General features: G+C 28.4%; 4 protein-coding genes and 1 pseudogene across 4 annotated transcripts in view; 4 read left to right on the forward strand and 1 right to left on the reverse strand.

Moving 5' to 3' along the window:
• The window catches only part of LOC126554234 (uncharacterized), a gene marked incomplete at both ends in the record, with an annotated part of 723 nt that extends 62 nt beyond the window's left edge, over positions 1 to 661 (forward strand). Inside the window, 3 exons of the mRNA XM_050209324.1 lie at positions 1 to 52; positions 108 to 448; positions 508 to 661. The exon at positions 1 to 52 is cut by the window's left edge and continues 62 nt beyond it. Of these exons, the coding sequence (XP_050065281.1) occupies positions 1 to 52; positions 108 to 448; positions 508 to 661 (547 nt within the window). The remainder of the gene's footprint in view (positions 53 to 107; positions 449 to 507) is intronic.
• Positions 662 to 28,742: 28,081 nt separating this feature from the next.
• Positions 28,743 to 30,143, reverse strand: LOC126554236 (E3 SUMO-protein ligase KIAA1586-like). The gene is made up of 4 exons (XM_050209327.1): positions 30,098 to 30,143; positions 29,684 to 30,004; positions 29,199 to 29,489; positions 28,743 to 29,062 (listed from the first exon to the last, which is right to left on the reverse strand). The coding sequence occupies exons 1-4, from the start codon at positions 30,141 to 30,143 to the stop codon at positions 28,743 to 28,745; spliced, it is 978 nt and encodes a 325-aa protein (XP_050065284.1).
• A 2,163-nt stretch (positions 30,144 to 32,306) lies between these two features.
• Positions 32,307 to 34,557, forward strand: LOC126554237 (uncharacterized). Its single transcript, XM_050209328.1, has 4 exons — positions 32,307 to 32,481; positions 32,581 to 32,804; positions 33,094 to 33,589; positions 33,692 to 34,557. Exons 1-4 carry the CDS (start codon positions 32,307 to 32,309, stop codon positions 34,555 to 34,557), a joined length of 1,761 nt encoding a protein of 586 aa, XP_050065285.1.
• An 8,934-nt stretch (positions 34,558 to 43,491) lies between these two features.
• Positions 43,492 to 44,478, forward strand: LOC126554235 (uncharacterized). The gene has a single exon (XM_050209326.1). The coding sequence runs from the start codon at positions 43,713 to 43,715 to the stop codon at positions 44,445 to 44,447; it is 735 nt and encodes a 244-aa protein (XP_050065283.1). The 5' UTR covers positions 43,492 to 43,712; the 3' UTR covers positions 44,448 to 44,478.
• Positions 44,479 to 61,286: 16,808 nt separating this feature from the next.
• Positions 61,287 to 62,459, forward strand: LOC126554233 (uncharacterized; annotated as a pseudogene).
• The last annotated feature ends 9,630 nt before the right edge of the window (positions 62,460 to 72,089 follow it).

Consider the following 72,089-nt stretch of genomic DNA (forward strand, 5'->3'; position numbering starts at 1 on the left):
GCAAATGCCTCATTGTTTAGGAGCTCTTGATGGGAAACATGTTGTCCACCAAGTATGAAATTCATAAATATAAATACAAAAGTGTCTTCAATTTTATTATATTATAGGCTTCTCCGAAGAGTGGTTCAGTAAATTACAACTACAAAGGGAGTCACAGCACAATTCTTATGGCAATGTGTGATGCCAACTACAATTTTACTATTGTAAATATAGGAATGCCTGGCAGGTGTAGCGACGCAGGTGTTTTTAAAACCTCTGAAATGGGAAAAAAAATTCTTAATAATGATCTATTATTTCCAAAACCATCAGTAATAAGCCCCAACTCTGGAGAATTTCCTTTTTATATTGTAGCTAATGAAGCATTCCCACTACTTCCCTCGTTAATGAGACCTTATCCAGGGCGAGGAACATCCAAATTACTTCTGAAATTGGCAATTTTTAACTATAGGTAAAAGACCTAATTTACTTTTTTAACACCTATTTTTATTATAGATTTTCATATTTTAGGTTGAGCCGAGCAAGGCGTTGTATTGAAAACTGTTTTGGTATTCTTGTGGCAAGATGGAGAATTTTTAGTAGAGTAATCATTGCTAGTGAAGCAACTGTAAATGGTATAATTAAAGCTACTGTGGTTCTTCACAACTATATAAAAATGAAAGAAACTGCAATAGGTAATATAATATTTTGTATTAAATAATACAAGATTGTCCATAAGTTTTGCTCACAATAATTCTAAAAGAAACCAAGCATAAGACAATTAAAATGTCATTATATTTTGTAAAATTATGTAGGTATTACAATTTACAGGTTTACAAAATTATGTTACAACTGCAATTAATGGAGAGGGTGAATACCGAAATCAAAGAATGTTAAACATATATAGTGGTTTACATCCAGTCAGTCAAATGTCTTCCAATCATTATGATATCATTGCTAAAAACACACGCATTAAATTAACTGACTATTTTGCAGGAGAAGGTTCTGTGCCCTTTCAATATTTAAATATTTAATTTGCTAATATTAATAAATTGTTTATGTATTTATATTAATAAAACAACTTTGTGAATATAATAAATTATTTATTAGATAACAAGTCTTATAATAATCAAAAACAATAACAATAAAAAAAAAACATATCTTTATGTGTATCAATAGGAGAACTATTAGTTAATAATCATAGTTGTATAATATAAAACATAACAAAATTAAACTTAATAACATATAATTAACGTAACTCTCAATAGTATATTCGTATATTGCATAAAATGTGTTTAAAAAACCATATTAATCCTCAAACTCTTTTGCAACTAGAGCAATAATTTTAGCTTGCAAAATTATTTGGCGTTGTTTAGGAACATCTGATAGTATGCTAGCCAAGTAGACACTAAACTTTTCTTCTTCACTTATTGGTGATTGTAGATTTTCTTTGGAGGAATCGGTCTGCTTTGTTTTAGTTCCTCTATTAACGAGCCTATATGAGTTTCTACCAAAGATCCTGTTTAAATGCAATTTTGAATAATTAGTATAAGACAGAATACTAGTAAATTATAACAATTATTTTCTTACTTTTAGAGGGTTTTGGAGCACAATGTTCATCTAATTCAGGCCCAATGCTGTCTATGGTACTGTAATACAATTTTTTTTTAATATTATAAGTAATAAAATGTACGTGCTTTGTATTGAATTAACATTTACCGTTTTTGAACAGTTAAAACATCATCCAGAAATTTTAAATTTTTAAAATGAACCCATTCTTTTTTCTTCTCTCCTTCACAACCACTTACACCTTGTCTTTTTTCCCTTGTGTATTTTTCACGGATATATTTCCAACTTTTTTCAAATTAAGTATAGAAAACTTTCCTACACCAAAAATAGAAAAAAACTAATGAATAAACATACATTTAAAACTTGTTATATTTTAAAAATGAATCATTGTTTAAAATTATATTTTTAGTTAAGATTCTAATAACATAACTTTACCTTCAAACTGCACAAATATCTCATTCCATAAATTGTTCTTAACAACTTCAGATCTATCTCCTAATGATAATTTATGATTAAACAGTGGTTTGCTTATCTCTATTAATGAAATTAAAGTAGTTGTTTCATCTTGAGAAAGTCCATATTTGTTTTCAGAATTAGCATTTGAAGATTCTTTGTTTACTTCAAGTATATCAGCTATAATAAGAATACATTGTATTACGATTAGCATAAGTACTTATCGTAGGCAATATTATGGGGTGGCAGATTAAAATAGAATAAACATTCTTGTTATTAAGTCCTTTTTTACGACAATAGTCATGTAGTTTAATATTTTGCTTTCATACCTGTTTCGGTGTCAATGGTAGTCTCTTCTTCATCCACAAATAATGAATCAAACAAACTAGTTTTTCTACAATTTTTAATTATTGGTTCTTTATTGACAGAAGAAATGACCGGACACGAAAGATGTACTACTACTGACTGGTATTGTAAAACTTTTTTTTTTAACAACAGGGATATTACTAGCCACATTTTTAGGAGCAGGCTTTAAAGCATATAAATTTCCATCTAAAATAAAAATAATAGTATACCTCATACTTATGTCTGTATCTACATTTAAGTTCATAATCATTTTAACCACTTTGAACACAATTATGTTTTGTAGTACTATTCACAACAAACGTGTTGCACTTGAAACAGAATGTTCCCTAAAACATAAGTAAAATACATTAACATTGAAATACAGTAACGTAAAAATTATAAATTTACTTAAGTAATTTACTGTAACAAACGCCATTTCGTTATATTCTGTCAAGTAGCAACACGAACATGGAGCAACTAACAAAAAGTTCACTTTTTGTATTTTGAAAATAGAAATTAAAATTAAAATCTATTTTAGTTTTTGTTCAGCTATCAGATTTTATTATCATAAAATAATTAATAATAATAACCATAGCTAACCACACGATCAAAAGTTGAATATATTCAACTTCGCGGTATATGTGGGAACGTCATGGTATCACTAGTTGAATCTGTCAGAATACCATTAATTAACCAAGCTTAACCGCATGGTTAAGCCAATCACAGCACTGAAAATATACACGACACTACACGACACGACGAGGTGTGAACCCGGCTTTAAGTGCACAAAAAAAAATTTAAAATTGTCGGTAACCATGGTAACAATTTTAATAAAAAAAAACAAATTAAAAGTACTGATTATTATTATTATTTAATTTCTCCGTTCATTGTAACATTTTTCAAAGATGATTTGCTCCTATTGATCGCAGGAAAAGGTTCTTATGTAATCAGAGCCTGATTTACCAAATATATGGCCCAGGACAAAATAAAAAATTGGGCCTATAAGGCTATAAATTATGACATAAATAAAGAATAAATATACACAAATACCACAAATATCAAAATTATACTTAATTCTTTAAAGCACTTGTCAATAAATACAATTAAAAATTATAAAATACAATTATTTTAAATAAATTATTAAAAAAATTTTTTCTGGTCTTTTGTTTGAAAAATACATCTATAATTTCATCAAAATCAATACTTGCCGTGACATCGCTTTCTATTGAAAGTATTCCTAAGGCATCCAATTTTTCTTGACTCATTGATGACCTTAATCTATTTTTTATTCTTTTCAGAAATGAAAATGATCTTTCACTAGAACAATTAGTTATTGGCATTGTTAAAAATATATGCAAGCATGTTTCTACATTTGGAAACGTATGTGCTATTTGCATATTTCTTATAAACTTTAATTGATCGGTTGGCGTTATTGTTGTACTATTGTTGGTAGATGAAATAAGACTTTGAAATTGAATAAATTCATCTACGAAGCTTTCGGCGTCAATATCAAGTTCATTTTCATATAACAATATTAATGCTTTAATTTTAGTCATAATTTCATTTCTGGTTAAGTTTTCTTTAAATAAAAATCCAAATCTTTTTTCCACATTAACATAAACTTCTCTTCTTTTTTGTATTTCTGCCAATAATGTATCGCAAATTATATAATGTGTATCAGTAATTACATTTTGTCTTAAACTTTGTTGTCTTTCTTCAACATTTTTTTTTATTCTTTTGCATTTGTAATCAATTTGTTTTTCTACTATTAAATAAGATTCATTTTCGTATATTTCAAAATTTACTCGGACATTTTGTATAAAATCAAATAGAGAATTGTATAATGGTACTATTATTGATATATTTGTTGTTGAACTTTGTATAGTTTTTGAAGTTAAATTTATTCGCTGTAATATACAATTCCAAGTAACAATCATAATCGCCATTTCTCTTGTTCTTAGTTGATTTAAACTACTTTTTACTTCATTACGAGTATTTGTATTTTCATTCATATCATTAGACATTTCAAAAAGAATTTTGGTGATTTCAGAATAGCCAAGGGTCAAGGCCTTACTAAGCATTAGCATTCGCTGACCAACGTGTCTGTGATGATGGTTTTAAAGAAAGCATTCCCTTTGATTTTAAACTTTGATTTAATCTATCCCAACGATGAGTTGATATAGAAAAAAAATTATATAATGTTTGAATAATACTGAAGTATTTAACTGCATTATTACAACTTTCAACAGCACGAACACCTACTAAATTTAATGAATGTGCTGCGCACGTATATTAGAGCATCTTTTTTATTCGTGCTTGTAGTCCCGTATACTTTCCAGCCATACTGGCATTATCGTATGACTGGCCCACACAGTTCTCAATATTTAACCTAATTGTTTTATTGTTTCAATAACAGTTGATGTTAAGTATTCAGCATTATGACTATAAATATCTATACATTTTATAAAACGTTCAATGGCTTGGCCATCAGATTTTACATAACGTAAAACTATAGCTAGTTGGTCTATATTGTGTCACATCTGGCGTTGAGTCTACAATAAGGCCAAAATATTTAGCATTTTTTATCTTCTACAATTACATTTAAAACTTTATCTGCCATCAGTGATATAAGCTCACGAATTATATGAGATGAAATATAATTAGATTTTCCACTACCTTTGTTTCCATAATTATTTAAATGTTCCTTAAGGAATGGGTCAAATTTAGCTATTAATTCCATAATACCTAAAAAGTTACCATTATGGGAATTACCTAATATTTCATTATCCCCCAAAAAAAGCTAAACCTCTTTGGCTTATAAACTGAATTACAGCTATAGTACGTTTTAAAATATTTCTCCAATATTGAACTTCTATTTTATATTCTTTTACTAGTTGGCAATCAATTCGTTTTAATTCTACAGAACGATTGGAATAATCACATATTGCATTTCTATGAGTAGTTGAATTCTCATGTTCAATAAGCCGTTCATTAATATGATGCCATCACTATAACCTTCCTTGCAAAGTAAATGTTTTGAAGTTTTAGCATATAATTTACAAATATAACAGAATACGCTGACACTCGAAGGAGAATATATTAATCAAGTTCTTGGAACTGAGATACCATTCTTTTTTGTTACATAAAAATTATGTTTTTTAATTTACGAGAAACACCTCTTATCGATTTCTTGACTCGTCTATAGCTTGAATATTTTGATTTGGAGGATGAAGTGTGAAGTATTCCCGAAAATTGTCCGTTATGGATAAGGGACATAAAGCAATATCGTCAATGAAATTTTCAAAATTGATTTGTTCTATATCGTTATTAATTGTATTTAAATTATTATCGATTGGATTTTGATCATGTTTTTCAAGTTCATTTTCAAATAAACTTACCATAGATATGGTCGTAGATTCTTCATTAATCGTTAGTTCGTTTGATTTAACCTGGTTAATAATATTTTCTGAATTTAAATTTTGTGAATTGACTAAAAAATAAAATAAATATAAATATTACATATATATTATATATACTTGAGTAATGAGTTATTTTAAAACAAGAGGTTGCTATATTATTTCGTTTTTTTTTTTCTCGGACAATAATATATTATTATAAATTAGTTTGAACTACTTACTTTCTAAATTATCAGTAATAAGTGATGAGATGATTCTGTATTAATTTTAACAACATATTTATTAAATTTCCACGTAACTTTTAATTTCTTCTTTTTTTTCTTTTTATTTTCTTTTTTGGCGGAGCCACTTAGATATTTTTTGGTAACATTTTATATAAATAAAATAATATAATATGTCGCTCGTTGGAATCATAAATCGCAACTGTACGTCTGTAAATTTGTATTATTTGTCGACTGTAGATAAAAAGGTTAATTATTATGAATAATTAATTTCTTTGCCCTACTTTAACTACAATAAATTAGACTATATGGTGGACTGTATACTTAACCTTCTTTGGGAACCAGTTTGCAATAGTTTTACAATAAATATAAGAATATAAAAATAAATAAATAAATAACATTCAATAAATAACAATTTATAATAATTCTATAATAATATGTGCCCTAAATGCACAACCAACAATTTAATAACGACCAAATGGTATAATAAATACAAATAATAATTAGAATAGTTATATAACAATATTATGTTGCCCTAAACGGCACAATTAACAATTTAATAATAACAAATGGTATAATAAATACAAATAATAATTTAAAAATAGTTATATACAATATATTGGCCCTAAACGGCACAATTAACAATTTAATATAACCAAATGGTATAATAATACAAATAATAATTTAAAATAGTTATATAACAATAATTGGCCCTAAACGGCACAATTAACAATTTAATAATAACCAAATGGTATAATTAACACAAGCCCGTCGGCATATCATACTCACAACATGAAGATTGAAGACTGCAATAGGTAGCTGATTTTATCCACGCGACCACACCGGGGATTGTAATTACAAATATTAATACTTTACAATTAAAAGGTACAGCCCGCGTGTGTGCGACTACCTTGCAGCCGTCACCAATTACACATCTACCAACAAGCACTGACTAAAACACGGAAAAAAGTTTGCCAACCACGTGTGCGACGACTACTGTTTGTGTCGTTGCTGACAACTTGACTACTGCTGCTGAGGAAATATAATTAAAACAATAGACACTAAATTGCCTCCGAACGATAATTACCAACAAAGAACTGCAAGATATCGATCATAGATATGTTGGAAAATACGACACACAGCTGAAACTGGTCTCGGACACATAGTACACGCACACCAAAATACAGAAAAAGACCAGGATGTTCACCCGAAGACGGTCAAAAAGCTACAACCGAGGCGTCGACCGCCTTACCTTTCCGTAGGTGCCGGCTATCAAAAAAATTAACAAAAACACAGTGTTGCCCTCAACGACAACACATACAAACACACAAATTCTAATTGATAACACTGAAATCAAATTATACTTTACAATAATCACATAACATACAGTTCCACATTATGAAGCTGACGACACTAGCTGTCATCACTATAATTCACTACACAACATAATATACTACACAATATCTTATATAAATTTTTAGGTAACTTAGTATTTAACATCGACCAACACCAATTACGAGAAATGTACTTGTAATAAAGATATACATATTCAGTGCTCGAAATGGAAAATTTTTGAACCGGAACGCTTTTTTTTGGAATAGGTACATACCATAGAGTTGGGGGCTTCACCCAACCAAAATAATAATTTCTTCTTCCTGAAATACTAACCCTTTTTTAATAATATATAAGTTGTATCTACTATTTTATGAAACACTTTATATTTTCAGTCCTTTTAAAAATTTAAATACATTTTTACCTTCTTCTACTTACTTACGAATATATATATATAATATAAAATAAAAATAAAAATATAAAATGTTTAAATAACTACTTACAAACTTATATTTCGACTGCCGCGCAGCGAAGAAAGTCGTAACTCAATTTTACGAATTTTTTTTTTTGATTTTTCAATGTGGTTTTACTGTTTGATCTGGTTGTCCAACGTAGCTGATAGTGGCATAAATCAACAGAGGAAGTTATATACAATAAAATTGAGATACGACCTTTTCCATTGGAAATCCAGAAAAACGGTTATACCAAATCAAAAAAAAAAAAAAAAACGTAAAATTGAGTTACGACTTTCTTTGCTGCGGAAGTCGATTTATTTAAATTCTATATTTATAACTCAAAAAGTACAGCGTCAATACAATTTTATTTACAATAACTTCCAAGCGATTCATAGGTCTTATCACCACTTTTGTTTCTTTTAACGACTTGCATTATCATCAGCTGAATGTCGACCATTTCAATAACCAAGATCGAACGTATTTTTCTGGTTCGAATTTCGTTAGAGGTGGTCCAACGCAATAATAAATAAAAGAGCAGCAACGGTTTTTATATTTAATGAAGTCTTAGTGGTGACATGATTTCGTTCATAGAACTAAAATTTCTTTCACATTCGCTAGTCGATACTGGAATCGTTGCAATTGATTTATAAAGGGGTTTCAAATCTTCTGGAATTCCTTTTTGCCCAAGTCCATTTATAAATTCTAAAACTTGAATAGTGCTTTTTTAATCAATTTGAAATTGTTGACATAAATTTTACGAATATTGCAGTCACCAAAATGTATGTTTTCTATTTGGCCATCATTCGAAAGTGGCCAATTTTAGATTCTGAACAAAGTGATGAATGTATTGATTTTAATGATGTTGTTTTTTTTTTTTTTTTTTTTTTTGTGTCTGTGTACAGCATAACTAGTCGAAATAATGCTCCAATTTCAAACTATGGGGGTGGTTTCCGATGTAAAAGTGAATATCCTTGGTGCATTATAGAGGTAAAAAGTTAACATTTTCCAACAGTTTTCAAAAAAATCGAGAAAAACAAAAAAAAAATGACGGAAAAACGGCAATTTTTACGCAACACCAGTTTTCGACCAAATCGATTTTTTTTTATGGTTGTAATTCAAAAACTAATCACTGAAAATACTTGAAATTTTCACCAAATGTTATGTCAGTGGTATCCGTATATAGTTAAATTTTCAAAAAATTTTGACTTTTTTGAGTTATTTATAGACCACTGAAATTTTCGATTTTTTTGAAAATTTTTTTAAAGTGTCGATAAAAAAATTTTGGATGACCAAAAAGTTTTGAAAATTTAATACAAGGTTCCTTATGAGTTGTTTTTAATGTAGCTAAAAAAAATTAAAAATCGTTAGTCAATTTTTTTTTATAAGCGTTTTTAGTTCAAATTTTACGAAATCTGTCGAAAACGCGAAAATTTGCAAGTAATTTTGAAGTTGAAAAATCATAAAATTTTTTTTTTATAACTAAGTTTTGAAAATTTGGTACAAGGTTCTCCATACATTTTTCTTCAAATATCTGTAAAAAAAACTCTACCGGATTCAGGCAAAAAATTTTTATGAGTGTTTGAAATTTAAATTTTTACAAAAACCGTTAAATAACAGTTTAGCCTCAAACGATTTTGATATTTGTTATTATTCAAAAAGTATAAGTCGTAGATACTTGAAAATTTTACCAGTTATTAAGATTCGCGTTTTCTTTACGTGATTTAAATTTCAAAATATTTTGACTTTTTTGAGCTATTTATAGACAACTGAAATTTTCAATTTTTCTGAAAAAATATTTTTGAAGTGTCGATAAAATTTTTTGGCCCTATCAAAATACTTGAAAATTTAATACAAAGTTCCTCATAAGTTATTCTTATAGTGATTAAAAACTTATAAGAATACATAGGCACAATTTTTTTTTATTAGCATTTGAAGTTCAAATATTTACAAAAATTCGTCAAAAGCATGAATATTTGCAAATTATTTGAAGTTGAAAAATCATAAATTTTTTGTGTTTATAACTAAGGATTAAAAATACAACACTAAGTTTTCCATAAGTTTTCCTTCAAGTAGCTATAGAGAAAACTCGAAGCATCATTATAGGAAAAATTTTAAGTGCGTTTGAATTTAAATTTTAACGAAATCGCGTAACGATAACGATTTATCCTCAAACGATTTTAAAATTTTTTATTATTCAAAAACTATAAGTCGTAGATACTTGAAAATTTTACCAGTTATTAAGATTAGCGTTTTCTTTACGTGATTTAATTTTCAAAATATTTTGACTTTTTTTGAGCTATTTATAGACAACTGAAATTTTCAATTTTTCTGAAAATTGTTTTTTATGTGTCGATAAAATCTTTTTGGCCCTATCAAAATACTTGTAAATTTTATACAAAGTTCCTCATATGTTATTCTTATAGTGATTAAAAAATTATAATAATACATAGGCACAATTTTTTTTATTAGCATTTGAAGTTCAAATTTTGAATAATCTATAAACGTTGAGTTCATGGATAATATCAGCTTAGTCCGTGGTTTGAACCACGAATTAAAATATAGTGGATACCCAACGACCTATACAAACTACCATTTTTCTGGGACCCAAATTGACTCGCTAAAACAGCTGTTGCAAACTACACCTAGCACTTGTAATCATATTAGTGGCGACTTTTTTCAAGATAATTTACCGTCAACGTTTAAATTCCACGAATTAAATTAATTAATAAAACTTCTAGGAAATATATATATTATATAATTCAATTCCTGATTACAACGACATTAGTATATTTGAATTCCCTTGAAGCGCTAGTAGTCCTTTGTACATGAAAAGTCACTTTGGGAGCTCCTTATCACCTCTCGTTGGGTATCCAGTATATTATTTTAATTCGTGTGTTTGAACATTATAATCTATACAGTGGTACCAATATGTAATTTAAATTTTCGAAAATAATGTTATATTATTATACATTTATAGTAAGTTTATACATTATAGGTAGGTCATAGAGTACTATTATTATATAGTAGTAGTATTACTCTATGTTATAGGTACGTGATATTTGAATATTTCACTGACAGTCGCTATGCTCAAATTATTTTTATAGTGTACCTACATTGTGATTATCAAAAATCAAAATATTTAGTTAATTGTAATGGTATATTCCGGAGTATATTCATAGACTTATAATATTATATTATATTTAATATAATAACCTATAATACCTCTCATTTCGTCAAGGTATGTTTACTTTTTAAATTTTAATTTGTTTAATAGTGGTTTCTGGTAATCTGGTTGTGAATCGAATATTAATTGTAGCCTGCACGTGTGATTTTTTTATTTTATTATTATTATTTTTTTTTCATTGAAATTGTTTTGTCGAAATAAAATATTTTTGGCCAATAAATTATAAACTTCCTACTCCAACCGATGTGATTATGGGCAACTTTACTATGGACTAGACATTTCAATGCAATAATTGAAATAGCACAATGTATAGGTAAGTATTATTAACAATGTTATACTCTTTTCGACGAGAACTTTATTGGTATACCTACACTGAGAGTTACAATTTTTGACACATTTGTCTTTGACTTACTCATTAACATAATTCACCTACATTTTCAGGTCCTATAACCCTGAGGAAGCAGATTTAAAAAAGTGTATTTATTTATTAGTGCATGTCTGCATACGTTATGCTGGCTAGCATATCTGCCTGCTTCAACCAGCAACTCATTCACAACCAACTAGTCAACGTATAATAAGAACAGGTACTATAAATTTGTAATTTTTATAGGTAGAATTTTTTTTTTTTAATGATCCATGATGAATGTAGGTAGATAGGTAGGATGTAAAAAAAAAAAAAAAACTAAAACGATTTTTTTTTTTTTTTTTATTTTATTCAAAAGACATAAGTCGGACCTCCTGGTCCTCCTCCACCTCCATGTTACTTTCTTCTTTGTTCTACAACAGAATTAGATAATATTTTGTATTTACTATAGTTTTATGAATAGTGTATATGTGATAGGCATATAGTCAAATCAGACATTTTATTAAATTACTTTTTGTATAATTTCACTATCATCACTAATGTTTTTTTTTTTTATAATATATAAATTAATTAGTACCTAATAATTAATAGAAAATATCGTTTATTTTTTAATTTCTTAAAATCATTTAACTAAATGTCTAGACTGGTAGTGAAATTGAATAAAAAATGAACTTATTTGACTAATTGTCATTTAGTAAAATGCTTAGTTTGACTATGACATAATATTTTTAATAAACTTATTCTTCAGTGTATACACATATTCTTTAGTGGTACACTATTGTGGTGTTTGAAGTTGATAGTTATCCTATTTTTTTTTTTTTTTATGAACATCAGTGATATTCAGAATTTTTTTGGGAGAGAGGGTGGTTGTTTAGTTACATTACAAAAAAAATCCTTAATAAATACACATTTAATGTTTGGTTGCAAATATTTGAGAGTCTGAATGTGGAATGTATTTTGATATTGTGTGATTATGAAAACAAAAGTGAGCCATTTTAGTTATTTCAATCATGGGCGTCCATAGGTAACATTTTAGGGGGGGGGGTGTCAAAATAAAAAAAATTCTCAAATGTAAGTTAATAAAGATAATAATAATATTATGGTAATATTTATTGAGCTACAAGTCCATAATATTTTTTGTCCAGGGGGGAAAGTGCCCCCCCCCCCAATGGGCGCCCATGATTTCAATTGAATTGCAATATCAATAATTGCACTATCATATACTTATTATTTAATTAACTATAGAGTAATTTAATATTTCCTGAAGTTTGAACTTTTCTCTTGGATATTCCACTGATAAATAAATTAAATGAAGACATGGTTTGATTATAATTAACAGGAACTTAGTATAAATATTATTGTATTTAAATATTCGATATGTGCATAGTGATATTTAAGTATTAAAAAAAAAAAACTTACCAGTTCTTTTTTTTTGCATCAAGGACCGCTCGCAGGTCCTTGGTTTTTGTTTTCTAAAATTTAAAAAATGTATTATTAAAATAAATAATCATATTCAAATTGCACCTAGTCAGAAAACTGTTTTATTGAATTCAATAATTACCGGCTTTCATTCCGCCACCAGCATTGGCCTCTGTGGCCCACATTGCATATATCACATTCTGATTTAAACAACAAAATACATGTTAATTATTGCTTAATTAATTAAAATTTAATATCCAATATAGGTATACTAACTTTTATTTTTATTGGCCTGTTGTTTTCGGCATTTGCCGAAATGCTTTTTTTTGCATATCTTACATTCTAAAAAAAAAAAAAAATTAAATAAATTAGGTATGTGAAATTAATCACATAGCATACTCAATAGGTATACAATATACATACTTGGTTTTTTATATTTTTTTTTAACAACTTTTTGTTGATTGTCATCTAAAAAAAAAAAAAAAAATAGAAATTAATCAGTTTGAAGTTAAATAATTTACTTTTTCATGCTTACTATTTTTTTTTCTTCGGTTATGGGGGCAGCACCCCCATAATAATAGTTATGAACTATTGTAGACATCTATATAATACATAAATAACTATATTAAATATATAATTTCAAAGTTGATATTGTTAATAAATTATAAATCATTTAAGGTCCACAAATTTTGAATGATGGTATTTTGTTTAGCATATGAATAGAGTTAAGATCATAAAAATAAAATAATTAGGTATCTACATAAGATAATAAATATATTTTTAATCTAATCATCTTGATGAGATAATACATACATTTAAATAAAACTCCCTAAATAATGCTTATTTAATTTATTTTTATTATAAAATTAATTTAATTTCATGAAAATTACATCAATATTTTTAAATTATTCATAATAAAAATTAATAATAAATTAAATGTGCATTGGGGCATTGATATTTTATATTTTGTAGTTTCATATTTCATTACTGTACAATAGTATTTCAGTACATAAATAAATGGTTGTATAAAAAGAAACATTGATGTGTATTTATTAAAATAAACACATGATTGTATGATATGTGATTAATATTTATAATACCAAAAGAAGTATGTAGACAATACAGGAAAAAGTAATCTATATAATTTTAAAAGATGACCGTTGTTTTTTATTTACATATTATACAAAAAAAAGTATGTATAATGCTTAACAGTGTGTACTTATCGTGAGTTAATTTAATTGTTGGGCAAGGGATCCCGTACAGGTATTCATGACATCAGTGACAATGTCACACAAATATATCTTATTGGATAATATTTTGAGATTAAAATTAGTAAAATAAATGAACTGAGTATAAAATACAAATTACTATGTCTATACTATTTTGAAAGATATTTAAATCAGTGGTTTAATTTTTTTGACACTGTGAACTACTTTGAGAACTTTCGATACGTCACAGACCACTATACATTTTAGACTTTATTTATTCTCATAGCCAAGAATCAATTTTTTACACATTTTAGAATTTAGGTTATGAATAAATAAAATATAGTGAAATTCCTTATAGCTTACATATTATAATAATAAATAATAATAATTATAATATAAATATATAATAATAATATAATTTGTTATTGTTCAAGTTTAAGTAAAAGTTTTATTATACATTTAACAAATTATATTTAAACAAGTATATTTTATTTTTATCAAAAGTATTTATTATAAATATGTATTGTGATTATTATTTTTATCAAAAAATATTAAATAAATATATAATACGTTAATGTTTTTGGTTGTGGGCTTGATTTTTTATAAAGATAAAATAATAATAATAAGAATAAAATATGTTAGTGTATAGATGGATAGTTGGTGGAAATATTTAAGATTTAGTTAAACATGATGATTAACAGCATATTAGAATTTGATTTAATAATTGATTTATAAAATGATTTATAAATTTAATTTATTAATATTTATAAATAAATCCTATTCTATTATTTTTTTTTATACTTATATAATAAATAATTAAAAATAAAATATAATTTAATCCTGAACTGGTTCATAAAACTTACTCCGATGTAAATTTGTTCAAGAAACTTACGACTGCAAATCTTATGAAAAATTTTTTAAACATCGCAAATTATAGCATGCATTAAAAAAATTCTAATTGTTTGTGTACTAATATTACTTATCCAGTAAAAAAATAAAATATATATATAAAGTTACGTCAATATTGTACTTACGTTTGCTATTTGTATATGTATATATATTTGAGTAGGTAGGTGCTTGAACGACTGAAGTTGAGTTAGGTTGAGTCAAACTCGAATGGTCCAATTATTTTCGTAATTTAACGTGTGTGCCATAATCGGAAGTTTATCTCTACTGATATATGTCTCAGGTACCTATCCTTGACAATTTATTTTTTTTTTTAATTAGTTATCATTACCTATCGTAATTTATTGCCTGTACTCGCTGTATAATTTTACCAGTTTTCTACCGATGCTGTTCGGTGTGGGTCTAAGTCATAGATACTATTCATTGTTATATCTAATGTTTTGGCCTTTTGAAATTCCAGCCGTCGTATTACTAATTGGTGACACGCGCGACGAAATATCAAAATACATTTCTTTGGATTTTTGAAATTGTAATCGTTATCTTAGTAATTGCTGACACGCGCAACAAAATATCAAAATACTTTTTTTTCTATACCTTCCTTTCTACCTATAGTTATTGGCAACAACTATTCGATTATATATTTTATTTTAAATTCTGTAAATTCTGATTTAGTGTGTTTTTAGCAATCGATGTGGAAGGGACTTGTTTTCATACACATTTATATATCTAATAAATACATTGTTTTTCTGGTGAGTAACTACTAACTACTTAAGTTTATAATCTTAATATCTACCTAGTAGGTTGGTACATACTACATAGGTGCAGTGGTATGTTTACGGGAGGTGATCCGAAAGATATATCATGTTTTAGATCCATACTTTGATTTTGAATGAAATTTATTTAATATTATTATTTGTATATTGTTTGGGCCTCTTCTTCTGTTTTAATAATATTGTAGCCTATAGTAGTGGAGCTTGCTTAATTGTAAATATCAGTTTGCGTTGGTATTTAAAGCTTGATAATACTACACAAAAATCAAATTATAATTATAATTTGGTCTCCATATTATGTTTTTTTATAAATTATTTATAACTATAGATTTATACAAATTATTATAAGTTTATGCTTCAATAATTTTCAAATGCTAAACTGAATATTATGCTCAGTAAAAAATATTGTGAATCGATGTTTTTAGAAACGTCACGAGTCATATTTTTTTTTTTTTTTTTTTTTTGAAATTGAGATATTAGTAAAAACGTATATACCTACTATAATAGTCATATCATGTGTTTTTGAGTGAAAAAACCGACTTTATAGGTGTAGTATTATTAGTAGGTGTATGATATATTTTAATAAGTACTTTTTCTTAAATTAATTTATGTTTCAAAAATATTTATATTCTACAGTTTTTATCAATTATCCAAAAGCTTTAAATAATTGACTCATGACGTTTTTGCAATCATCGGATTCGTATATATATATTATATTAGTACCTATGTCAAGAATTTCCTCATGTATGAGAATAATTTTTTCGTTTATCAAGTTGTGTAGTGTGTATTTACATTGTACATTTTATGAATACAGCAATTAACTAAAATTAATCGCTGAAGAAAAGTCCGTTTTAAAAAAAGTTTGACAAAAAGTCCGGATTCAGTTTTTATAGTCGGACAAAAATCCTTAGCACATTATTTAGTTTCTAACAAAAACTCGGAAAATACAAAATATTCTTTATAACTAATATTTTTTTTTCTATTTTCTTATTCTTATTATTTCGTATAACTAAAAAAAAAAAACGGAAATCTACTATAGTTAATTACCTATATATATATTATATTAAATATCTCTTAGATCGTATATGATCTAAATTCTAAGATATCTATCGCTATGATAACCTTTTTACCACCATGGACCACTTAGATAATATTTTATATGTCGCGGACCACCTCAATTTTACGCAAACTAGGAAGACCTTTTTTTTTTTTTTGCTCATTAACAAGAATACACAAAATTTATCGAAAAATGTTAATTTTTATTATTTTACTGTACCCTTATTACCCTGATATCTACACACTTATAAAAGTGGAAAATACTTATCGGTCGTCGGCAGAAACAACGATAAGATAACCGTATGTTATGGTGAAATAAAATATTTTTCGCTGTTTAAAAAAAAAATAATAATTTTTTATAGAAAACGAAGAAAGGTACCGCGGACCACCTATGACTGGCCCACGGACCACCGGTTGGGAAACACTGGTCTACATGTTAGCTACCATAAAATTATATTATGTACCTACAAACAATAATCAATATTACCACGATTATTATATAAAAGAACAAACATTATATAGATCTAGATTCTAGATAAATACATGTATATTAAAATACCTATTAAAATTGATTAAAATGGATAATAAATTATACAATTATAAATGAAAATTTAATAGAATAATTTGTTTTTCGGACTTTTTGTTTGTCCGACACTAAACATGTGTTCGGACTTTTTTTCCATAGACTTTTTGACTGATTACCAATTAAAAAGTACTCGTATATTATGATTTTCGGTGTTAAACAATAATAAATACCTATAATAGTTAAATATAAATAAAGCTCTTTAATTTTAGATTCTGAACGTTTTTTTTTGATTCCAAAATATTTAGCATTTGATTATTGAATATTACTGTAATAATTATTTATATTAAACATTTAGATCAGTCAATTTTGCTGGTTAATTGAATGGATAATATTATTGTCATATGAATGTGGCTTAAATTTGTATATGAATAGGTTAGTGTAAACTTGGTTAAGTCACAAATCTGAAATAGAGGGATTGATAGTTGTCTAACAACTTATATTATATCATAATATGTAATTATATCCATGTGTTTTCTATAAAAATAATTAAATTAAAAATATTTTTATACCGTTTAATGAAGTGATAAAATATATTTGAGAGTAATGAACTTATATTAATTAAGTGAATTTATAAAAATTACTCATAATACTAAAGTATGATACTAGTTTATTAAAAACATTAGAACGTGTGTAGAACAAAAAACAGTTTATGTTTTTTGTCTTACTAAGTCATGTTTGAAAAAAATATTAACACATTTTTATCATAATCAAATAACAATAAATTACAAAATTATATTATTGAATTTATTATTCATTAACTAAATCAATATTCTAATTACTTATCTTGGTAGTAAAATAACATTAATTGTTTAAAGAACGAATTATTCATAAGAAATGTAAACAAAACATAATTAATTTTAAAGTTTATTTTTCTATGTTCCTTTTTACATATTTACTTATTAGATACTATGAGTAGATATTATTTAATATTTTAATTGTACCTAATTTTTAAAATATTAGATATATTTATTATTTATTAAGAGGACGCTACCCATGCATTTGTTATCTCCGTCTTACACACACCCGATATAGCAAAATTTCGTTCACTAGTTTCAATAGTGTGCTGTTAGTTTTGATATTAGATTAAATTGACCTATTATCAAACTTTTAGGTAAGAACATGATCTGTGCTTTTGGCGATTTTTCAATTTTTTCAAGCATACTATGAGCAAGTATGCAGTGAAATATCACAAATTAAAAATGCTCATATCCCGCTTGAAAATTAAACTATAGAATAGAAGCCAACGCTTAAACACAGATGATGTTATTATATAAAAATTGTATAATTGGTCAATTTACTCCAATATCAAAATTAACAGCCCACTATTGAAACTAGTGAACGAAATTTTGGTATGTCGGGTGTGTGTATGACGGAGACAACAAATGCACGGGTAGCATCCTCTTAAAAAAATAACTACTTTATTTAATAAAGGAAAATGAATAAATTAGGAATCTATTATGTATTTGTATATTAAATGTAAATGTCAAATATGTTAAGGTTGTGTCCTTACACTCTATCATATAATAATATTATAATATATTATAAAAATAATTATAATAATAATAATAATAATTATAATTATAATTATATTATATATATAATAGCGGTGCTAATAAAATTCAGGTGTTTTTATTATATATTTCTTTTTGGTAACATTCATAATTTTGTTTTAGATCATTTTCGTTTTTTCTCGATTCATTTATTGGATTTCTGTGATTGTGACTTGTGTTAAGGTAATTTTCAAGTTAATTATTTTATAATATTATATACTCTAATTATCAGCTAATTTTGTATTTTTTTTGTTTGACAGAGGTAGCAGTTGTTGTTGTTTTTTTTTTTTTTTTTTTAACTTTTAGTATTAAGGTTTTTTTTAGCTGTAAGTTTATTTTTATTTATTTATTTTGTCTTATATATATATATATATTTTTTTTCATAAAATGGGACGTCCGAGTAAACGTACACAAAATAAAAAAGAAGCAATAAAAATATCACGCGAAAACATTGTTCTTCATTTGCAAGAACTTGAAAAGGATAAATTGAGAAAACAATTAAGCCGTGCGTCTGATGATATTGTTGCTACAAATCAAAGAAAATTGTTAAATTTAAAAAGTACAATAAAACGATTGAAAGACCCAGTTTTAAAGAAAGCTAATCAGATCGCCAGCCGTAAGAGCATGTTGAAACGACTGCAAGATCCGGATGTTAAAAAAGCCAACCAGATCGCCAGTCGTAAGAGCATGTTGAAACGACTGCAAGATCCGGTTGTTAAAAAAGCCAACCAGATCGCCAGTCGTAAGAGCATGTTGAAACGACTGCAAGATCCGGATGTTAAAAAAGCCAACCAGATCGCCAGTCGTAAGAGCATGTTGAAACGACTGCAAGATCCGGATGTTAAAAAAGCCAACCAGATCGCCAGTCGTAAGAGCATGTTGAAACGACTGCAAGATCCGGATGTTAAAAAAGCCAACCAGATCGCCAGTCGTAAGAGCATGTTGTGAAACGACTGCAAGATCCGGATGTTAAAAAAGCAAACCAGATCGCCAGTCGTAAGAGCATGTGTTGAAACGACTGCAAGATCCGGTGTTAAAAAAGCAAACCAGATCGCCAGTCGTAAGAGCATGTTGAAACGACTGCAAGATCCGGTTGTTAAAAAAGCAAACCAGATCGCCAGTCGTAAGAGCATGTTGAAACGATTGCAAGATCCAGTTATAAAAAATGCAAACAAGGTTGCCAGTGTGAAGAACAGATTGAAACGAATGGAAAATCCAGTTTTCAAAAAAACATATCAAATTCAAAATGTTCGAAACATGAGAAAGCGAAGATTACCATCAGATAGTAGCCTATGTCAAAATGTATCTACTAAAAAGAAAACACCAAATTCAATATCTTATAAAAAAAGAGAACGGCAAAAATTAAATGAAACTAGGCAGAAGGAAGATGTTTTGATATCTGAATATATTTTGAAAAGGTCTCAAGGTTTATCAGAAAAATGTTATTCGTGTCATAGATTACGTTTCCCATCCAGTGTCAATAAATGCAACTCTGATATCTTCAGTCGATTGGGGATGTCAATTCCAAGTGATGCCAAGAATACTGTGACGATATGTTCCAGTTGTCTTCCACATATAAAAAAATCCAAAGTTCCTCCGTTGTACATAGGAAATGGTTATGAGTTAAACAGTGTTCCGTCTTCAGTTACGCAATTAAATCAAATAGAAAAGCAAATGGTTTCCCTTAGATTACCCTTTATGAAAATATTCAAATGTCTTCGCAGTGATGGACAGCTGAAAATTAAAGGTAACGTTATCAATGTTCCAATAGATCTGACTAAGACTACATCTATTTTGCCAAGGCGTGCTGAAAATTTAGCTGCTGCAGTTAAGATGATGAAGGTAAAATTAAAAAGAAAATCGTGCTTTAAACAGCATTATCTTTATCAAAATGTCAGACCATCATTAGTAGTATTAGCATTGAATGATTTGATTAAAAAACCTCTATATAAAGATGCTGAAATAGACAAAAATTGGCTGGCGCATGTGTCAGAAACAACAAAAAGTTTAGAAAACAGCTCGGATCACGAAAGTGAAGAAACAGACGATGAAGACACAAATATTGAACCAATCAATCCGGGATCAATGGACACAATGATTGAAAACTGTGATTTTGTTTCTTTTGCACCAGGCGAAGGCATGAAACCGTTATCTATTCTTATTGATGACCATGCAGAGGAAAAAGCTTTTCCTGATTTATTTGGTGGGCATCCACGTACAAATAAATCACCTTTAAAAAATTACTCAAAAGTAGTAAGGTCTGAACTGCTGAATGTAGATCGAAGGTTTGCATCGGACTCATCTAACTTGTTTTTTAAATGCAAAGTATTAGTTCAAAAACTCATTGCAAGCAATGTGCAAATTGTTTTACGAAAAAACAAAAAAGGAAACACAACTGCGAATGACGTAGCAAATCCAGCTGTTCTAAACAAAATGATAGATAACGATCAAGGATACCGAATGTTACACAACGTACAAAATTCACCTTCATATCTTGCAGCGATGAGAAAAAATGTTTTTGCCATGGTGCGTCAAGAAGGTCAACCGACATTATTCTTAACATTTAGCCCTAGTGAATCAACTTGGACTGATCTGTTAAAGATTTTGTATAAACTGCGTTACTCCAAAACGTTGTCTGATGATACTGTCCTAACTTATGCACAAAAATCAGATTTAATTCGACAAGACCCAGTTGTTTGTGCTACTTATTTTGATCATAGGTTTAGAGCACTTTTTAAATTGATCAAGTCCAAAAATGTTATTTTCAAAGAACACAGTGTGAAACATTTCTTTTATCGTGTCGAATATCAACATAGGGGCAGTCCACATGTACACATGCTATTGTGGTTAGACAATGCACCTGTTTTCGATCCAGCCAAACCAGAAACTTTTGGTGCATGTGTAACACTTATCAACAAATACATTACGTGTATGGTAGACGATGGCAGTCCGGCCCATGAGTATTTGCATAAAAATACTCATAGCCATACACACACTTGTTACAGAACTGACAAAGACAAACAAATGAAAAAGTGTCGCTTCAACATACCATATCCGCCAATGAATGAAACCTGTATATTGACTCCGCTAACAGAAGACATAAGTAATCCGATCACAAGAAAAATTCGTATACTACAATATGAAAAACTTCTGCAATACCTCAGGGACTTCAAGGACAGTGATTCATCTTCAGATCCAACATTAGAAGACATTTTACAAAATTGTCAATTAAAGATGTTAATGAATATAAATCCATTATTCGAACTGTTATCAGACGGCCAACAGTTTTTCTAAAACGTACAATAAAACAACGAATGGTTTCTGGATTCAATGAAAAATTATTTCCGTTATGGCAATCTAACATGGATATACAGTTCATATTGGACGTTTATTCTTGTGTTAGATATGTAATCGAGTATATTGGAAAAAGCCAACGTGGAATATCAAAACTAATGAGAGACATTGTCGAAAATCTTAAGTCTTCTACTGATTTATCGGTTAAAGAACAACTGAAAAAAATAGCGTCAACTTTTTCAGGGAGTCAAGAAATCTCTGCACAGGAAGCAGTGTACACTTGCTTAGGTATGAAGCAATGCAATACTTCAACTGGGTATATATTTATAAACACTAGCCATCCTGATAAAAGAACTCGAATGTTGAAACCAATGGCAGTTAGAGGAGAAATGGATCCAAAATCTGATGACATTTTTTTTATGGTCTCAATGAATACTATTCATGTAGACCACACAGTCTTGAAGATGTAACTTTAGCAGAATTTGGCTCCAATTATGAAGTCCGCGGTAAAAAAAAAACCGGCTAACAACAGTTCTGATTCTAACACTGATAATGAACCTGATACCACTTATCCGATTGACTCCACTCTAATCGGAAAACCAAACAAGTATATACATAAACGTAAAATCAGAAAAATCATACGGTATGTTAGGTTTAATGTGGATAAAAGTGAACAAGACTTTTACAGAGAAAATATCATGTTATTTTTACCATGGCGCGATGAAAAAATTGATTTGTTAGATATTAACTGTAAACAAGTGTATGAAACAAACATTGATCAAATAAAAAAGTTGTACCAACAGTTTAATAAAGTAGAAGAAACCCAATTAGACGATAATGAAATCCAAATAGAAGGAGAACAAGGCCGAAACAATAATCAGCTTGTAGACGATGAAGATTGGGTACCAGACGATGTACTAATAAACGATGTTGGAGATTATGTTGAAAATACCAATACATCAGATGTAGATTCACCTAAAGATGATGGTAAGATAATAGTGCACTTGATAGACAATGAACAGTTTAAAGACTTAATCGGATGTCTAAACGACGGTCAACGCCAACTCTTATATCATACAACTAATGTCATAAGAAGTCAATTGTGGGGAAAAGATCATCCTGCGATGAAGGTATTTGTCACTGGACCAGCGGGAGCTGGAAAGTCAATGCTTATACGTGCATTAGCACAATCTGTAATTCGGATAGCAAATCTTAGACCAGATATAGATGATCTGTCACTTCCTCCCGTATTGCTGACAGCACCAACAGGTAAAGCTGCATATGGAATAAAAGGATTAACACTTCATTCCGCATTCAAATTACCATTGAATCAATTTGCCGGATTGTTACCAAAGTTAAGTTCAGATATTTCAAATACACTACGTTGTCAGTTTGCCAATGTAAAACTTTTGATAATTGATGAAATTTCTATGGTTGGCATAAAAACACTGGGATACATTGATCAACGATTGAGGTCTATATTAAGAATAAATAAACCATTTGGGGACATAAATGTAATAGTGTTTGGCGATTTCTTTCAATTAGCACCGGTATTAGCAACACCATTGTACGATAGTTTTGAAGAAATATTGTCTAAATTTCCAAGTGCTGTAGAAATGTATCGATTAAATCTATTTGGGAAACATTCAAGTTTTATGAATTGACTGAAATAATGCGCCAAAAAGATGACAAACAATTTGCAATGATGTTAACAAAGTTGGCCAGAGGACAGTTGGAGGAAGCTGATGTAAAATATTTTCAAAATCTTATAACCCACCTAGACATTACTTTTCAACCACAAGTAATGCATCTTTGGGCTACTAATAACGAAGTCGACGAAATGAACAGGAGAGTGCTTAACTCTATGAATCAAGTTAGTTTCATATCCGAAGCCATTGATACGTCTGCAAAACGATCAGATATTGAATCTGCCAAGAAACTGCCACGACAAAAGACTATGGGTTTAGCTTTAAGGTTAGTTTTAAAAGAAACAGCTAAATACATGGTGATAGCAAACATTTCAACCGAAGACGGCATAGTGAACGGTGCAATCGGAGAACTCATGCAAATAAACAAAGGACAGACTGCAGGAGGTAAAGAAGTTGCAAAAAGAGTTTGGATCAAGTTTGATGAGTCAGATGTGGGGTCACTAACCAGACAGAAGATAAAAAACAAACTAAAACCCGAAGGCGAACACACAGATGATATGTGCAAGTGGACACCAATTGAAATTATAAAATTAGAATTTCAACTCGGTAATGCAGAACACCATAAAGTAACTAGAATGCAATTGCCCTTAGTGGAAGCTTTGGCATTGACGGTACACAAAAGTCAAGGTGCCACATATCAATCTGTAGCATTTCATATACCCCAAAAATTCTTGAAGTGCAATATGTTATATGTAGGATGTAGTCGAGCAACTTCTGCTCAAGGTTTGCGTATAGATTACTTTCCTGCAAAGCCACCAAAACCTTCTGCAAAAGTTGAACATGAAATGTGCAGACTCAGGACACCAAGTTGTGCTCTTTTTCCGCGCTTTTCTAGAATTATGACACACAACATGCCACTCTCCTGCATGTCACACAATATAGGTCTTTAAAAAAATATGAAGCTCACATTAATGCGGATATCGTTCTTTTACAATCTAAAATAATGTTCTTCCAAGAAACTGGTTCAAAATCATCTGACACATATACCATTAAGAACCATACTGAATGCTGTAGAATAGACAGTATACATGCAAATGGTAAAAGTGGTTCAATTTGTTTTGTTGGAGAATCCATTAATCATAAAGAAATAATCTGCAGCACAACATTGCTTCAAGATCAAAAGAAAAAGACACACTTAGAAGCAATTGAAGTCATCATTGAAAATATTACCTATATTGGGATATATTCATCGCCAAATTTTCCTGTACAGAAGCTTTGTGATTTCATTGAAACGGTAGCTTCCACCAAAAACAATGTTATCTTTATTGGTGATTTCAATGTAAACTTCAACAAACCGCCAAAACAACTAGTTCAAATATTAAAACATTTCAATTACAAAATATTGGTTGACGGTATTACTACAGATCACGGAACAACCATTGACAATGTCATTACAAATGTTGACATTGCAGCTTTGGTGTACGAGTCCCTCATAAGTGATCACAGACCTATTCTGGTTATGGACATAGATACTTTCAAAGAAATAGAAAAATATTCTGAGACTGTTGATGACCAATTGTACAAGAAGAAGTCAAAAACATTTTATTAAACCAAACGTTCCTGTAATCGATGGATTTCCTGTAGAAAAATCCAAAAAATCGATTAAATCAACTAAGGTCCTGAATAATAATAATAAGTTGGACGATATTGAGTTTATACAGGTTGATAGTGACACTATTTTGGTTCCAGAAACTAAAACTAAATCAACCAAAATAGTTGATTATAATACCGTAATTAATGATATTCAATTTATTCAGGTCAATAGTAATACTCTCAAAGTTCCAGAAAATTGCAACATAAGGTCAGATTCATTATTAGAAACAATAAGTGATAATGCAACTATGTCAAAAAATCCAAAAACAATAAAAATATCAAGTATTAAGAATAAAGTTGACATAACATCAAGTAGTATATTTTGTGGCTTTACTAACATTGATGGTGTATCATGTTATGCTAATTCTGTCATACAGGTTCTTTTTAATTGCCAATCTCTTGTAAATGAAATTCGCAATAATCAACTCGGACCAACACTTCAACATAGCTTACACGAATATACAAGTAACAGTGGGTCATGTGATACTCGAACAATCAGAGAATATTTGGACAACGAGACAATATTATATACTCTGCAACAGCAACAAGATTGTATAGAATTTTTAGAAGCACTTATGGACCGTAGTAGACCTACATTTGAATCTTTATTTGGATTTCGAGAATTGTATACCATTCGTTGCAATACTTGTAATCATACAACGGCCAACCATGCACCTACAAGTTTGATTATACATTTTGAGATTCCACAGCACAGATCACAAACTTTGCAAACATTATTTTCAACAAATCAAAATGTTTGGAATACATTAAATGACTACAAATGCAATAATTGTAATAACATCGGAGGTTCTGAAGATAAACATCAGATAATAGAGGCAAATGAGTATATAGTAATTCAACTAAAACTATTTATTCCAACATTTGTAAATGGTCAATTTGTTCCCAAAAAGATAACAGATCTAAAACTTAGTGGCGTACCCACCTCTATTTTGGAAATTGCTGGAGCACAATACAAAACTCAAGCTGCAATATTACATATGGGAGAAAACACGAGCTCTGGCCATTACATTGCATACCTGAGACAAGGAACTTCCAATTGGATTTGCGCTAATGACACAACAGTTGCAGAAAAAAGATGGCCAAACAACAGCAAGGATGTATATGTTATCATTCTAAAAAGATTGTAAAAATATTCTCCAATTGGTAAAAAAACATAACACAGCTAAAAATAAATTATAAACTTAACCTGTATACAATCTGACTGTTATTGGATTAAAAAAGGAACGTGTAAACCGCCAACTATTCACTTAGGTACATAATAATATGTATAAGTTGCCAGTCCCAAGCCTGGATAAAAAGTGTGAGGGCACTAACCTTATAATAATTGTTATTTTTTAACATAAGCAGAAACCTAGATTTTATTTTTATTTAAAATATTGAACTATATTATTATCCTCACTTCTGACCTTAATACCTTATACTATGTATGTTTGTATTCAATCCTCCAAATACAAACTACAATTTTAAGTGTGCGGTCTTAAGATTATCAACATTTATTATGTATTCGCCTAGGATCATAACATATTTTAATAACTTATAGAATATCAGTTCTACAGCAAATCCTATCTTCCACTGTTAAGTATTTAGATGACTTAAGCCTGTATAATAAGATGTTATTTTCCATACATAATTTAAATTGTTTAGGACATGATATTTTGTAATTTTGTGCCAAGTAAATATTATAATATACAGTGACTAAAAATAAATAATCAGATTTTATTTAAATTTATTTATTCATAATACTTCATATTATTTTACATTGTACATTTCACTATGATACAACTCGAATACTAACAATTTATTGAATATATTATAATACATATAATACATTAAAGGTAAAAAGTAAATATTTAAAAAGCTACTTATTATATATGTTAATACTAATTCATTACATTAAATTTGTTATTTTTTACAGATTCAAAATATTTAATCAATTTAACGGTTAAAAGTACATGAATCTTTCAATGGCCTTCATTCGGTTTAACAGTTCAAACATTTTTATTAGTTGATATTGTTGATGTACTAAGAACTATGAATCTTATAAAGAATTTATCATTACACAATGTGCTGTGTGATACGAAACTTTTACACAATTCTGTATCTATTGAACTTAAAATTAAACAAATGTATTAATCCACTGTTAATTTTATGAAATATAATAAAATATAAAAAAAATTCTTTATTAAATGATTTAATTTGAATTATTAATATTGTGAATAGTCCATAGTAATCTAGTCAAATTTATTTGCAATACCTCTATACTAAAGTCTACCAGTTGAGAGGCAAATAACAATTTGTACTACAGTTCACTGAGTATAACATCAGCTGAGCTTGGTTACACTATAATAATATGCACATTTGATGATACAGATCAGCCATTAGTAATATCTAAACAATAAACAAAATACATGATTATAAGTAAATATGTAATTTAATGTGATAGGTACTTATTAAACTTACATTAATGAAATCTTTAGGAAATAGCTCGTCTTGATATTAATATGTAATTGTTACACAAGGAATCAACACGACGTAGAATCATATTAATTTAAAACGATTACAATTAATACAATATGGTTAATTCATAATAGAATTACAATTTTAAAAACCGTATTCAACCAACAATGTCAATATACGGAATATAAACAAAACATAAAATATCACAGATATAGATAAAGTTTATTATCTATACCAGCAGCTGCAAGGTTTATAGATTATAATCTATAAACCTTGGCTGTGTACAATATTATATGTGATTATATGGTATACCAGGTATATCTATGACACGGTCTTATAGGTATTATGAATTATCATAGATATTATCTATGTGAATTATGATAACTACCTACATGCAATGTTTTTGGAAAAATTGATTAACCATGCCAAATGCAAATGCGTCCTAATTGAAAAATAAAATATATGACAATATTTAAATATAATATATTCTAGACTGACAAATCATCTTCGTTCAGAATCGTTTTTCGTATACAATGATACCTATCATTGCATTCAAATTTAACCTACCCTAGTCCGAGGTCAACCCCACCCCCTAATGTACAGCAGAACGGTACCCACTTGCCGACTTTTTTGGATTCAATTTTTCAATATTATCAAGTAAGTTTTTAAACGTTTTTTTCATTGTCTTGGCGAGTTTTTTCATTACGACTGACATTTGATGAACTGGTAGTCATCATTCGAGATTTTAAATTATTAGCTAGGCTTGTAAAATTGTGCAGAATTTATTTTAGGACATTGCCACTGTGTAATGTACATTTTTATACGACATTTTGTTCTTTATTTCTTTTAATGCGTCAGTTAATTTTGGACCCGGATCGTTACCATAGAATCTAATACACGTATTGTTGTTCTTATAGATTTATCAGCGTCTACTAATGTAATACTACGTTTTTGTAAATATTCTGATAAATCTCCTAATTCGTCTAAAGCATCAGACATGGTATTTAAATTACTAACAAATTCTATACTTGTTATCATTTTAAACAATCCACAGTATTTACTTCTTTCTTTAGAGTCTCTGGTAGAGTCTGTTGAAGCCAAGTTGAAATGTTCACACAAAGCAGAAAAATTATTTATGACTGCATTAACTGTGCGTTTGCTTGATGCTACCCATCGAACTGACAAAATTCTACACCAATTTTCAAAATTTGTACTTCTAATGAACTAGCAGATTTTTTTAACTCGTTTTGTTTTTAGGTGACTGGTGGAATAAAGTATAAAGTTTATCCATAAATATTTTAAAATGGTTTATACCACAAACTTCGGCAACAACATCACCTACTGCCAGTTCCAAACGGTGATTTGAACAATGCCAAATAATTAATTTAGGAAATTGAATTTTAAGTCGCGTGGCTACTCCCGAATCTTTTCCGATCATAACAGAAGCTCCGTCACATGCAAACGCAATAAAACATTCATTTAAAAAAATTTGATCAAATCCGTATCCACCCAAACAATCAAGTAATGATTTAGTAATAGTTTCAGCAGAGGTATTAGGGAGTTCAATTAAGTCAAGATTAATAGTATAAGGTTCACCGGGAAAATCTTCAATAAATGCACGAACAACAACTACTAATGTTGTTAATTTACTAAGAGTAGTTGATTCGTCGATTAAAATAGATATTTTTGTTTAGTTAAAATTATATTTTGGCAAATAATTTTTTTCATCTCTGATGCAATGTGGAGTGCTATATCCGCACACGTTTTATCGGTATGTAAAATGTTTCCCATATTTATACCATTTAATACTTGTAAATCTATTTCATTTGGTAAATCAACAAAAGGCCTTTGAGTTTTTACAATTTTATAAACAGTTCTAAAAACTTTTTCAGTAGTAGAGAACTTTGATTTAAATGCATTTTCGAAACTTTTTTCTATTTGTTTTTCGTTTGATTGTTTATGTAATTCTACTGCTCTAAGATGGGCGTCAGATTTTTTGTGTTCAAAAATTTTTTTTCTCAAACTAGACATTTGAGTTTCTTTTGAATTTCCATTCGAAATTATAGAACAGTCTTGCCAAGGTTTGGAAAAGCGAAGAGTTTTATCAACAACAGATAATCCTAAATTTGTTATATTTTTACAAATTAAACAACCTAATGCTTTATTTTTAACTACTAGCCACTCATTTACAGTCTTGAAATTTTCGTACTGACCTTTATTCCAACATTCGGGCAAGTCACTAGTTTCTTGAAGTTCCATATTTTTATTTGATTCTTTATTAGATAATATATGTTCACTTTCAACGCACAGTTTTTTATTTGACGAATTATTACATTCATCATGGACTTAGAACGTTTATTTACCCAATTTAGTAAAGAAGAACTCATATTTTTCGCACGGAATAATACACGCTATAAACTAATGTAATTAATGATCGGCAAAATATAATACATGCATTACTGCAGTTTAAACGATACTAAGCGCTAATCAAAACATACGAGTAGGTATCAATATGAACACATAGTTTGCTGCCACTCAGAAAAATCAAAACTTTTATGATTGATAAAGAATTTCCGGCTAACTTGCGGGAACGTATGTACAAAACTGCAGGCACGTGGGGATGTCAAAACGTCTTATGCACCGTTCCATAGTATTTCTTATCGCACGTTAAAAATACACATAGGTACGTATCGTGTGAATATAGACAAACTAGTAACTACACTATCGGCAGACGACGATTATCTAAAGATAAGCAATAAATTTACTAATGCGTCGCAGTCGTTTGTCGCTTATTAAATATTTTACTATGCACAATTCTGCAAAATGTTTAAATTTTACAAAAATGTGGTAGGTACAGTAAAAATTGGTTTGAACAGGAACGATAAACGTATTTTTTTTACGAACTGGAACGCTAAAAATTTTTTTGTCGTGAACCGGAACTGCGTTCCGGTGCGTTCCGGTCCATTTCGAGCACTGTATATATTATGTACAATGTTATCGGCGTTATCGCGCATGGCTATAATGCGAGCTGTGTATTTATTATTATTTTTACACAAAACAATATAATATGTTGTGACTATAGTTATCATATTACGGGAAAAAGGTTGTATTATTATTCAGCTTATAAATAATACCATACGAATATTTCTAAGCTTATAGCCTATAGCTAAAAGTACAAACTACTGGTTTCTTAATTCTTGCACTATTGTATAAACTATCATTGTATTTTTGTTTTATGTATATATTTTATTATGTCATTTGCCTTGTTATTATGTCTTAGACAAAAACAATAAAAAAAAAAATTTCATTTCGACAAAATAATATATTACAAAGTTAGTCACCAGTGGGCGAGTGGGCCCCTTGGCCACGTGGGCCCAGGACAAATGTTTATTTTGTCCGTGTGTAAATATAGCCCTGTATGTAATAAAATTTTAGTAAAATCCACCAAAAAAAGGAGGTACAGAATCTAGATGTAATAAAACAACAACAATGACGTTTCAATGTCCAGCAAAAAAATAAACTATATTTTTGTTTATTGTAAGGTCGCTATTGGTTAAAATTGAATATAATAGTTGTAGACCTGTTGTTATATTTTGTCAAAACCATAACAACATAAAAATGAATTAGCGAAATAAGTCAATTTCCACCGTAAATCTCAAAATCAAATCAATAGACTAACATAAAAGTTATACCAAGTTTTATTGTTTTACCAACAGGTAACAATATAAAAACCACGAGATGGCACATTATTGTATTTTATCCACTGTATTTTTTTAAATTTTTTTTTTCAAACCGTACTTGACTAGCTCACTGACTGATAAACGTAAATCGTGAACAATGATAGATTAATGCTTGCAATTTACACGGTACATTCGTACAATCGTACCATAAATTTAGTGTGCAATAAGAAATCATTTTACAAAATTCGCATTATAAAGTGGTGCTTGCTCAAGTATTTTGAGAATCAAAATCTTATATATAAAAATGAATCGCAAAATGTGTTTGTATTCGCATAACTAAACAACCCCTGGACCGATTTGGCTGATTTTTTTCTTCAACTGTTCGGAATTGCCAGGAGAAGGTTCTTACGGACGAAAAATTTGAAAAAGTTATCAGGTTTGAGAAATATGACGAGATGGTGATGAAATTACAGAGGCGCCATCTGTCCAGCAAATAGTAAACTAAATTATTTTTGGTAGTCAATGGCAACCATTTAAATAAAATAAATAATTTATTTAAAATGTTATAGCAAGGTTTTGATTTGAACCCGATACCGTCAAAATATAAAAATAAATTAAAACTATAATATTTTTGTGTTGCCATAGAAATATTATAGACAATATTTATTCAATTTAATTGTTTGAATAAAATATAATAAACAATTCCTGGGAAGACCTTAAAACATAATAATTTATATTTGATATGCCTCCTATACGACGGAGCAATCTAGGTAGAATAACCCGAAATGCTACCAACCAAGCTAATTACCGATCTAACCAAAGTCCTCAAGAACGTGACGACCGAAATGAACGTGAAAGAATTCGGATATCACAAACGCGTGAAGCGCGAACGCGAAATTCAACTAATAATCGCGCAAGTTTGAATCGAGCTGCTTTCAGTTACGATGTGTCAATTGACTACAGTAACTACCAGTGTTGTTATTGGTTCTATGAACTCGGTTTGCTCACACTGTAAGGCATTAAAATACAAAACGAAGCCAATGGATTGTGTTGCGCAAATGGTAAAGTGAAATTGATACCATTGGATCCACCACCAGAACCATTGTACTCATTGGTTTCAGGAATAGGAACAGATTCTATACACTTTTTGACAAATATCCAACAATATAACAATTGCTTTCAAATGACTTCATTTGGGGCAACAAATGTAGTTCGGGAAAATTTTATGCCAACTTTCAAGGTATGTATTATAGCAGTTACTCATAATTATTAGCGAACAAAATTTTCTGTCACCAAAGTTAAGATGTGTCTAATAACTAATCTTCAATTTCTTAATCATTACGAAATATATCACTTAGTCATCATATTATATGGTGTTTCAGTTTCAGTGACACTTTTATTATATTTTATATTTGATAGATATTAGTTAAAACTAAATATATACTTTTTAAGATCAAATATTATTTAAGTTTGATCACCGACAATCCATTAATTTATACCACACCATAATATTTTTTTTTTATTTACAGATACAAGGGCAAATATATCACAGAGCAGGTTCACTGTTACCAGTGTCAGATAGCGACAACAAATTCCTGCAAATTTATTTTATGGGCAATTCACCACAAGAAATTGATCTGCGTTGTGCACATAACAATTTAGTAAAGAGGTCTATTGTAGAACAATTACAAACTTTATTTCATCAACACAATCAATTGATTATATTGTCTAAAACTGCCCTGGATCTGATGCCATCCGATAATCACAAAATTGTAATCAGAGCTGATAAAACACCTGCAGGTCAACATACAAGACGTTTTAATGCACCAACTATTGATGAAGTTGCTATCGTTGTAGTTGGAGAAAACTTGGAATCCCGTGATATTGTTTTACGTCGTCGGAATGATCAATTACAACGTATAAAGGAAACACACCGCTCATATGATGCACTGCAATATCCCATTATATTTTGGCAAGGTGAAGATGGCTACGATTTCTCAATAAAAATGATAAATCCCATTACAGGTAACTAAAATATTAGTTTAGCTATGGCGATAATATCTCAGTCATTATATTATGTATTTTAATTTTATATTTGAATGTTATTAAAACAAAATCTATTTACAGGTTCTGAAACCAACAAAAAAGTCAGTTCAATGAACTATTATTCATACCGCCTAATGATTCGGGAAAATGAAGATAATCACATATTGAAATGTCGGCGATTATATCACAAATATGTTGTTGACATGTATGTTAAAATTGAAACGGAGAGATTAACATTCATCAGGTTGAATCAAACCAAACTCCGATCTGAAGAGTATATTCACCTTCGAGATGCGATTAATACTGATGGAAATGCACAGAATGTCGGTCGGATGACTATTCTTCCAGCAACATACATCGGAAGCCCTCGGCATATGCACGAATATGCTCAAGATGCCATGTTGTATGTTCGTCATTATGGTACAGCAGATTTGTTCATCACATTTACATGCAATCCGCAATGGATAGAAATCAATCAGGAGTTATTCTCTGGGCAATCACCCATTGATCGTCATGATATTACAGCCAGAGTCTTTAGACAAAAGTTGAAATCTTTAATGGATTTCATCGTAAAACATAATGTGTTTGGTGAGACAAGCTGCTGGATGTATTCTGTGGAGTGGCAGAAACGAGGATTGCCACATGCACACATTTTGATTTGGTTGGTTGAAAATATAAGGCCAAATGAAGTTGATGCAGTGATATCAGCTGAAATCCCTAAAGTACAAGTAGATCCTGGATTGCATCAGGTAGTTATCAAAAACATGATACATGGTCCCTGTGGAACTCTTAATCAAAATTCACCGTGTATGATGGATGGTAAATGTTCAAAACGATATCCACGGATATTAATATCGGAAACAATTACTGGTAATGACGGTTATCCATTGTATCGTCGCAGATCGACAGCAGACAATGGAAAATCAACAATTGTCAAATTAAATTAACAAGATATTGAAATAGATAATCGTTGGATTGTTCCATATTCACCCATTTTATCAAAGACATTCAAAGCACACATCAACGTTGAATCTTGCCATTCAGTGAAATCTATTAAATACATTTGCAAATATGTAACCAAAGGGAGTGATATGGCTGTGATTAGAATTGGTGCAGAGAATTCCAATGATGAAGTTACCCAATACCAAATGGGCCGCTATGTCAGTAGTAATGAAGCAGTTTGGCGAATATTTTCTTTTCCTATTCATGAGAGACACCCTTCTGTTGTTCACTTAGCTGTGCATTTAGAAAATGGACAAAGAGTGTATTTTACAGCACAGAACGCAGTACAAAGAGCTGCTCAGCCACCATCTACTACATTAACCAGTTTTTTTAAGACATGCCAAAACGATGATTTCGCACAAACATTGCTATATTCTGAAATGCCAAAATATTATACCTGGAATCAATCCTCAAGGAGATTTATACGACGGAAACAAGGAAAACCAGTTCCAGGATATACAGATGTATATTCCACCGATGCGATTGGCCGGATTTATTCAGTACATCCAAGCAATGATGCATGTTTTTACTTACGACTGCTATTAGTCAATGTACGTGGCCCAACATCATTCCAACAGTTACGAACTGTTGATGGTGAATTGTGTGTATCCTACAAAGAAGCCTGTCAACGTTTGCAATTGCTTGAAAATGACGCTCATTGGGATCAAACTCTCAATGATGCTGTAATATCATCACACGCTCATCAAATACTAACATTGTTTTCTATAATCATATCTACATGCTTCCCATCAAACCCAATTGATTTGTGGATCAAGTACAAAGATTATATGTGTAATGATATTTTGTATCAAATACAGAATAGAATGGGAAATCCAAATATACAAATCAGTGAAGAAATTTACAATGAAGCATTGATTTCAATTGAGGACATGTGAATAAAAAATAATTAAATAAAACTATAACAGTTAAAACTATAACTACTTACTATTAAATCATTATATATGTTTTATTTAATTATTTTTTATTCACAACGCCCTATCACCAGGGTGACGGTTCTGTTCAGGAGAATTTTTTAAAATACGTAGGCACAAAAACTGCCACATTACAAATCTTTCGTCGTGAATTCGACGTAATATTAGCACTATCAATAAGATTAAATTAAAAATTAACACACGGCATACGAAAATGCAAAAAAAGAAAGTAACACACGGGCAACGCCGTGTCGGGTCAGTTAGTAGTCAATAAAAATGTCTAAGTTTTGAACACCATTAAACTGAATATTTAATAACAAATTAATAAAAATTCGAATCATATTATATAGAATTGGCATTTTTAACGGGCAACGAAGTGCACGGGGTCAGCTATTGATTATATTAATCCACCGTATTATGTCAAACTTGGTATAACTTTGATACTTTATTAGAGTTAAATCATACACTTACGTACAAACAGCACTAGGTCCGCGATCTAGGGCAGGTAGATTGCCTACCTGATAATATACTGCTGCAAATCAGAATTTTTATTCCAGGCAACAGAAAACTTAAGATAAATCTAGAACATAATCCACTGAATATTAAATAACGAATTGAACAAAGTTTGAGTCATATAGAGTTGGTATATTTAACAAGCAACGAAGTGCACGGGATCAGCTATATAAAAATATAGTTTATTTTCATTTCTAATTTTAACTGTACAACCTACGTGCTATTATTTTCGTTTGAAAATTCATGTCGTTTATTTAAGGAATGTTGCTAGGGGACCGAAAAAAGAAAAAAGGTAAATAATAAACATCTGATTTAAAATTTAATAACGGGCGAAGCCGGGTTATTCGGCTTTATATTATACGATTTGATATGTACCTAAATGAGGCGTTGACATGGAAAAGGTACTAAGTCATAAAAACCAAATTTTACAGGAGAGGGAAAAAACTGATTTTAGAATGTTGTAAACCTTTTTTTATTAGAAAAAAAACTTTTTTTTTAACACAAATTTCTCACTTAAATACTTATAACTTAATTTTAATTAAAAATGAAAATATAATAATTGATATTTATAAATAATATGTGTATTAATATTCTTTATTTATTATTTTTTATTTACAAACATCTCGATAGAATGCATGATATTTTTCGTCCAAAAAATCTAGCATTGCAAGAAGGTCTTTTTTCTTTGGTTCGCTTATGGCTGTTTCCTTTTTTGATACACTCAAGGCCTGTATCCTTTCGACTGACTTAAATGAGTGTCTCTTTTTGAATATATTGTGTAATTTCCAAGGTTCAAGTGTATTGAATGTCTGCCGAGTTTTTATCATAGGAAAGTCATCTCGCGAAATTCTTATCCAACTTAAATTGCTAATTTTAATAGGTGCTGTATTTAAAAATGTATCAGATTCTTTGGCAAAGTCATAGAAATCATCTGAGGTCATCATAACTACATTAAATGGTTGAAAATGTTTAGCATCTCTTACCATTGATGCAACTTCTTCAGGAACCATTGTTGAGCACACTTTTTTCCTCTTCTCGATAATCCCGAAATCTCGGTCACATGGCATATATGAATGCCCAGACACTAAAAATTTAAGGTCAATGGTATCAAAATATTTTTTGGCAACAGCATATATTAACACCATAAGTATCATCCGATTTTTATTTTGACCAGTGCAGTTATCGCACCATATCTGCAATTTTTTTTTTGTTGTCATACCAGATGTGATATCATTAAGCAAGCATGAAGCAATCTCATTCCCACCACGACCAGCTATACCCTCATGCCACATGCACATTATACTTTTCCCCGTATCCCCAATGTGAATACATAAGTTATAGTTCGACAGCTGACGGCTATAAAACATGTTAGAATGAGTGAGTGTTGGAGTAAATATTACTTGTTGCATATCCATGCTTACAGTACACGTTTGGCTTGAGGGCATTTGGGATTTAGTATTATCATCGTTTAAAAGTTGCGTGGCTTTCTCAGCTTTTCTTAAATGCAATTCTTTCTCTGCTATAATTTTGAATTTATTGATACTTTCCTCGAAATTTATTTTATTTGTAAGACGGTCGCAAGTAGCGCAAGTGTCAGCTCGAGGGCGATGGAATGAAAGCTTTGGAAATGATTTTTTAAAAACTCTACGATAAAAACGTTGGTCAATATTAGTATCAGGGTGTGCTATTTTAAATGCGCGATATAATCTATGAATATTTAGATCTGGACTCAAGAATAACTTGCTGGTTTTGCGACGAGAATAGTGACTCTCTTCATTTGGGAATGAACTGAAGTGAGCCTTGATTAGTTCTACATCCTGAAGCGTGTATTTTGTTTTATGAATATGAGATTTTGGATTTTTTCCTCTTGAATTTTTGTATATCATGTCTCCCCTTTTTTTTTTCAATTAAAGTTTTAACACGCCTAATCGATAAGCCCATAATGTACCTAAAAGATTTGTTGCATACTTGAACATGACCCTCGTTGGACTTTGGTAAACAATATGTGACGGATACCTGTCTTTTTCTCGAAACCACGTCTTCTTTACGTAGTCTCCTCTGTTTAACAGCTGTAATGTTTATTAGACCATAAAGAAAATTACCTTGATTATCAGGTGTTTGCTTCCAAAATTCAGAGTGAAGCTTTCGTACCTCTACCTCAGTAAATCTACGGCAATGGTATTTGCATTTACAAGCAGCCTATATAATAAGTAGTGTAAATAAGCATATAAGTAAGCATGTAAATAAGCATATAAGTACCTACAAAGTTTTAGATATAATAGTTTTAATATATTAATCATACATAAAAAATAACTTACCATTTTGAATGGAACAGTTTTTGTAGACATTGTAGTACATCAATTTTATCCACGCATATAAAATATATTAATATTATTAAAGTCAAAATGATTAATAATTATTAATTATTCAATTTTAAATTGATTTGTGATTGATGATATTAGACAATACTTGATAACAGTGTTCGTATCAATAAAAACAATATCATACATCGATAAACACGTGAGATGACTTAGTACCATTTCAAAGCCAAACCACGATGACTCACAACCAGTGCCATCTTGTGTTCAACGTAGTTACTAATATTTAAAGAAATTTGAGTTAGTTCTTTTTCCAGGCCATTGGCATATGTATTTAGTACCTTTTCCATGTCAACGCCTCAAATATAACAATAAAAATGATAAAATTAAAAAAATTAATCACCACGAAATAATATTATTTAAAGTAATTGACATGAGTCAGTTATCAGTACTCAGTTGGTAATAAAATAATAAAAATAATTGACTAAGTCAGTGGTCAATTGTGTAGTCAGAGAATACTGAAGTCTAAAAGTCATATTATTAATCAGCTAGTCAGTTAAACATCAATAAAATGTTGCTTTAAGATATAGTAGTGTAAATATCCCTGGCAATACCAATTTTAAAAACTATATATATATAATGACATAACTAATAATTTCATATTCTTAAATATTCTACCTAATTTTGAAATAAAAGGAGAAAGTCTTGGTTGGTTTTCTAGATATCTACACAGTAGGACTCAGATGGTGTCATTAAACAATACTGTCAGTAGAGAGAGACAAATTGTTTGTGGTGTACCACAGGGCAGTGCTTTGGGTCTAATTTTATTTAACTTATACATAAACTGTATTTGTGATTTAAATATAGCTGGTTCAATAGTATCATATGCTGATGACACTTGACTTCTTTTTTCGGATATAAGTTGGGATGCGATGCATAAAAAGGTAACTTATGGTCTAAGTACAGTACACAAAAAATTAAATAATAGAAAACTAACCTTAAATCTAAATTAAACAAACTTTATTACTTTCTCCATTAATATATAATATAATAACATTCATATGCCTATATACTTATACATTCTTGTACTAATCTAGACTCTTTGTTTTGTAACTGTCAGACGATAACTAGGGTAACTCATTCAAAATATTTAGGTTTAATTATTGATTGGAATTTAAGATGGGCTATTCACATTGAAGACTTAGCAATGCGCCTGATTTCAATAATATTTAAATTTTACAAATTAAATAAAATTCTACCATTAGATAATATGCGTACCGTGTATGAGTCGTTGTACAAGTCTATTATGCAATATGGTCTTATAGTTTGGGGTGGATGTGCAGATAACGCAATAAAACCACTATTGGTTCAACAAAATCTAGCTATTAGAATATGTATGATTAAAAAAGAAATATATGGGTCTACATCATTAAATTACAAAGCTTTTAGAGTACTGCCAGTTAGGGATCTGTATAAGTTATCTAGTATTTTATTGGTCTCCAACACATGTAATTTAATTAAACAAGTAAATAAAAGAGATTTCTTAGCATATGACACTACTATACGTTACACAAACAAAGAATTTTAAGATTACTTAGGTCCAATTTATTACAATTTCTTACCGTTGGATTTAAAAAAAAATATTGTTAACTGTAAAGAGTTGAAAAATAATAGTATGTGCGTAAAGAAAATTATTAAATAAATGTGATTTTTAAAACATTGTAATACTTTTTTGTAAGTGATAATGTTTAAATTATGTAATTGATGTTTAGTACATATTACATGTCGTTTCTTTTTTTGAAAATTGTTGTTATTTTTGAAAGTTTGAAATGTGTTTTTGTATTTATTTTTCTTCAGATTTTTCTTTTGTATAGGTTGTTAACTCTTTTGCCCCACCACAAACTTTTGCTTAATGGGGTCAAAATAATCAAAAAATGTTTTATGTTTGTAACATGTATTTATAAAATGTATTAAGTGATTTAAAAAAAAAAAAAAAAAATATTGATCTTTCATATTGAATTTCATACAAATTGTAATCCCAATTTTATAAATCATATATATATATATAAGATATATTCCAGTCTCAAAGATTAACCTTCAATCTCAAGTAAGACTTTCTCGAGAGGTCTGTTATCTAATCTTGTGAAATCTTCTATTCTTTTATCTATTATAAACTTAAAAGGTCCATAATTGTTCTTTTGTTCACCATAAAAATACCATTAGGTAAAAATAATACAAAAAAGCGGGCAAGTGAGTACCGCTCTGCTGTACATTAGGTGCCGTATGGATCATTATTATATATTATAGAAGTGTTAAATTTGAATCCAATGATAGTTATCATTGTATACGAAAAACGATTCTGAACGAAGATGATTTGTCAGCCTAGGATATAATTTCTAGTGGTTGGTGAAAGAGGTGGTTTATGTTTTAATGGCCAGAATACAACAAAATTTAAGTTCTTTTATAATAATTGTAAGCTAAACTTATGAAAAACCTTGTATTAAATTTTCAACTCTTAGCTACTTATACAAACATTTTTATGAAATATACCTACAAAATAATTTGCAAGTATTCATAGTTTTGACAAATTTTCGTCAAAATTTGAACTTCAAATGCTAATAAAAAAAAATGTGACTATGTATTTTTATAATTTTTTAATCACTATAAGAATAACTTATGAGGAACTTTGCGTTAAATTTTCAAGTATTTTGATAGGGCCAAAAAGATTTTATCGACACATAAAAAAACAATTTTCAGAAAAATTGAAAATTTCAGTTGTCTATAAATAGCTCAAAAAAACTCAAAATATTTTGAAAATTTAATCATGTAAAGAAAATGCGAATCTAATAACTGGTAAAATTTTCAAGTATCTACGACTTATACTTTTTGAATAATAACAAATATCAAAAATCGTTTGAGGCTAAACCGTTATTTAATGCGGTTTTGTAAAAATTTAAATTTCAAACACTCATAAATTTTTTTGTCTGAATCCGGTAGAGTAGAGTTTTTTTTACAGATATTTGAAGAAAAATTTACGGAGAACCTTATACCAAATTTTCAAAACTTAGTTATAAAAAAAAAAAATTTATGATTTTTCAACTTCAAAATTACTTGCAAATTTTCGCGTTTTCGACAGATTTCGTAAAAATTTGAACTAAATAAAAAAAAAATTGTGACTAACGATTTTTAATTTTTTTTAGTTATAATAAAAACATTTCATAAGGAACCTTGTATTAAATTTTCAAAACTTTTTGGTCATCCAACAATTTTTTATCGACACTTAAAAAAAAATTTCTCAAAAAAATCGAAAATTTCAATGGTCTATAAATAACTCAAAAAAAATTTTTTGAAAATTTAACTATATACAGATACCACTGACATTAACATTTGGTGAAAATTTCAAGTATTTTCAGTGATTAATTTTTGAATTACAACCATAAAAAAATCGATTTGGTCGAAAACTGGTTTTGCGTAAAAATTGCCGTTTTTCCGTCATTTTTTTTTTTGTTTTTCTCGTTTTTTTTGAAAACTGTTGGAAAATGTTAACTTTTTACCTCTATAATGCACCAAGGATATTCACTTTTACATCGGAAACCACCCCCATAGTTTGAAATTGGAGCATTATTTCGACTAGTTATGCTATACACAGACACAAAAAAAAAACATACATCATTGTAAAATCAATACATTCTTCACTCCGTTCAGAATCTAAAAGTCAAATTCAATCTTCATTTTAATTATAAGAGCTGTGAATGTGTAACACTTAAAGTTTTTATTACAAATTATTGATATAATTAGTTTTCATTATGGTGATTTAATATTACTACATTCAACAGATATACAATTTACAATTAATCGGAAAATTTGGGCTACTATTAAGTAATCTACTTATAATTTTAGACAATTATAAAAATTACTAATAAGTTCTATTAAGCATAAAATATAAAATTATTAAACTACTTAATTAGAATTTAATATTTAAAATTTGAGTTTGGCTTTGATACATTTGGGTGATATGAAGAAGTATCAATTTTATATAAACCGAATAGGTTGATCAAGAAACTGAAGAAACAATTGATGTTAATGATGTGGTTTCATTGTCTTCGAATACTTCATTATTGCCTTTGACCACCATTCCATCAGCTTCAACCACTATTCCATGTTCATCAGTTTCTTCCACTATTTCATCATCTTCGACCGGTATACTTAAACGCAAACAGTCATCTATTGCTAGTTTTTTACCAAGAAAAATGACACCTGATTTAAAAATATGTGCGGATAATGCGTTATTGAACATGATTGTAACTGATTTTCAACCATTTAAAATAGTTGAAGATACAGGATTCAAACAATTTGTAAATTTATTAAATCCAAATTATTGTTTACCAACTCAACAAGCGATTTCAAAGACTTTAATTCCTCTTGAGTATCAGAAATGTATTGCTAAAGTGGAAGATCTCATAACAAATCAAGCAGGCAATGTGTGCCTAACGGCTGACTGTTGGACATCTAGATGCAATGAGAGTTATATAGCAGTTACGGCTCATTTTGTAAATAAAGATTTTATATTCAAATCAGTACTTCTAGAGTGTAGTGAATTTTCCGAAAGGCACACTGCTGTAAATTTAAGTGATGAAATTCGAAGCATTATAACCAAATGGAAGTTGGAAGCTAAAGTTGTTTTAGTAGTTTCAGATAATGCAAGCAATATAAAGAACGCTATACATAGATAACATTTAAAACACTTGGGCTAATTCGCTCACACTATTAATATAGTTGTTGAAGAGAGTCTTAAATGTGAATCTGACTTGATTAATAAAGTTAAGACTATAGTCACACACTTTAGAAAAAGTACTATAGCCCATAAGTAGTAACTGGGTCCCTGGGGGCCACCACCGCCACCGCCTCCGCCACACCACCACATAGTCACCGCCACATCGCCACCGCCACCGCCACCCCCGCGACCTACCACTCACCCAAGGTACCACCATTCGCTGCCCAGCCATGGTGAGCGCCGCCGTCACACCACCTCCCGCCCCGCCATAGATGCCGCAACCGGTACACTGCTCAGCCGTTATCTCGTAGTACACATTATCTTTATACCTATATCTATACATCTATATACGTACAAAATATATGCCCCACCACTAATCCCCACTACTAGTTAACACCTAACTTCCAGAACTCGATCATCCCCCACCATTCATAATAATAATAATAATAATAATAATATTAATAATATTAATGACGATTAATTATTAAGCACTAATATTCAGTCATAGTTTTGTTTTAACAGTGTCAAGTTGTAAATCTCGGTTTAACTTTATCAGTATTAATATGGCAGGGCCAATAAGTGAAATGAACCGTTTGTATAAATATGTTGCACCTTCATCGCCGTCCGAACTCATCGATTGTAGTAATTTCACGATTGACTTTGAAAATCGCAAGTTTTTAAACATCGGATTCGATCCAAAAGATAAATTTAATATTGTGCTGCGAATTATTACACCGGCACGGTATGTTAATATTTCTCCAGACTTCTTGAAGCGTATTTATTCATTCATGGGTAATATTTTATCCCACATTCTCGATCCTGCTGTGAAATATAAAAAATTCACTTTTTTGGAATGTGAATCGGTTTTGATCACAAGTATGGTATATAAAGGAGAGCATGTATTAGTCGTAGAGTCTAAAGAAACAAGCGGATGTAGAATTTTATTGAATAGAAGAGATCTTATGACAATTCAAGATTTAGAGTGGATGATTTTTGAAACCGTATCAAGAAAAATCAATATCGTAAGACCTAATATTTTAAATCAACTCGAACAAATATCCGAATACTTTAAAACAGATTTTAATATTGATAAATCCGCTACACTCGATGAAGTTATATCAATAATCAGAGGAATTCATATTGAATTAATCGCGAAACATATACAAAAGAACAAACAGAGTTTTTTAACCCAAATAACATTATTCGCAACTGAACAGCTTGCAATCAATTGGATGACAAAATCGAGAAATTCGTTAAAAGTAAGAATATATTTTGAAATTATTAATAAAAATATTTAACATATGCATTAAATTAGACAGTTGATGCACCGGCAGAATTTATTTCACCAACCAAGAGAGGAATTAAAGGTGAAACATATTGTACATATTTTTATTACGATTACTGATTTTTGTTAATTTTAGTTTTATTCTGAAACCTTTGATGTGGAAATGCTACAACCTTCACCACCAAGATACTCAAGTATGTCTCCGTTGATGAAATATAATGAAGACGATCCTTCACAGTCACGAGTAACTATAAATAAAACCAATAAAATATTCAAGTACTAAATTTTATTTTATTCTTAGGGTGCTGACGAGGAAAGGGGATTCAGAGAATATTTAGTAACAAATTCGATGAATCCATTAGAGGCAGCATGGGCTCCGATTCGGAAAACTATACCAAGGACGATACACGTATGTAGTATATATATATATATATATATATAATTTGTATGAGAAAAAAAAAATAATTATTACTAATTTTATAGGCTGTCGATGAAAATGATGGTCCTACGTATTTTAACAGACCATAATCCCCCACCATCTCTTTCCGACTTCATAGATGGCAAGTCAGCAGAACAATCTACTCACTCTAATACAAAAGTCTTTTTATAATTATTAATAAAATCTTGTTAATGATAATAATAATAATAATAATAAATATTTCTTATATCATAATATTTGTCATAAATTATGATGTTTTTATTTAATTATTCGCTCGGTTTTGGTTGAAAGGTTGTGGCAACCAACCTTCAACCATCAAATTCCTGATCTCGTTCTCGAGAAATTCACCCATCATTATTGCTACCTCGTTTATTGTAACGGGTGTCGTAGGTAGTTCATCAACACTAAACACCGAATAATATGATAAATAAACTAATAATAAAATAAAATAACATTAAACTTACATTGGAGGTAAATCCTGATTTGGAGTATCAAATGCATTATTGTTGTTGTTTTTTTTATGTCTTGAAAATTCTCTATTATTAATAAAGAAATAAAAAAAAAAGACTGCTAAATTAAACATTATGAAATGACACTAAACCTTCTCATGACAAATTTGTTTCATACTGATTCAATAATCTATGATTATTTTAAATCACATTATTTTAAGTGTATGGAAATGCTGAATAAAAAATCTAAGTAAAAAAAAAATATGTATGTGAAAAAACATCTTACAATGTTTGGATTTCACATTACATGCATAATTGGCATGTAAAGATTTATGATGTGCTTGCAGATTCTTTGGTGATGCTGTTGCAGGGATATGCACATGTATACATAGGTCCATGCATTTGTGTTTTGTACGTATATAGATGTATAGATATAGGTATATAGATATATGTTTAAGTATATAATATAGGTATAAAGATAATGTGTACTACGAGATAACGGCTGGGCAGTGTACCGGTTGCAGCATCTATGGCAGAGCGGGAGGTGGTGTGACGGCGGCGCTAACCATGGATGGGTAGCTAGTGGTGGTATGGGTGGCGGTACCTTGGGTGAGTGGTAGGTCGAGGGGGTGGCGGTGGCGGTGGTGGCCCCCCAGGGACCCAGTTACTACTGACTTGAATGCATATTATTATTATTTTTTGACCAAATTGGTGGTATGAATAGAGTATTGGTTTCATTGTGGTTTTATTGTATATTTATTTGAGGTTGAGAACTTTGACTTGAAGAAGGAGTAGCTAGTGGCTGAATTCCTGACATATCACCTTCTTCAAAATTAAAATTAGAAAACAGTTGACGACGACTAACTGGTAATTTTTTTTGGAATTTCACCATCTTTGTTATTATTTTTTTTTTTTAATGATAATCGAGTTTTTTTTCAAAGGCGAGGGTAGTAGATAAATATAATGATTATCTAAATTCAAAATTTCTGAGTCTTCATATTTCGAATCTGAAGAAGATTCGGAAATTACGACTTCACGTGAAGGCAAACAATAATCCGCGTCATTATCAGAATCGTCACATGAAGATTCACTATCGTCATCAGATGGAATTTCTTCGTATAGTAATTGATAAATATTATTTTCATCTAAGTTTTTACTCATTTTGAATAATAAATTTATTGTAAAAAATACGGTAGATATGTTTTATATTTTAATACAAATAATAAAATAAAATAAAATGTTTAAAATAAATGAACACGCAGAATGAATAAAATAAACGTAATAAATATAACGTAATATATGAATACGACGATTTACTCACTTACTTACTAATAACGGTGGGTTATTATTTGGACCCGTACGTTTTACGTCATTCTAGACTAACTGCCATCAGTAAAATGATTTTGTCTGCACTAAATGCTAATATACAATACTGTCTAACATATTATGTAAAAATATTATTCATATTAATAACTCAAATACGAATATTGTAGAAACAAATAATAATAATTGGCTGGTCGTCGAGAAAAAAAAAAATAATCGGGAAAATACTCATAAATAACATGGAATTACTTAATTTCGGTTTTAAATTTAGAAAGCAACATTGTAATAGACTAATAAAACTATTTATAAAACGTATTAGTGAAAAATTATTTTAAACTATCGATAACAATTATTATAAAAGGTGGGTTATTTTTTGTACCACCGTGACGGAAATGTAATAATATAGGTAGGACATATGGTATCCCACCGTGCTGGAAAGAGTTAACACAAAATTGTTTTAACATTACATATTAGCCTTTTTAACTTTGAATTATTCAGAGAAATATGTATCTAAAAATTAAAGATTTAACTCTTATCAGAAAACGAGATTGTTTAAGTGTAAGGTATACTTTTTTTTTGTATGACTCCATTTATTTTGTATAAATATACAAATTTTGGATGAATAGGACTCGGGAATTTCAATAAAATTATTGATTTTAATAATTAAATTATATCTAATGCAGTAATACAGATGGATTATCATTAAAATATCATTCTATTAAATATATGTATACATTATACATTATTTTCAGATGTTTTGAATAAAACCTTCCAAAACGTAACTGAAGAAATATTGAAGAAACCAATTAGTAGTTGGTTAAAACATACCAAAGACAGACTTTCCAGAGAAAAACAAAGCTCAATTTAATTATAATTATTAATAATAATAATTAATTTCAATTATTTCCTCTATACTTATTATTTTTTTAAGGCACACCATGGTATTACCATGGTAACCTAATTATTATTATACTAAATTAAATTAATATTGTATTAATATTTAAATATATATATACAGGTTGGTATTAATTGCTTTGTTTGAATATAAAATAAAAATTACTTTTCTAAGTCCAATATTTTTTTAAATTTATGTATTAAATATTGATAAATACTTACATTCAGTAGTTAAATACTGGTATATTATTAGTGACATTTTTAAGTTTTTAAAATAATTGTAAATTATACATCTAAAAATGTATAATCTATTTAAAAAATGCAATACATGCATGTATACATATAAGAAGAGATTTTCTAATTCATATGATGTATATATTTATACATATTTATATAAGCTTATATATAAACCTGTACACCTATATGTATATATGTATCAGGATGAATCATGAATATTGATGAGTAAATGGTACTTTTATGGGATACAAATAGGACTATTATAGGAATTTCCTGTGAATGTCATAGTGGGATATTCCTGGGAAGTAGACATTAAGCAATTATTGGTATATTACTTTGGATGTACGATTTTAAGCCTGGGACCTGATCAGGATGTTCATGAAATAGGTCTAATGCTCCCTTCTGAATGTCCATGGACCTACTTTTAGATGTCCCTGTATTATTAGGGTATAGAGGAAATACCAAAAATGAAAAAAAATGTCCAAATATGTAAAAATTATAAGTTCTGAGACCATTTCTTAGATGTTCAGTGCTTACAGACTTGATATCTGCTTCAATATCACCTTTATTAAGTATATCATCTTCATAAGCATCATTGAATATCTTAACCATTTACAATATTTCTTCCATTGTCACATGTAATTGAATATAACTTGTCGATTATCAATATCATACTTCTTCAAAAGATTTATCAACTAGAAAGTAAACTTATTTATATTTTGTAACAATATTAAAGAATAAATTTAGTCACTAAACAAGATTTCATTACCACTTTTTTTAGGTACTCAGATGTATGCTTTTCGCTTAATTCTGTCATTCCTAATGTCTTGATGTTTAACTTATCATCTTTAATGTATTGCACATTTACACCAATAATTGATTGATTAAGCCTGGTACCCAACACAATCAACCTTCAGTGATACTAACCTTTTGTAGACATCTAACGTAATATATTTTACTATTTCGAATGCATGTTCTTTTACATGATTTTTTATATTTCTTGAGTTAATTCTAAAATCTATAAATATTATTAAAAATGTAGGTTCTATTAAACTAAATATTGATCATTATTATTTAAAATAGTCTGAAATGTGTAGTTGTAGTACATAGTTTCAAACTAACAAGTTTTAAAAATTTAACATTATAAATTAAAATATTTTTAATTCATTTTTAATTTTAACCCTACACTGCATGATTTTTTGTATTAAAATAAAAAAATATTTTTTTAAGGGAATTTGATGCTGAATTTGGAAAAAATTACTAAAAAAAATTATTTTAATTGTAACTTACCCATTTTTACAATTTAAGGGTTTGTAGCCAATTGGCAACAGTGTGCAATAGTGACATGATTTTTATTTAACTAAAGGGTTAGTCTAAAGGGGTAATTTTAAAAAAATTACTGATATGAAAACTTTCATTATATTAACATCATATACTATATAAAATGAAATCAAAATAAAATACATATCCAAGTATTGTTAAAATACAAAACTTATTAAAACAAATTTAAACAATTTACTATTCTTAAGACTTAAAATAAAATTTCACTTTTCAGTCTTACAAGTTCCTTTTGTAGCTTTATTGCAGTTAGTAATAATATTTAAAACATAAACAAAACAAAATTATTAATAAAAACAAGTTGTAGGTTACTTATAAGAGTACCATATTAAAATAAAAAATAAGTAAACAAAACCAAATTAAATAAACATTTTAAAAACTTTTATCTCAAAACTATTCTTTTCAGTCTTACAGGTTCCTTTTGTAGCTGTTTTACAGTTAGTCATATTATTTAAAACATATCAACAAAACAAAATCATAAAAATATATTTATAATTAACAAAATCAAGATTATGTTTTTCTGTTTGAAAATGATTAACCAAATCTACTGAGTATGGAAGTCAAAGAAACAATTGTTTACTTTGTTCAAACATAATTGACTTTGCATTTATAACATTTTGTGATCGAAAATCCTCTGCATTGGGGTCTTTTACATCGTTGTTTTTCACCTGTAATCGGTAAATGAAAATTGCCATCAAGCCTAACCTCACTAGTTGGAATTTTTGCAACTTTACTTCTTTTCTGTTTTTCTTTGAACTGTTCTTCAATACTAATTAATGTTGGTCTTCCTCTTTTTGGAGTTTGAAATTGTCCAACTTTTGTTAGACAAGTAGCAATATCATTCCTAAATGCTTTAAGTTTCATTGGAGCATTATTAACATTTTCTTTTTGTACTCTTTTATACAATAACCAAGCATTGATTATTGTCATATCTAGTATATGATAAAAAAGCCACATATACCACTTTTTGGTTCTCATGGTGATTTTATGTCGTCCAATCAAACTATCCAACAAATCAACGCCACCCATAAAACGGTTGTATTCAATTACTAAATCTGGGCATTTAACTTCAATATTTTGTTTTTTTTCCTATCAAAACGCTTTACCTTGGTGTATGGAAGTGATCCACAATAGTTTGAAAGTAAGGAGATATTTTTGTTATCTTTCCATGTAACTGAACTTATATTTGTATTTTTGTATGTAGCCATATACTCAAAAGAACTTCCTCTTTTATATTTTTTTAGCATAGTATCTGATGGTATTCTAGAATTGGGTATTCGATTATTCCGAACTGTCCCCAATGAATTTATTCCATGTTCATTTAAATAATCTATAAGTTCTATAGTTGTGTAGTAATTATCAAAATATACCCTATGATTAGCATTTTTAGGAACCTCTCTGGTTAACCGAACAACAACATTTGCACTGGCCCCTAAATCTGGTTCAGTTGGCAGTCTATTTTTTGGCAAATTTTCACTACCAGTATAGATTTCAAATTTATGAGCAAACCCGTTTACATCACAAAGCATAAAAAGCTTATAGCCTCACTTATGAGGCTTCATTGGCATATATTGTTTGAGATACATTCTTGATTTAGTAACACACAGTTGTTCATCTAAACCAAGATTCCTACTAAAAGGTATACTTTGGTACTTATTATTTAAGTGATCAATAACCGGACGGATTTTATGTAAACGATCATTGTCAGGATGATCTTTAGGTAACATTGTAGAATTGTCATTGAAATGCAAATATCTACGAATTTTTTCAAAATTATTTAAACTCATAGTTTCTGCTATTGGTTCAAATTTTAATCCTTGGCTCCAATAATCTCTAACACTCGGCATATGAACTACGGAAGTGAAAATGCAAATACCTAAATATTTTTTAATGTCTTTTTTTGTGAAAACATTATCATTAGAAAACAAATTTGTTTGTTCCACAATTAAATCATATAATTTTTCATCAAAGAAATAATTAAAAAACGACAATGGTGTAGATAAATCGGTGAATTTACTTGGCAGTGGTTTATCGGTAAATTTTACAAGTGCTTCATTTGTAATAAATTTCCTTTTCTTCCACTTTAGTGAACCAGCCCTCTCCCTTTGTTGAGCAACATGTATAGGGTGAATATTATTATTTTGCTTTCTAGAAGTGATAAGTGGCGATACAGGTAAATCTTCGGTAATATTTTGACTATTATCTTGCACTTGTGTTTGAAAATTATTTGTTGAATTATGAACAACATCAGAACAATCATTAATATAAAAACTAGGATCAAATGTTTCAATGTTATAAAGTTCATTTTCAGTCTCTACTATCATGATTGGAATATTTTCTATATTAATCGCATTGTCACTTATAAATTGTACATCATTAGGTGACGCAGTGCCAATAGGACTTAATAATTTGGTATTATGACTAACATTGGTCTCTACATACGTCGATTCACAATCGGAGTCTGAATCTGTGTCATCAAATTCATCATCACTTATGTTCCAATCTAGTGGTAACGTAAGGAGTTGTGGGATTTCTTCATCCTTCATTTTGGTTTCTGTATCCAAAAAGCTACAAACAGAAAAATGTAAATTACACAAAAGTAATTATATTTATTGGAATAATTATGGTTTTAATAAATAGTACTCACAATTATGATTTCAAATATATTTTTTTTGAATCCAAGTTTTGGTTTGAACAGTTTGATAAAATATGATAAACACATCGGTACTAGACAACTGATAAGATATTGGATAGTGAAAATAAAACATAATATGATAAATAATACTGTTACCATAAATATGATAATATTGATATCACTATACGACTGGTATGTTGAAAAATGTCTACAATGCGTATTAATGACAAAATATGAAATAAAGACCGTTATTTTCAAATAAAATCAGTATGTAACCAAATGTCTACACTATGCAGTGTAGGGTTAATTTTTGGCCATTATAGTCCATAATTAAGTTATTTATAAATTTATAGGTATAAATGCATACACAATTCAATATTCAAATGACTTAAAAGTAAAACAAATTAATTTTACATACTTACTCATGCTTATTGTAAAAAAGCTTTACAGATTATATAGTTATTATTATATAGTTCTTGTTTAATTAAAATAAAAAAATAAATAATGCTTACCTCCACCTATTGTATCTAATAAAGGGTCAATAATCATTTTAAATCCACTATCGTCCATAAGTGTAAAAGGTCTTCCATTAATTGTCACTAGTTGTACACAAACTTCAATTAATTTTTGTTTGCTTAGTGATACATTTGATAATGTCTTTTTTTGTGACAATAATCATATTATCAAGTGGTCCAACCTTTTTTTTCTGTACCTATTGATTAAAATTATAATATACATATTTTCGAAATTGCCCAAAAAAAAAAAAAAAAAAATTGTATTTTTGACTTTAAGTTACCTACCTAAATATTATCTTTTATGTCATTATTAATTCATTAAAAAAATAAGAACATTTTTTTAAATATAGGTAGGTATATAGAAATGCTTTCAAATACTTGCAACGGTGGTAGTTTCAAGTCATTTAAAACTTGTGTGATTAAAATATTTAAAATTATATAGTTGAAATAGTAAAATATTGCATTCATATTTTATATGTATTATACTATTGGGTATATAATTTGTATATTGTATAATGTATTAGGTAAAAGGTAGAAATGTAGAATTAATAAGGATTTAGGATATGTATCTAAATAAACTAAAAATTAAGCATCAATTATTTAAATTAAAAAAAAAAGAACATAATATTGGGTAGTTACATAAAAAGTAAGTACCTATATTTGCCTAGATAAAATGTATGAAATATTTAAATGTTATAATGTACCTACTTACTTTTGAAACTGTGGAATTGAAACAACCATCTCTTTTTAATTTTGATCCAGTTAATCTCTCTTTTTCTTTTAATAGCAAAAGATATTCATCTTTATGAAAAACTTTGATATGATTTTCCAAGTTACCAGAGTGACTTCCTGTCCGAATGGGGTTAACACAGTTGGGAATTTAGTAGACACATTCATTTGTACTAATATTAAATTTGAAGTACATTTTCTGTTCTGGGTTAGAAATTGTTCTACCCATGTTGATTTTCAATATGTAGTTTATACACAAAATTAAATAAGTAATAGGTAGTGTAATACATAATACACTATTATAAAGAAAACGTATGTACGTTAAAACTACTAGTATATCGTATAAAATAAAAATATTAAAAATTTGACAAACACTGACAACTGAACAAATCTGAGCAAACTGAACACAATAGTTGAATAACTTCCATGCTATAAATAATAAATTTCGACCGTAGTACAGACAGTACAGCACAAGTATCAGTGATACAAGATATCACAAATATCAGAGTATCACTATTATTAGTAATGAAATTATTCTATTAATATTTAGTACCTACTAATTAAATTTTATAATAATATCTAATGTGGGATCTCCCGGATACGGAATAAAATTAATTCTTGGATTAAATAAAAATAGATCGCCTAGACTCATAGACCGGCCCTGTGAAAGAAAATCTGAATCATGATAGAGGACGCTGATGTTGTTATGTTAATCGGTGCACGATATAAAAATTATTGTGCATACAATAAAAGATCTATGTATAATGTTGATATACGGTTATCAGACATCAGCTGTTATTTGATTTTCCGACTGTTCCTAGTTTTGAAATTTTAATGATTTATATTTTATATAATAATCTGTATTTATTTTATATTTTATAAAATAAAAATTTTATTTAAAAATAATTAATAATAATATTTTTTTTTTTTTTTTTTTTTTTCATTTTATTTTATTTTTTTTTTTTTTTTTACCTATACTACTATTATAGGTATATTAATATATAATTATTATTTTAATAATTGTTCAATATGGTTTATAAATGCCTCCTTCCATATTGTAAACGAGGATATAATGACAAATATTCTCCAATAAAATTGCACAAGTAAATTTAATAACAAAACTGCAGTAGATATTGTAGTAACAATAATTTATAATTTCAATTGATTATAAATAGCTTTATAACAGATGAAGAGTTTAGAACATTGTGGATGAACAAGTGTTCAATTTCAAATGTTTTGGTTTCTTATAGAATTTGTAGCAATAATTTTAAGCCACAGGGTTATTTAATGAATGGTAGATTAAATCCTAGTGCAGTGCCAAGTGTGAATGTAGATGATATATTTAATATAAAGTAAGGGCTATGAATTATATGAATTGTAATTTAATAATTAAAAATATTTCTACTATAGAACTAATGGTTGTAAACGGAAATTGCCATTTGATATTTCTAATATAGAAAAAGGTATTGAAATTGATCAAAATTTGCCAGTTCCAATTTCAGAATCACATGTAGACTTAGTTAGTGAACCAAGTACAAGGTTAATATTTATTTTAATAAATTATTGTCTAGGATTATAATTAAATCTATGTATAAACAATTTAATATATGTGATATAATTTTTAGTTATTCTGAAATTACTCCAAAATCTAAATACCCACGATACATCATCTTAAAATTGATAGTTTCATTACACCAAGAAGAGCTAGAAAAAATTTAATATTTGTAAAAAAACAACACAATTCTGCACTTAGAAAAATAAAAAATGTAAAACTTCAAAACCAAAGATTAAAAAATAAAATAAAGTCCTATGATCAATTAATTAAGACTTTGGAACAAAAAACATTGGTTTCTGAAAATGCTACCAGTTTTTTAAAGGTAATAATTGTATAGTACTGTTGTGAAAATGATTATTTTTTATATACATTTTAAATACTGATCAAATAATTCATTATTTATGTTTATAATTTATAAATAAAGAATTAATGGCATGGTATTAATGTATCAATATTTATTGAAAATAGTATTTTACTGTAGATTATGAAATGTTATGAGAATGTTTAAATAGAATTCTATGTTGAATTGTAAAACAAAAATTATCTGTTGGTACAATTTTTTTGGTTTTATTTCTGTGTAGACAATGACAACTAAAAATAATAGTTTTTTTATTAATGAAATGCTATCATTTTTTTCTTTAAGTTCAAAAATGTCATTAAAAAAAAGTATAATTTATACATGAAATAGAATATCATTACGAATATCATGGTCTTACAAAAACAGCAAAATATATTTTTTAAATTAATTCATTTAAATTAAGTTAATTTTTTAACTAATTTGTTTTGTAGTCATAGGCGTGCACAGACTCTTAAAGCAGGGTAGTGCCCATATTTATCATCGGCCATTTAGTCAACCGTTTTATATGTATATATTATAACAAATCTAAATTTTATAAAAGTACCTATTTAATATTATCACATATTATATTTTCTTTCATAGTTTAATATAATAATTATAATAATAATAGTACACAATAGCAATAATTGCTACAAACAATATAATATAATTTTAAATACCTTATATTAAACCTGATAGTTCAAATAAAAAAAAAAAATACAAGTACTAGTAAATTAAAATAAATTATAACAAATATAATATTTATGAATTACAGATCATCTAGAAATAGTAGAAATCATAAATATATTTTATGCTCTTAGAGAGACATTCGTCTGTTACCCATACTGTTGAATTCATCTATTACTGCATTTAAATCTACCTTTTTTTTTTTTTTTTCAACTATTACTATCGAAACGACCGTCTGGGTCTTTATCGAAGTCTTTTTCGCTTGGGAGGGGTAGAGTGCAGTATGTAGCACTTGAACCCCCTTCTCTTAGGAAGAGAATATTCACGTGAGTGGACTTCACTCCCAGTGGAGTGGGTCCGGTGGGGGGGGGGGGCAGAGTAGGCAACCAGAACGACAGCTGGGGAGAGAGACTACAGAAAATTCTGTAGAATATTTTTTGCACTGAGCCGGGTTCGAACTGGTGACTGCGCGCGTCGCACAGTGGTTCAAAAGCAATAAAAGTTGGCCATATGTGATTTTTGAAAATTTTAAAAAATTACAAACTATTGTATAAAAATACTTTCTATACCTCTTAAGGTATTCGAAAATACTTAACTTAATAAAAAAAAATAGCTTTTTTGATTTAGAATTGATGTTTGAATTAGAAAAAAAAATTTTTTTACCCATAAAATGTGTGTAATTTCGGTAATACTTAAAGTTTTTGTACGCTATGAAATGCTATACAAATACAATAAAAATCAGTTTGTTCATTTTTATTTATGACTATAGGGATTATTAGAGCATTTATAATCATTATTATAGAAATATTATGTCTGTACGATTAATAATTGTAGCGATAACAATTTAATACTTATTGTAGCTTCAGTTATATCTTAATAACGTACGATTTTAATCAGTTTTTTCACTGACCTTCACGCCAATATCTATATTCCAAATATCTATAAGGTGTATAGAACCGGTAAATGTTTAGATTAGTTGCCCATATTTGCCCATTACTGAATAAAGAGTAATCGAATTGTAATAAAGTGCAATCGAAATCATTAACAAAATTGTTGTGTACGCGCCGTGTCTGTGTCATTTATTCACTATGGACTTAAAACCTACTATAAGTCGTCTAAATATTCATGAAAATATTTTTAATTGTGGCTTACAATCTTCAATACAAGTTAAAAAAAATATTGCATTTCAATTTGTTATAAATATTTTTAAATTTGACGTTAGTAATATTGAAGTTAATGAAGCAATTATCGATATCAAGAAATGTTTGGATCAAAGTTTTTTTAACCGGTAAATATTTATAATATCTATATAATAAAGAAACATTTTAAATGAAATATTTAAATATTTTATCAAATAAAATACCTAAGTACTTTGTTAAATGGAACAATGCTCGCAGAGAAAACAATAGATTTTTATTGGACAATAAAATTTGGCTTGAAGCAAATGTAACATTTTCTCAAGTTACATATGATCTTTGTAACAAAAAAATAGGTAATTTTTACAAAAAATTATTATAATAGCCTAGGTAGTTTTTTGAGAGTAATGCATGCTTGTATTTGAAAATACTTTTTAGCTGATTGTTCATGTTATTGTGGCCGTCCAGAAGTTCCATTTAATGATTGTAGTGATCGATCGAAGAGAAGAAAAACTCAAGATTTGCTCGTTAAAAATAGTACAGAGACATTAAGTTATGCGACATCAGTGGCCTTAAGGAAATCGGGTAATGAAGATGCTGCTAAATTAGTAAAAGAAATTACACTAACTACCCCAAAAAGAGCGCAAAAAATTAGGGAAAGTTGGAAATGTAAAAAAACGGACACAACTCCATCTGTAATGTCGACAGATGAGGCATTATCATTAATAATTACAGCTTCCTTATCAAAGTATCAATATAATCAGCTACGAAGTAATGCATTAAAGCATAATCATAATTGTATCCTGCATATAACCAAGTTCTTGCTGCCAAAAAAAATGCCTACCCTGATGATATATAATAACTGAAGAAAAATGTGAGGTATATAATAATAATAATAATAATATATTTAGTAAAACAATACACAATAATAACAAACTTAATTATTTAGGTAAGGTATATTTTATATTTTGTATAATTGTTTAATTTATTCTAGGTAAAATTACAGTCTCTTTTGAATCATACTGCTCGGAGAATTTTAGAAAGTATGTCTATTACTTGTAATAATAATACAGTTCTGCACTGTAAATGGGGTTTCGATGGTACCTCAGGGTTTTCAGAGTATAAGCAAATTTCGTATAGTGGATCTAAAGACGATTCGTTGTTTGTAACATCAATTGTACCAATTCGATTAGTAAACCAATCGACAAATGATGTAATATGGCAAAATCCTACGTGTTCTTCAGTCCGTTATTGTAGACCAATAAGACTTCAATACGTAAAAGAATCAATTGAAGTATCACAAAACGAAGAAAAATATATAAGTGAACAAATTAAAAATCTTTCTTCGTACATAAGTGACTTTGGGACAGTGAATTTCAATTTGGAACTTACAATGATTGACGGAAAGGTATTAAAAATATATTGTTTTGTATTTATATGTAATATTACGAGTATTATTTAATTTTATTAAATTATAAATATAGGTATGCAATGCTATAAATGAAAATTCGTCAATGGTTTGTTACGTGTGTGGTTTAAAAATATCACAAATGAACAATTTAACTTTAATTAAAGAAACAACAGAGGTGCAATTAAAATTTAAGTGAGTACTAATATTAATAATAAATTAAATCACATAATTCTGAAGTTAAATAAAACATTTTTAAAGATTTGGTCTTTCAACACTGCATGCCTACATACGATTTTTTGAATGTCTTCTTCACATATCTTACAGACTGGATTTTAAGAAGTGGAAGGTATTATATAATATATATATGTATATATATATATTTTTTTTTATTTATAAATTGATAACAATCTTATATTATGTCTATGTGGTTATTTCAGGCAAGCAAGAAGGGTGGATATGATGCAATTATGAAAAATAGAAAAATTAAAATACAAAATGAATTTCGCGAGAGGTTGGGTTTACTTGTTGATTTTCCAAAACAAGGATTTGGCAGCAGTAATGATGGCAACACGGCTAGACGTTTTTTTAAAAACTTCGATATATCTGCAGAAATAACTGGTATCGACAAAAACCTTATTATTCGGTTTTATATTATTCTCCAATGTTTATCCAGTGGTTATAATATTAATTTTATCAAATTTGAAAATTATTGTTGGGAAACTGCAGAAATGTATGTACAATTATATAATTGGTATTATATGCCACCTTCCGTTCACAAAATTTTATGCCATGGGTCCTCAATAGCAAAATCATTTATGATCCCAATAGGACAACTCAGTGAAGAAGCGCAAGAGGCAAAAAATAAAGACATAAAAAATTTTCGTGAATATCATTCTCGTAAAACATCAAGAGTTGATACAAACACGGATATTTTTAATCGTTTATTGTTATCTTCAGATCCTCTTTTAAGTAATTTAAGGGAAATTAAAAAAAAAAAACGAAAATTACATCCTCATGTAAAAGAACTCATAATTTTAGATAGTGATAGTAGCGATGACAATGAATAAAATGTATTTTTTTTTATATACAATAAAAATTGTTTGAATAAAAAACTTTTGAGTATAAAATGTTTTTATATATATTATATATTGTTTTGGGAAATGTTTGACGATTTGGAGTTTTGGCCACCTTTTTTTAATTTTGAACCACTGTGCGTCGTGGCCAACTTGTGTGACCACTGCACCACATTGCCCCCCAAATCTACCTTTGATACCATTTTTTGTTCTGTGAAAAGCAGTAATAATAACTCCAAACGTTCTTGACTCATTGTACTGCGTAATTTGTTTTTTACAATAGTTAATTTTGAAAAAATACGTTCACAAGTACAGCTAGTTACATGTATGATTGTAAACATTTTTAAAGTTTTAAAAACACAAGTGTATACTGTAGAATTTCCAGTTGTTTTCAACCAATCAATCCATTCATAAATAGATTTACTAGAAGCACCATTTAATTGCATAGCATTTTCATATTTTTTTAAAAGTTTCAGTTCAGTAATTAAATCTTTCTCTGAAACCTTGGAAAATGTTGATAGGTAATATTTTTGTAGTATTTTGAGTTAAATTCATATTTAACATACATGCCATAGCATCAACCAAGTCAAATGTATCCTGCTCAAATCTTAAATTATATTTATATTAAACTATATGAATAATCGACATGTTCACGGACTAAGATATACAGGACTGGAATCGACATGGCCGGGGGGTAGTAGAAGGCCGGTCCTCAAATGTTTCTAATGGTACAGGTGTGGTTACTAGTGCATTCTAGTAGCGTATATATGCAACGTACTAAAATAATTTTTTTTTCTTGCATATGGCGTAGGTTTATTGGTGAAAACAAAATTAAATAAACATAAAACAAAACTAAATAAACATTAAATTAGCAAAGTAACGAGGACTAGAGTAGATAGATTTACAATAAACTAATAAATTTAGCAATAGCAAAGTTAATAATAATAAGAGCTCATAATATATTTAAAGGCGAACATTGGTCTTAGACAACCAATCCGTTGCTCCGTCATCGCACTTGTGAAGTCCCTCAATTCCTCCCTTGTATCTAGTTTGGGCACATTCCTCCACAATGTGTTTGATGGATTGTTTTATATATTAATATAATTTTTGAAATTGTATTTATGAAACCTAATCTTAGTGGTTACTGGCTATTATATTCTGTAGAGTGTAGATGTATCATCAGACTTAAGTGACTGTCGTAACGTTGGTTTGTGGTTGATCTGATTTTAAAATGCCTCGTCAATGTTCGGTGATTTTGTGCTCGAGTATTAAAAGCAAACAAGCTGTTTAGTTGTTTAAAGTTCGAGACTCAGATTTTTATACTTGGAACGAAATTATTCGAAAAGTAAATGGTAATTCAAATCGTAAAGTGGTTTATGTCTGCGCTGAGCACTTTTCTAATGATGATTTGATAACTCATTATAATGGACCTAATGATTTGGAAAAAGTAAAATTAAGAATTTTACATAATATTTGAATATGTTTAAATTGTAATATTTTGCATTTCTGTAACATAATTATTAACTACTTATAGATTAAAAGACATTTGGTTGGGTTAAGAAAAGAAGCTATTCCATCAATATTTGATACATCAATTGATATCACTGAAAACTATAATACTGTAACTGACTGTAACAGACCCATCCGCAAAAAGTACATTAACTACTGAACCATTTAGAAAACAGTTGTTTAATGAACCTATTGCTAAACGAATATGTCTTAGTTCACAGATCCCAATACAAGTTTGTTAATGACTTATAATTATTTCACCCAAAAATAGTCTGACTAGAACTATAGACTACTGTATGAATTTTAATACTCATAAGCAATAATTAACTATTCTTATTTATTTAGGAAACATTTACCAGTTATGAGGAATTATTAATGCCAGTTGGTTGGATGTTGTACCGTGATGAATGTATAGTGTCATTGTATAAACCAATTAAATCTGAATGTGGTAGTGAAATGAAAGTGGTCATTCAGCAACAAATTGTTTTTCAATCTAATATTTTAAAAATAAGCTATTATGTAAATCAAAAATGTAGAGATCCTAAAGTATTAGGTCTATCACAATTGACATACCCATTAGATTTTATGAAAATTAATGAAACTATTAAATTGTTTGAACAGAAACAAATTTGTCAAGGTGGTCCAAGTGTCATCAATTTTCCTGGTACCTACATATATTTCTAATTGCTTAATTAATGATTAATATGTTTCTACATAATCTTAAATTAAACATTTTGTATTTAGGAATTCATATTAAAAACACTAATTTAGACGGTTCAATATGGCGCCATAACGAATGTTCAATTCTTACTAATTCTACAAAAATATGTCAACAGTGTAATTTATTATTTCCTTATTTTAGGGTATATAGAAAAAGGTTATCTATTAGAAATAAAACATATTATGTTGGCTCTACTCTGACTCCTACTAGAGGGAGTATATTAAAACAAATTTTAAGAAAAACAAAAATGGTTAAAAAATCCAATAAAAGGCGAAAAAGTGTGAAAGAAAATAATATTTACAATAACTATGCATTCATCATATTTGTTTACTTAAGGTTTAAAATAAGAGTAGAACAATTGAATGTAACATTGAATGAAGTACAATGTAAATCAAAAAATTTGACAAATGAATCTGTGGCTGATTTATTTGAAAGTAACAACTTGAATACATCACAGATAACAATTATTCAAGAAATTATCAATGCCAGTAAAGTCATGAACACTAAAAATAGGAGGTATTCGGAAAATTGGATACTATTATGCATCTTATTGAAAATAAGATGAATAATTTACCATTTAAGGTAATATTAATTGATGACAAACATTTTTTTTTTTTTTTTTGACGTTGATAGATCTTCCACAACTTACCGATTTTTAAGGGAACAAGAAGTATTACCTCTACAATGTCCAAGAACTATTAGAAAATATTTATCGATGATAAACATTCAATGTAGTTTTGACAAGAAATTTTTCCAAATATTAAAAAAAAAAAAAATTGGTATACTTAGATCTGAACAAAAACATGGTATGTTAGTTTTCGATGAAATGTTTTTAAGAGTAAGTCTTAATGCAAACTCTCAAGACTCTCTCTTATTGTGGATTGGAAGATTTTGGCGGAGAAGAAGATTCTTCTGAATTAAAAGCTAATCATGCATTAGTTTTTATGTTCCAAAGTTTAGCTCTAAATTTTACTCAACCTATTGCAGTTTTTGCGTCTCATGGTCCAGTTAAAGGTATTAAAATTGAAATACTGTAATCGTGTTATTTGTTTATCAGATCACTAATTATATTGTTTTGACAAACTAGTAATAATATAATAAACAACCAAAAAACATCAGTATAATATTTAACTTCATGATTTAATTGTACATGCTTTATTTTATGTGTTAGATGTTAGTTGGATGTTACTGTGGACTGCGGTAGGTATATGTATACATTTTTATGTTATTAAATATTAGGAACTGTATGTGGTTAATTATTGAATGTTGCATGATTTTAATATACAGTCTTAATATATTGTAATAATATCTATGTTATTATGGTATATATCTAGATTATAGGTATTTTGCTCTTCGTTTTATTTGTTTGTTTCTATATGGTAAGTTAATTTGTGTTCCATGATTTGAATGTCCAGTTTCATATATATTATGTATTGTGTGTACATACTACATGTATATACAATAATGTACAAATTAAGTGTTGTACTTTTATGTTTTATTTGTAAGTTATAAATATTATTGTGATTTATAATCTATTATATATTTTTGATTCAATATTTATTAATTTATCATAGGTTTGGTTTTGGCCCAATTGGTCATTAAAGTAATATGCTTGTTGGAAAATATTGGATGTAGAGTTGAAGGTGTGGTTTCAGATGGGGCATCAACCAACCGAAAATTATGGGTCGAACTTGGTATAAGTGGTCAAAAAGATAAAGTGTCTAATTCATTCCAAAACCCCTTAGACCCTAAACGACAAATTTTTATGTTTGCCGATGCTCCCCATCTCATAAAAAATGTTAGAAACAGACTATATAATAAAAAGAGTTTAAGGGTAAATACAATTATAAGGTTTCTTATAATTTATTTAAATAATACTTAGGTACATTAAACTTCTAGGAATCTCCTGAAAAGGCATTTATAAGATGGTCTCATTATCAAGATGTCTACAATAATGATGTAAATAGAAATTTAAATTCTCCAACAAGGGTCTGTCCTAAAATTTCATTAAGACACATAGAAGTTGATGGGTTTAGTAAAATGAGTGTCAAGTTAGCAACTCAGGTAAATTTATATTAGAAAAATATATTTGTCATTATCAACTATTACTTGTTTCTAGATTTTTAGTGATTCTATGGCCAAGGGCATAGAATTCTACAGAGAGTATGTTGGAATTGAATCTTTAAAAAATAGTTATGAAACACAAATTTTTACTGACCGTTTCAATAAACTTTTTGATGTATTTAATAGAAAGCACCCTGGAGAAGGAATAAAAAAAAATAGTCTTGATTTTCAGGTACATTTAGCTGTAATTAAAATGTATTATTATTTCACTATGATTTTTTTTGATTTTTCGAACCAGGTGTTAGAAGATAATCTAGTTTGGTTAAACCGTTGGGGAGAACAAGTAGAAACTAAAAAAATAACCAAAGATGAATACTTGACTCAAAACACTGCTGATGGATTACGTGTTACCATTAAATCAACATTAGAACTGACAAAATATCTTTTAGATAAATGTGGATTCAAATATTATGTTCTAACCTGCAATATGAATCAAGATCGTGTAGAGGTAAGTATATAATTAAGTAAAGAGGTATCTACTATAGTACATATTACATACAATGATTATAATGTAGATATTAAATTGTATTTGTTTATAGCAATTTTTCGGTATGACTAGACAGGCTTCTGGACCTAATGATCACCCTAGTACACCTACATTTCTCCAAGTGTATAAAATGTTATCTATCTATTCTTTATTAAAACCACCAAAAACTGGAAATTGTAAAGTTTTAGAGCAAAGTACACAATAAACAATTACAATTAATGATTTTAAGTCTACTATAAATATTGAGAATGTTTCAGAGAGAATTGAAAAAATTGAAACCTTAAAAAAAAAACTTGACTCCTTAATAATAAATGATGTAGATGTAGATGATATATTTGATGGCAATATATATATATAATTATTACAAGGCAAATGTTGAAGACTATGTGTTATATTATGATTGTGGCTATATCACCAAAAATCTCACAAAGCAAATAAAATGTAAATATTGCCTTACTGTAATCACTGGTAAGTACTTATACAAAAATACATCTTTCCTATAAACAAATTACAATAAACTAAATTTAAAAAGCATTTTGACAATAACAATTATTTTCAGGTAAAAAAACATACTCCGATAAAGCTGAAGCTACATTTCTCAATTTAAAATCACGGGGAGGTTTGACTTATCCAAATGAATTCATTTTTAGATTGTTGACGGCAGTCGAAAATTCATTTGCAAAACATTGCGAAAATAATAATGTTTTTTTATTAACTATTGATGACTTTTTCAATAATAATAAGTCTATTGATTTTCCTTGTAAAATACACAAGAAAGAAGTCCTGTCACACATAGTTTCAAATTTCATAATTATGAGGATGAGACAGTACTCCCTAATTAGTAATAAAAATAAACCTAAAATGAATGCAAAAAAAAAAGTTTGCTAAATTGGTTAACACTTAATGTTTATAATATTTAAATTTTTTAATACCTATTAATAGGTAAACAAATACACAATCTACAATTTTATTTCATTTTTATTATTTTAATAAAATAAATTAAGTTAGGTAATGTTTATCTATAATTTATTATATTGCTAATTTGTTATATTTAATTTTTTACAATTCGCTAATATTCTTTTTGTTTCATAAAATATGCACTGTTGGTTTTTTATATAATTAATATATTTATTTAATATCTATGTAGTATGTATATATTTTTAAAGATAAAGTTCGTTTTAATAAAGTAATATTTTTGGAAGATGTTATATCCGGTAATAATACCAATCGGTAAAAGTATGGTCTTACAGTATTTGGTCAAGGTAGTAGTTAGATAATAGATATTATTAATTTAAGTCATAAAAAACCTTAAATCTTAAGTACATTGCATTGAATATCACACAAATACCTTATTAATTCTAATAGTTTCATCTCTACCATATGCATATTAATTATTAATATGTCTATGATCTCTACCTACATAAGATCATTTATGTTATGAAATATCAACATTTTTCAAACTTAAAATTGCTTCAGTAATTTGTACTAAGTAGTAAGCATCAAATAAATATACCCTTAGTTATTAAAATAATTTATAATAAAAGTAATAAGTAATAACATAGATAAATAAAAAATTACAACACCCTGATTAGACCTTAGTTCAGTCTTCAAATAAATTAGTAGACAGTGGCGGCTCGTGTGTATGTGTACAAGTGCACGTGCACTACCTACCCAAATTCAAGAAAAATTTAAAACATAATCATAATAATACAACTAAGTACCTGTAATGTAATTACTAATAAGGATTATTTTCAAAATATAAAAATATAAATTCAGAATATTATGATAATAATAATATTATATAATTATATGTAATATTTAGATTGGGTTATTTCGACTGCTAAACGGCCGTCCGCGACGGAACGATATCGGCGTGTATTATTCTATTATGATAGTAGTGCAGTTGTGCACACATTCGTTGTGCACATTTGTACAGTATAAAAATTAAAGCAAGTCGAAACACGCAGTCCGCGTTATAATGGAATTGGTGTGCACATTTGTTTGTGTGCACATAACCAATTAAATTGTTTTCAGCGAATTATTTTCGACGTCGCCGCGTCGTTGCGCGTCGGCATCGGCATTATTATGTTATTATAGTTTATTTTTATCTCATTCATTTATTATACTCCGATTATCAGCTGATAATATTAGCTAGTCGATCATTTTCGGAAATTCAAAACATTAATCGTGACAATCGTGTTTCTGTTTTTTATCGACAACCGATATTGACGTATATTAATAAATTATTATTCGTGTATTTGTTTTCAATTTTTAAAATGAACTCAGTACAGCAAATACTGCAATGCAATTTTTCAACAATCTCATTGGAGAAAAAGATGGAAATGAAAAATAAAGGTAGGCCTACTCCAAATTTAAATATTAAACAAATTACTAAATGTAAAACGAGAGATTATGTAAGACAATTTAAAAATGATATATATAAAACCCATGACTGGATTTGTGGTTGTTCAGAAACTAATCGTTTGTATTGTTTTCCTTGTCTTCTTTTTGGTCAAAAATCTAATGATGCCGCTTGGGTAAAGAATGGAATAAACGATTTAATTCATTTAACTTCTAAAATCAAAACACACGAAAAATTAATGACACACATAAATTCTCAATTAAATTTAAAACTATTAGGAAAGACATAAGACAACAACTTTCTAGTGCGTATCGGTTGAATATCAAACAATACAATGAAAAAATAAGTCGTAATCATTATATATTGAATAAAATCATAAATTGTATTAAATTTTGTGGAGCATTCGAGCTTGCACTCCGAGGTCACGATGAAAAATCAAATTCAAAAAATCCCGGCGTATTTCGAGGTCTTCTAAACTTAAGTTCAGAGTTGGATTCGGTACTAAAATGTCATATTGAGAACTCTTCGGTATTTAAAGGTTTATCCAAATCAATCCAAAATGATTTACTAGATTGTTGTTTAGCTGTATGTCAACAAAGAATTAAAAATGAAATAACACAAGCAGAATATATTTCTGTAATGGCTGACGAAACAACTGACGTATCTGCTCAGTTTCAATTGTCAATAATATTTAGATATTTACTATCCGATGGTACACCAGTAGAAAGATTTTGGGGATTTTTCAATCCTACTGGACACGATGCGAAATCGTTGTCTGAATGTATAATATTCAACTTGGAAAAAGTCCTAGAGTCGCCAGGTCGCCAGATATGTTGATTTGTCAGAGTTACGACGGCGCGAACGTGATGAGTGGACGTCTCAATGGTATACAAAAAATAATAAACAATAGCTATAAAAATGCACATTTCATACATTGCTATGCTCATCAGCTTAATTTAATTTTAATTCAAGCAACTTCACAAAATCGTGAGATAAGAATTTTTTTTTCAAACTTAACTGATATAACAAATTTTTTTTCTAACAGTCCGCAGCGGGTTACGGTTTTAGATAAAATTGTTAAACACAGAGTTCCTCGATCATCTAATACTAGATGGAATTTTAAAAGTCGAATAGTAAATACTGTGTATGAGAATCTTGAGTCATTAATTGAATGTATGAAAGAAATTGAATCAACATTTAATCAAACCATAGCAATTAATCAAGCTGGAGCTTTACATCGGATGTTAAATGATGATAGATTTATATTTTGGTTAAGAGTGTTTCATTCTTTAATGCCTCATGTTGATATTCTATATAATCAACTACAAAAACAAACTATGGATCCTGTAGAACTTTCAAAGGCAATTTTTCGGTTCGAAGAAAATATATTAAAAGAAAGACAGAATATTGATAACATCTTTGAAACCTCTCAAAATCATCCAACGAAAAACGAAGACAAGATGATACTATTGAAACAAGAAAAATCGCTGCAAAAGAAGTATGTGACATTTTTATTGTCAACGTTAAAGAACGGTTTGACTATAAAAATCACTTAAATGCTTCGTACCTATATTTATCTATCAAATTCCTATGTACGAAAATAACTTCCCAAGTGACCATTTTAATAAAACTATTGAAGCATATCCTTTTTTGGATGTTACTAAACTTAAAACTGAACTACAACTGTTCTACAAAAGAACTGATTTCCGTGATATCAGTTCATCAGTTCATTTATTGAAATTTATAATTGAAAATAATTTAACACTGATATTTTCTGAAAGCTACAAACTTTTAAAAATAATTTCAACTATTCCAATGACTACAGCTGAAGCCGAAAGATCGTTTTCTACATTGAAACGTATTAAAACATTTTTGAGAAATTCAATGACGGAAGATCGACTTACAGCACTAGCAATGTTATCGATCGAAAAACGAATGATCGACAACATTCCAAACTTCAACGAAGAAGTAATAAACAGATTTGCAGAAAAAAAAGAGAGGAGAATCGATTTAACATATAAACATGTACCTGAAATATAATAATTTATATCTACTTTATTATAATGTTTTTACTTGAAAATATATTATTATTATGTATTTATTATTATTATACTTGTAAAAATAAGAAAAGAAAAAGTAATTGGTAAATACCTAACTAAAATTTTTAAACAATTATTTAATACAATTTATAATATATATATACTATATTGGTTATATATTTTTTGGATGTGCACTACTTCATTAAAAACCCACGAGCAGCCACTGTTAGTAGATAACTTCAAAATAACAATATAACTTATACAGTTACCTGAATTACCTGCCTTGGTAATTGCAAGTAGGAACTCTAATAAATATTATAGAAAACCAAAATAAAATGGTAATTTTTACTACAGTAGGTTAGCAATATTATAAATAAAATAATAGGTAACTGTTTACATTTAACTAAAGTTTAAAAAAAAATATCAATAACCAGGTAATTTCATTGTTTCAATAATATCATCAATGCTTATATCAAATTCTAATACACCTCTTCTTAAATATTTTGGTGGAGACACAATTCTGAATGATTTGACAGTACAGCCGACTACAGACAAATGATACTTTACAAACAACCTTACTTCAAATTCTGTTATTGGATATCCTCATTCAGAACATTTCACAATATTGCTTACAATAGACATTTCAATATCTTTTGACAACACTGTTTGACCCCCTATTTTTTTAACTTTAAAGTCTGGATTTATTTGTTTTTTTCTGTTATACCTTTGAAGAACACTATATGGTATCCCTGTACTTTTTGCAGCAGATCTGATTGAACTTCCTTGTTCAATAATAGTAAGGGCATCTTGTATTTCATTTTGGTCGTGATGTCTATGCCTCTTACTTCTTGGATCAGGAATGTATTTACGTGCCATTTATACTAAAAACACACATAACTGTACCTATTAAAAATTATTTTAAAAGTAGTATGCATATACAATTTTAATTAGTAAGTTATTTCATTAGTAGGTATATGCTATTAAAATGTGGAATTGCTCTGTTTGTACAATTAAATATGCACAAATTGAATTGACCCTAATCACCTCATTGAAATTGAAAAAATTGCGAATAAGAATTCGAAATTCGTTTAATTACACTATTGATACCTCATATAATAATTAAAAAATATATTTGATTGTTATACTTACGTTTTAAGTGTAGAGCCACGATGAGTTTTTTGGATTTGGCTTATAGTTAAAAAATTGATTACAGTTTTGATGATATCAATTGAGGGGTTCTTTTCCAAAACTGCCAATTTCCATTTTCGAAAAAAACGAGTTACACATGGAAATACACGTAAAAAACACGACAAATCGAATGGAGTGAATATTTTTTGACAAAATGTACTATTTCCTCCTTTAAACTCAATGTGAAAATGGATATTTTGTTCAAAACCGCCTATTTCCATCGTTAGTTTATTTCAAAATGGACCATTTCCATTTATTGCAAGATGTACTATTTCCAATGTAATTGATATAGAGCTTAAAATCGTTTTTATATTACATGCCTATTTCCCTGTGATATTGGTATAGGCAAAATATTTGATTTTTATCAAAACTGCCTATTTCCGTAAGCCGAACTTTAAAGAAAGTTATCTTAATAATATTTATTACATTTATAAACAAACACAGTGGAACAAAACGTTTTAATTTACTATAGAACATTTGGAACGTTTCAAAACATTTTTCGTTACCATGTGTGATATATCTACTGAGATAAGAGGGTTCAAACTTGGGATTCCACTGATTCCAGTAACATGACGTTTTTAAATAACATTTATTAGTACGTAAAACGTATACAATAAACACTAATATTATATTTATATTTATAATTAATTGATAGTGATATTAACTTATCATTATAATATTTATGACAAATTATTATGGATTGTTAATCGTTAACATTATTATTTCGATTTTTGTAATTTTATACTTCATTTCATATATAAATTATAACATCGTGACAAAACGAAGTCAACTCATTGAAAATAGTTCTTTATTAAAAAAGGTAAGTAAAATGTATTATATAATGTTCATTAAACATGATTATAAATATTATAAATGGTATTTAAAACTACCTATATATGCTGTCACATACATTTTGTCTGTTATGTGTGAATGCATTTTAGAATAAAACATCAAACGTGATGGCTTTGGACAAATCAAATACGTTTTTCAAACCCAGAAAATTGTTTAAATCAGCCACTTCTGCAGTTGATAAGGTAACAATATATTTACAAACACTGATTTATTTAATCATTGTTTAAAATTATCTAATTAATCATTACTTGGTTTTATTGGGTAACTTTTCAATATTTATCAAGCATACAGACACCAACAAGTTGAGATAATCCATTGCTGAGAAACAAACTAAAAAAAAAAAAGTAAGCTTTTATATCATATTTAAACAAAATACGTGAATTTAGTACATAATAATTTTTTTAATTTTAAAATGAATACCACAATACTGATTGTTTTAAATCATAATGAAATATTAATAAGTAAATAGTATTGAAAAATATGTATTTAAACACTTTTTAAGTTAGAACTAAATAGTAGATTTAGTTGAAAACTTAAACTTTTATACAAAATACTAGGTAAGTTATTTATTGTAAATTTAATGTAGGTTATATTATTGAATATTTTACTTAGTTTTTATATTTTGAAAATTTGATTGCAAATTTATTTTCAAATTGTATTTTAGGACAATGAAGTTATTTTAAATGTACAGCCAACTCAGTCTTTTTTAGAAAGACAAAACGTTTCAGAAGTGAGTTATATAATTGAATATTTATTTTATATTTTGAAAATTTGATTGCAAATTTATTTTTAAATTGTATTTTAGGACAATGAAGTTATTTAAAATGTACAGCCAACTCAATCTTTTTTAGAAAGACAAAATGTTTTAGAAGTGAGTTATATAATTGAATAATTTTTTATATTTTGAAAATTATATTTATGCAACTAAGTGATTATTTATATACAGTCTAATGTATTAACTATTTTACATCTTTAATAGTTTTAAATACTAATATTAAGTAGAAAACTGAACTATAATATTTTTTGTCATACAATACCTAATAATTAATTTAACTTGAATTTAAAATCACTTCATTCTTCAACAGAAGACACAATTTATTATTTTTCCAATATCTATGAGTTAAAAACTTGATAGATTATTCTTAATATGTATTTTATTTTTTATTTTTACTTTAATATTCCTGATTCAGGTTAAATGCATAACTTGGTATGACAAGACAGATATGTTAGTTTAATTATTATTATGATCGGTCATAAACTATTAATATTATGTTAATGTATTTTGATAAAATATATCTTTTAGGATAACATACTAAATTTGGATGATATAGAGTTTGTGATTCTGGAAGAAGGTAATCTAGAAACTAATATTTGTAATAAACTACCTTGTTCAGATCTTGAGTATATTGATGAAATAAACATTGTGGATGGTGGACGGAAGAAAAAAATAATTCATCAACGACAAATAAGAAAAATGATGAAGAATAAAATCAAAAAAACATGGATATTGAATTGTAACCACAAGGAAAAGCCTTCTACAGTATGTCACGTTTCCACAATTGGATATGATAGCATTGATAAATTTAAATGTTTATTGGCAAGTTTACCTGATAAA

Source organism: Aphis gossypii, unplaced genomic scaffold (genome assembly GCF_020184175.1).
Source record: "Aphis gossypii isolate Hap1 unplaced genomic scaffold, ASM2018417v2 Contig00453, whole genome shotgun sequence".
NCBI lineage: Eukaryota > Metazoa > Arthropoda > Insecta > Hemiptera > Aphididae > Aphis > Aphis gossypii.

Bases quoted from the DNA above. Each gene is read 5' to 3' on its own strand.
- LOC126554235 (XM_050209326.1), top strand. From the start codon at position 43,713: ATGGCAGGGCCAATAAGTGAAATGAACCGTTTGTATAAATATGTTGCA.
- LOC126554237 (XM_050209328.1), top strand. From the start codon at position 32,307: ATGCCTCCTATACGACGGAGCAATCTAGGTAGAATAACCCGAAATGCT. The intron at 32,482-32,580 runs GTTTGAATCGAG...TCACACTGTAAG, and splicing joins TTCAACTAATAATCGCGCAA to GCATTAAAATACAAAACGAA. The intron at 32,805-33,093 runs GTATGTATTATA...TTTTATTTACAG, and splicing joins ATTTTATGCCAACTTTCAAG to ATACAAGGGCAAATATATCA.
- LOC126554236 (XM_050209327.1), bottom strand. From the start codon at position 30,143: ATGGAACTTCAAGAAACTAGTGACTTGCCCGAATGTTGGAATAAAG. The intron at 30,005-30,097 runs GTCAGTACGAAA...TAACAAATTTAG, and splicing joins GCCCGAATGTTGGAATAAAG to GATTATCTGTTGTTGATAAA. The intron at 29,490-29,683 runs GTATAAATATGG...CATTTATTGAAG, and splicing joins AGATTTACAAGTATTAAATG to ATTTTCCCGGTGAACCTTAT.